This window comes from Marmota monax, unplaced genomic scaffold (genome assembly GCF_021218885.2).
Source record: "Marmota monax isolate L192 unplaced genomic scaffold, Marmota_monax_Labrador192_F-V1.1 WCK01_AAM20220418_F8-fsc00014, whole genome shotgun sequence".
Classification (NCBI taxonomy): Eukaryota; Metazoa; Chordata; class Mammalia; order Rodentia; family Sciuridae; genus Marmota; species Marmota monax.
This window is the reverse complement of record NW_026695222.1, coordinates 37,689,831-37,750,778: the sequence shown is the minus strand read 5'-3', so window position 1 is coordinate 37,750,778 and position 60,948 is coordinate 37,689,831. Positions and strand designations below refer to the sequence as shown.

Here is a 60,948-nt window from a genome sequence, read left to right as displayed (position 1 = left end):
AGGCCCTCTTAGAGGCCCCTCTGCAAACACACCCTGAGGTGAGGCTTCTGCGCATGAACCCAGGTTGTGGTTCAGCCCCGCTGATGACCAGGGAGAGGTACGTGGAGTGCACCACTTCCAAGTATTTATGTGCCACACAAATGTAAGAACATATTCATACATTTGTTTCCATGTCTTTTGGCTTAGGCCAGCCAGAGTCTAAGTGGGAGCTGGTGTGCTGGGGAACATGCTCCGGTGGCTGTCCTGGGCACCCTCCTTGGAGGGTGATGTGGCTCGGACCTGCGTGTCCTGGGGCTCCCTGGCCCTCCTTGTCTTGCTCTGCCCTGAAGATGTGATTCCCCACCCGCCTATCCACGCTCCTGAGGCCTGGTTTCCAGGGTGCAGAAGTGGACCCTGGGGTGTAGCTGACCCGGGGAGCATCTGTCCTCCGTCTGGTTTGTGGGAGGAGAAGATGGGCGTGCAGTAGGCAAGAGTTCTGTGAGGAGAGCCGTGCTTTCGCTGGTAGGTTCCTAGCAGCAGCCGTGGGCCCTTCGCCCCCCAGGCCTCCCCTGACAGCCTCCCCGAGTGGCAGAGCCCACTGTCTCCTCTGTCTGTTGGGAGTGCTGTGGTCCTGCACACCGGAGGGCCCTGCGGGCTCCCTCGCACCGTGTGTCACACGGGACACAGACATGTAGCCCTCCTTGTTAGCAGCGTCTGCCCCCTAACTCTGGGCACGCACAGATGGGGCAGGTCATCTGTGGGTGGGGAGGCAGGTGGTGTGGGCCTGTCCACGGTGGGCCCTGAGGTGGAGTCTGGCGGCTGTGGCTTTGTTCTCAGGTTACAGGGGAAGGGAGGGTGCCCAGCAGGGCATTGTGGGCCAGGCCAGTGCCAGGGACAGCCTGCACCACAGAGCTACATGAAGAATGGGCAAAGCCACCAACCCTTGCAGATTCATGGAATAATACTCTGGTACAGGATGTAAGCTTTAAATATTAAAATGTATTTACATATGCACAGTTTGAAGGGGTCAGAGCAGCACTCCTGGCTGACTACTGGCCTCTCCCTGCAGGATTCACAGCCACGGGAGTTGGCCCTGACGGACCCCCTGTGACCAGGTATGAAAAAATCTATAAATGTGCTTTATGCAAAATGTGGGTCCACAAACATATTTACACAGGTTTCTCCCCCTCCAGTGCAGAGGCCACAGCTCGAGGACAGGTGGTGACAGCAGCTCGGGCGACAGGTACAGTAGGGGCACCCCTGGCACAGCCTTCCCACAGGCTCCAGGCTTTGGAAGAGGCAGGAAGTCAGGGCCAGGCCGGCTGCCCACGGGGTGCGCCGTCCTGAAGGCCCGGCTTGGACACCAGGCCCACCTCGGACAGCCTCCTGCCTCGGAGGCTGTGATCCCCCAGCCGTTGCTGGGTCGAAGCTGGGGAACCCCAGGAGGCCAGGATCCAGGGTGGGGGTTTAGTGCTGGCCCTTCCAAGGGGACGTCAGGGAGTGCAGGTGGGGGCTGCAGAGGCCTGCAGCCTGGGGTCAGAGGTTGCTCTGCTGCTGGGGCTCTGTGGGGCTCTCGGAGGCGGAGGAGTGGCTGGGCAGGGAGGCTTCCGTGCCATCAGAAGATCCCGACGGGGACTTGTACAGGAAGCAGGCGGCCGCGAAGAAGAGGAAGCCCAGAACCTATGGGACAGACAGCAGGGGCCTGCTGGACCTGGCTGCTGCCCCCTCTCAAGGACCCTAGAGCCCAACCCCCTCTGGAGAGAAGACACAGGGTTCCCGGTGACTCCCACCTGTCAGTGAGGGGAGGCAGAGGATGGGGCCAGGGAGTGTTGCAGAGGGCGTAGGCAGTGTCCCCCAAAGGACATGTGCAAGTCCCAACCCAGACATGTGAGGGGACTTAGAAGAGGGTCTTAGCAGAGGTCACTAACTGAGGGATCTAAGACTAGGCATCCTGGATTTAAGGTGGCCCTAAATTCAATCACTGGTGTCCCCACAGGAGACTGGTGCCCGAGGGGAGGGCCCTGGAGGCTGGGGCGTGCGGGGCAGGCATCTGCACCCAGACCTGCTGCACAGAGGTGGGCGGCTCTCCCTGAGCCCCGGGGACGGCTGCTGGCTGCTCTGCTGGCACCTCAGAGCCCTGATGGCGGTGTCCTGCTGTTGGGGCTGGTCTGTAGGACCTTGCAGGGGCAGTGACCCAGGCAGGGCCTCTATACTGTGTCGGGGTAGAGCTGGGCTTCCTTGCCACAGGGACTTTGCCAGGTGTGAGGGGCCATGTGCAGAGTGCGATCACGGGTGGGCACACCCTCAGGGGATCACCCACCGGGCTTCCTGGGCACCCCTGGGCTGCAGGCCTGAGACAGCACTTGGGAGGGCTGTTTCTAGTGGTCCAAGGCCAGTGTTCCCCGGAATCTGTCGGCACCCCCCAACGCACCATCCCAGGCCCACCCAGGGCCTGTCTGCTGCAGGGCCCTGGGGCACCCTGGCAGCAGGAGCAGTGGGGGGGGGGGGCACGCCGCTCTTTTGCAGAGCTGCAAATCCCCTCTGACTTGGCTATTTTTATGCTAATCCCAAGAGGAAGACCACAGGTGGCTGAGAATCCCCAGAGGCCAAGACTCCCAGCCTCAACCCAGACCCTGAGGCAGTTGGAGGCTCAGTGTTCTGTCCCTCAGGGAGGACCCACCAATACCACACTGCCCCCAGGGAGCCCCACTGCCGACAGGGAGCTCTCCTTAAGAGCAGAAGAAAGGGGGTCAGGCTGGGACATGAGGGACTTCACCCACGAGGCCTGGCTTGGGAGCGCAGCTGAGTCCAGGGGCGGCTGCTCTTGACTCCCGGCCAGGACTCCCTCCACAGCACGCTGGTGGGATGGGGAAGGACACCCCTTTTGAAAACCAGCTGTGGGAAGGTCTGTGGAGGCAAGAGCTGGACACACGGGCTGGCCTGAGCCCTAGCTCGCTGGGGGGAACCACCCTGGGCCCTCTGCTGTAGCCCTGGGCCTCCTTACCTTGTATGTGAGCCCCGCGATGAGCATGTACTGGCTCATGGCCGCGTTCTGGTACACGAAGCAGGAGCCCTGCTGGCCACACTGGTCCTGCCAGAGCAGGCAGGCCCTGTCAATCACCCAGCCGAAGGCGATGGGCCCCGGGATGCTGCCTGTGGACAGGGCTGGATTAGCACCCGGCAGGGGACTGGGGGCAGTGGAGACCAACGTGTGTGGGCTCTCGGCAAGGCAACTCTGCCCTTGGTGTTGTCAGGGGCGAAAGGGACACAAGTGGCCCATTCTCTGCAGACTGGCACCGGTCGGGAGTGCCCCATCTCCGAGCAGGGGGACTTTGTGTTAATGAGGGAGGCAACCCTCTGGGCAAAAGAAGACCAAGGGCGCCCTCTAGTGGTCAGTGAGAGAAAGGGCCCTTCCTAGCCACGTCATGCCAGGCGGCCCAGCTCAGGGAGAAGTCACCCAGGTGGGCCCTTGTGCAGAGAACAGCGTACAGGGTACATGCACTCTCAGGTTGCACGGTACCTAGGGTCCTGACTAGGATCCACTGGATTCCCAAGGCAAAGGATCTCTGCTGGTCACAGACGCACCTGCAACAGAGAACCGCAGCGTCGACACACACACAAGTGTGGCTGCACCCAAGCCACACCCGCCAGGCTGCCACCTCCCTGGGTGGTGTCACTCCAGCACTGGCCGGGGTCTGAGGGCAGGCGGCCTACTCACCGCAGCGTGGCGGTCAGTGCGGGGATGCTGCTGAGGAAGGTGAAGAGGATCACCAGGAACACGAGGGCCAGCAGCAGGGGCTTGCTCGGGCAGGCGGAGGGGCACTTCCCCTCAGTGGCGTGGCCAGGCTCCACAGAGACGCTCGGAGGGACACAGCTGCAGCCTCGGTACACCTGAGGAGCCAACGGCAGCACTGGTGGTAGGGAGCAGGCCCGGGCCTCCCAGTCCCAGGGCTGGGGTGGGGCAGTGGCCACTTACCTTCTGGCCACCTGGGCCTGTCTCGGCGGCGGGGCAGCCCGCGTGGCAGGGGGAAAAGTACTGGGTGCCATCGGAGCCGCACACGGGGCTGTAGTGTTCGGGCCGGCAGTGGCAGACAGCATTGCAGGCGGCTGTAAGGTTCAGGTGGCCTCTGGGCAGGAGGCTGCGGGGAGACCAGGGCAGTGGGAGGGAGGCTGGGGCCAGGTGCCCATGGCCCAGGGCAACCCAGAGCAGGCCCCACGCCCACAGGTCTGTGCCACCCTGAGCGCCCTGTGAGTCACTGATCAGCCAGGTGCCTCCGGTTCTCCCAGGGGGCTGGCGTCAGTGCCCTGACCCTCTCTGTGTGGCCTCCCTTTCCCTGAGGGGCCCCAGGGTGTTAGGAAAGAGCATCAGGCACAACTGCCCGGCCTCGTCTTGCCCCATGCAGGCAGTGCACCCAGGCTTCCCGCCATCGCGAAGCAGCACCAGGCCCAGCATGGTGCACGCTTGCTCCACCTTTCCTCTGTCCCCAACTAATAAAGAGTCTTGGTGGCGCCTGAGGACCGGCCTCCTCACTCCCTCCAAGGAGAGCCCTGTGTGTGGAGGGCACCTTGGGGCCTAGGCCACTCGGCAGGCTCCAGGACGTCAGCTCAAGGGCTCCCGGAGACAAAGGCTGGGCGCAGGTGTGGGCTGCGTGCGAGCATCTCACCCCACTGACCCCGAGGGACAGGGCCCTGGCATCCCCTCCCCAGGGCGAGCCCACCACGCTCCTGTCGACACAGGGCCCTCTGAGCTGGCACTACTCCACCCCCTGCAGAGGAGACTGAGGCCCAGAGCATGCGACACTTCAGGGGACAGAGCAAGGACCTGGTGGGCGGTGCAGTGGACGCTCTGCCAGGGCCATCCTCACCCTTTCCCGCCCTAGGGAAGCCCTCGGGGGACACCAGTGCCCATTGGTGTGGCACCCGCTGCTGGGTCTCACCTTCCACCATAGCCAGCTGTCACGCCCGCCACGGGAACGTTGGGGCAGTGTGTGAGGAAGACCAAGAAGGACAGCAGGCTGATCAGGGTGCACAGCAGGCAGAACCGGACGGTCCCAGAGCCGCGGAGCTTGAACCTGTTCACGAAGTAGCCGCCCAGGAGCGTGCCTCCACCACCCGCCGGCACCACCAGGTACCCTGGGGAACGGGAGGGTCAGGCAGGGCCCAGGTCCTGGCCTCCACTTTGTGGGCAGGGAAACTGAGACAGGCCGGGCAGTGCTGCGACTGGCTGAGCTCCCAGCTGCTGCCTGGGCAGAGCCTCTGTGCAGGGTCTGAGGGCGTAGCCCAGGGCAGCTCTGGTCACCCTGGGCCCCACCGAGCCTACAGGCCAACCTGGACTGCGTCTGATGGGAGGCTGGGGTTGCTGGGCACATGGCCTCCGTGCTGAGAGGTGCACCAGGAGGCCTCGGGGCAAACTCAGCCCTTGGCTACATGACCCAGGCCCGCTGTGGGGGCAGGAGAGAGGAGGGCGTGCGGGAGTGGGAGAGGGGCTTGAGGGAGTGACTGGGTGGGTCCGGGCACGTAGGGTAAGCCCAATGGGGCCAGGTGAGGAGTGGTGTCTGGGGAGGGGTCCCAAGTCTGATGCCCTCTCTGGGCCCTGCATGTGGGGACCTGGCCAGTGGGTCAGCCTGCTGACCCTTGCCCATGCTGCACCGCTCTGGGGCACCTGCTGCCCTGTGTGGGGTCCACGGGGCTGGGGCAGCTGCCAGCCCAGGGTGCCTGTGAGCACCACTGAGGGAGGCCTGAGCACCCCCACTGGCCCTGGAGGCCAGCTGCCTCGCCACTGAGCGGTTTAGGCTTCCACCAAGAAGCCTGGGGACACCAGTGCCCGGTTCACAGGGACAGACAGTCCCGGACCCCATCTGGGACAAATGGCAAAGTGGCCTGGGTGGTGAACTGGTGGAGCCCGCCCCACCCTCTGGCCTGGAGCGCTGCCCACTCAGAGGGACATGGTCCTTCCACCAGGCTCCAGGTTGCCCTGGGCACTTGCTTCCTGCCTAGTGGGGAAGCAGGGTCGCTTTTGCAGAGCACCCCGAGATCCTCACCAAACAAGGTGGCAGCTTCTGAGGCACTCAGGCTGAACTGAGCCTCGAGGAACTTGGGTCCGAACGTCGACATGGCGGCGATGAGGGTGGCCTCGGTAGCCCCTGCCAGGCAGAGCAGGATGAATGCGGGGTTCTTCAGGAGGAGCCACATAGAGCTAGACAGGGAAGGGGCATGGGAACCAGAGAGGAGACAGAGGGTCAGAGTTGGCCAGATCCACCCTGAAGCCATTGCCCACCCCCCTGAGCACCACGTGCCCTAGTTCTGAGGGGCAGTGGAGTGCAGTGCAGTGAGGGGGCACCCCACATTTATTCCATAGAAGCCAGGAATGGGCACAAGACTCGGCTTGGAAGGTAGAGGGCCCCTCTGACCCTCTCATCCTGAAAGCTGCTGAAACTGATGGTGTAAGAACCCTGGATCTGCCACGGCCACATTTCTGGCCACCCCACAAGGAGACCTGAGTGATCAGACACTGCTCAAGTGCCCGCCACAACCAGCAGAGGGGCCTAGAGAATGACAGGGAGTCGGTGGTCACCAAGTCCAGGCTGGGTGGGCCCAGGACAGGGCCCGGGGTTGCCAAGAGGTCTCAGCCTCCAGACCTGGGAGAAGGGGTGGGGAGCCTATGGGGACGGGAAGTCGGCCCTTCAAGGAGCCCTGGGTGGGCTTGGCCAGCTCCCAACCTCTCTTGGCTTGCGCATGGGGACGGTGGCCATGGAGGGGCGGGGTGAAGCCAGGCCCTAGGGCCGACACAGCCTGCTGGTGCCACGGTGGATCTGTCTGAGGATGCGGAGGACGGGGGCCTCTATTCGCGGCTTCCATCTGTCTGGCACCCGAGGAACCTGGGCAGGTGCATGTCCCCCAACAGCTTCCCGGTGGGGGGGCGCCTCAGTCTGCCCCCCTGGGCCAGGGTGAGAGCAGGGTGCCTCGAGGAGGCCGTTGAGCTGACTGCTGACCGTGGGCTTCAGCCGAGCAACACAAGGCACTTGAGAGGGCGGGGGCGGATCCGCCCCAGCAGTGGGGCTTGGCGGGACTGCAGTCAAACGCCCAGCTGTCTCAGTAGCCTCATGGGGTCCCTCCCTGTTCCCAGATGCCACTGGTCTCCTGGACAGGGCACAGCACCGTCTCCCGGCTCACAGCAGGGTAGGCTCTCTCCCGTTTTTGACAAGAAAGCAACTTCTGGAGCGCCCTAGGGAAGGTGGTTGTGAACCCTCTGCGTGCACGCTGGGCCTTGAGGACTCTCCTGCATGAGCCGCTCTGGGCGTCCTCTCAGGGTCCCACAGCGCCCAGGGCTCCATGGCCCTGTGGCTCCTGTCTCAGCAGGACAGGCGATGCCCTCCTGCCCAAGCCCATGTCAAGGTGATGCTCAACATCTGACACCCTAAGGTCCCGTGTTACGAGGACGCAGGACAAAAATAGCTTCTGAGAAGGAGGTGTGCACTGCGTAGCCACCGTCGCCTCGGAGCCGACTCTGCCAGCAGGCACCTCTCGGAGCCCAGGAAGGCGAGGGGGTGGCGCAGGTGCCAGGCAGGCCCCAGCAGCACTGGCAGGGCTCCTTCCATGTGGAACAGGAGCTCACCAGACTTCAAGATTGTATGACTTCAGGGTGAAAAAGGCTTCTCTCTGTCAGCTACTGAGCTTCCAGGGCTCAACACGGGGAAGAAGAGAGTGCTCAGGAGACCCCATCCCACAGCAGGTCCAGGTGGGCACGGGGCACGGGCTGGTCCTGGCAGGTCCAGGTGGGCACGGGGCACGGGCTGGTCCTGCAGGTCCAGGTGGGCACGGGGCAGAGGCTGGTCTTGCAGGTCCAGGTGGGCACGGGGCACGGCTGGTCCTGCAGGTCCAGGTGGGCACGGGGCACAGGCTGGTCCTGCAGGAATAGGTGGGCACGGGGCACAGGCTGGTCCTGCAGGTCCAGGTGGGCACGGGGCACAGGCTGGTCCTGCAGGTCTAGTGGGCACGGGGCACAGGCTGGTCTTGTAGATCCAGGTGGGCACGGGGCACGGCTAGTCCTGCAGGTCCAGGTGGGCACAGGGCACAGGCTGGTCTTGCAGGTCCCAGTGGGCACAGGGCATGGGCTGGTCTTGCAGGTCCCAGTGGGCACAGGGCATAGGCAATCCTTCAGGTCCTGGTGGGCACAGGACATCGGCTGATCCTTTAGGTCCTGGTGGGCACAGGACATAGGTTCATCCTTCAGGTCCTGGTGGGCACAGGATATAGGCTGATCCTTTAGGTCCTGGTGGGCTCGGGGCATGGGCTGGTCTTTCAGGTCCAGGCAGGCACAGGGCACAGGCTGGTCTTGCAGGTCCTGATGGGCACAGAGCATGGGCTGGTCCTCCAGGTCCTGGTGGGTGTGGGGCACAGGCTGGTCTTGCAGATCCTGGTGGGCTCAGGGCATGGGAGCCCTGCAGGTCCCAGTGGGCACAGGGCACAGGCTGGTCCTGCAGGTCCAGGTGGGCACAGGGCACAGGCTGGTCCTGCAGGTCCAGGTGGGCACAGGGCATGGGCTGGTCTTTCAGGTCCCGATGGGCACAGGGCACAGGCTGGTCCTGCAGGTCCCGATGGGCACAGGGCATGGGCTGGTCTTTCAGGTCCAGGTGGGCACAGGGCATGGGCTGGTCTTGCAGATCCCGGTGGGTGCGGGGGTACCGGCTGGTCCTGCAGGTCCTGGTGGGTGCAGGGCACTGGCTGGTCCTGGTGCTCAGGGACTGAGAGTGGGTGGTGATGCCCTGAGAGTTGCCCAGGCCTGCCCGGCTGTGGGGGGCCTGGCTGGGGAGCAGTGCTCTGTGCGGAGGAATGCAGACATCCTGTCTCTTCATCCAGCCGCAGGCTGCTGGGCAGACTCTCGTGTTGAATTCTCCAGAGAACCAGCTGTGACCTCAGTGGAGAGTGCTCCTGGAGTTCCCACCACGGCTGCTCTAGGAAACTAGCCCTGACGCACTGAAGAGGCCCATGGGGCCCATGTCCACCCTGGATGAGGCTCACTGCTCTGTGCTAAGCTGGCTGTCGGCCGTTGGCTCTGAGCCGTCATTGCTGGGAGTGGGGAGTATGACCTGGCCTGGCATGGCCGCTCCAGCACCCCTGTCCATGGGGCCTGCTTGGCCATGCCATGGGTCACCCCTCCTCAGTGGACAGCTCCCCCTTCCCTGTGGAGAGCCCCATGGAATACAGAGTCCTGCAAGATGAGGACCCTGGGTACCAGGGGTCCACAGCTCCCCACTGTCCCTCTGAGGCCCCAGCAGCTCAGGCCTTGTCCCTTTGTGCACAAAGACAACGAAGCCGGACCACAGAGAAGGAAGAGGGGGTGGAGTGAGGCCAGGAGCCAAGGAAGTGACTGTGGGGGGAGGCAGGCTGGTGGCCAGGAGGGTGGCAGCAGTGTCCCACAGAACCAGGGCCACCTGCAGGTGATCCCCAACACCTGGCCAAGCAGCAGGGCCCAGGCTGTGGGACAGGGCTCTCAGGGGGTCTTGGGGCCCGACGCAGCTTCCTGGAGACCCCTGGGGCACACAGGCCACAGGGAACCTTGCTGGTATGGAGCAGGTTCTCTACGGGGCTGCAAGGTGCCACGGGGTGTCCTTGGGTGTGGGCTGAGGCCCCGGCCCCTAGTAAGGGAGCCATGGTGGCCGCAGCCCTCACTCAGGGACATGACCTTGGCCCAGGAGGCTCTGCCTAATCTTTGCCCATGTTTTGGGGTAGGTGGGTCATGAAAGAGGCTCAGGGGCTGAGGGGTCACCATGGGCCCAGGAGGGCCTCTGGGGGTCTTGAGGACCAGGCCGTGCTCCCCAGGGCCTTACAGGGGCAGGTCTCGGATGGTCCTCCCGCGGGCCGGGTTGCTCGCTGCCTCGTGGCCGCGCTCTCTCTGCTGTGCTTCTGCTGCCCTCATGGCCACGTAGCGCTGGGAGCCTGGAGGGAGAGTCAGCAGGTGGCCGCAGCTCCCAGAGGGCACAGGCTCTGCGGGCCGACCCTTACTGCTGCTCCACCCCAGGTCTGGGGGCACCTCCTCTGACACCTTCGCAGCGACTCCTCGGAGGGCAGACAGTCCCCCAGAACCCCAGTGCCACCTGGGGCTACCTGGGGCCAGCGGGAGCACCAAGGGCCTGCCCTGGGCAGGACAGGCTGCTGCGTGGCCAGGGGCAGTGGGAGGAGGCCACGGAAGGAGGCCACAGCTACGGCTGACCAGCCTGCCCAGCCTGCAGCACGGTATCCCTCCTCCCAACAGGAAGGTTGGATCAAGGACCCTGAGACCCCCCCTCGCTCCCCAGCAGTCAGAAGGACTTGGAGAAGGAAGTGGACGGGGAGGCAAGGGGGTAAACCCACCTGGTAGCCGCCGGGGGTAGCCGAGGATAGGGATGGCGATGAGGAAGGCCGCAGCCCCAGCACCCAGGAAACCGATCCACCAGGCACCAACCCACTGAGGGCTCTCCGTGGTCAGCTCTGTCCTGTCAGGAGGGTGACAGCATCAAGGTCACCGAATGGCTCAGTGGTACCCTCCCCACTACACACAGGCCAGGTGACTGACTGGCTCCTCCTCTGCAGACCCCCAGAGTCCCTCCACACATGGTCAATAGAGGCCCACACACTGCAGCTGCCATCCCCTGCAGACTAAAAGCTGGCCACTCGCTGGCTTGGACATCCCCTGGGACAGCTGGCTCCAGGTACAACCTGCACTCAGGACCCGGAAAGGGGGTCTGCAGCCCAGTCCCAAGGGGCCCAGGAGGGGAGGGCTCTCCAAGCAACAGCAGAGTGTCCCACACCCAAGCCAGCACAGAGGGGGACAGATTGCACCCCTGGGCTCCAGAGGGCTCTGCTGGAGTGCACTAAGCTCCGGAGAGACCCCTGCACATGTGACTGTGACCTGCACAGGACATGCAGATTACAGTGCACGGGAAGCATCATGGGGAGCAGCAGCCCTGGAGCCCAGGCCGGGAGGAGTGGGAGCAGGGCAGCTTGCAGAGGGGCAGGGGGACACGGGCACCAGCAGAGTGAGGAAGCCCCAGGCAGCCTCTCTGCTCTGTCCAACAGGAGACACCACGGCTGCCCTGGGGGGACCTGCTCTGCCTCCCACCTTTGCACAGGGAGCTAAGTGTCAGACGTGGGGACATGAGCCCAGGCCTCTCCAGGCCCTGCACTGTCCAGTCACACTCAATGTGTCACCCTACCCTACCGCTAGAGCTTCTGGGAGGACAGAGCTCTAGAGGCCCCAACAGGTGCCATCAGCAGAGTCCCAAGGGATACTGGCACCTGAGACACATTGTGCCCTCTGTGGACAGGACAAAGGACTGGAGCCACCAGAGCCCTGTGGCCCTGGGTGGCAAGGGTGAGCCTCCCCCTTCTCTTCCATCCCCATCTCTTTCTCCCCACCGTTCTTGCTTTCTCACCCTCCAGCTTAAAAAAAATTACTGTTTGGTATTGGGCATTAAACCCAGGAGTCACGTCCCCAGCCCCCATCCTCATTTTTTTGAGACAGGGTCTCACTAAGTTTCCGGCTGTCCTGGAATTTGAGATTCTCCTGCCTCAGCCTCCAAGGGCGGGAATGACAGGTGTGGCCATGGTGCCCAACTCTCCTGCTTTAGTCACAAAACTAGCATCACAGACAAGATTCGGGAAACAGAGGGCACAGAGCACCCTGGGCTGGCAGCAGAAAGGGGCTGGGCCCAGCAGGTGGGGCACAGGGAAGCCCTCTGCCCCACCTCCCCCAGGCCGGGCTCCCAGAGCCGCCCACAGACCCCCGAGTCCCTAGCAAGGCCGTCCCCAGCTCCCCCCGCTCTGGCTCTGTGCAGGGACCCAGGTCACTCACCGTTGGCCCAACTCTGTGTACACGTTCAGCATGGCACCTCCAACCAGATAGCCAGCAGCAGGGCCCAAGATGGCTGCGGTGTAGAAGATGGCTGGGGGGGACAAGAGTTGGGGGCTCAGGAGCCACCCTGGGCACTCCCAGGGGCCTACACCATGTGTTTGCACCTGCTGTCCACCATGGCCCATGGGCCAGGTCCGTCCACAGCCTGAGCCAGGCCTAACACCTGGGCAACATCACCTTCTCAAGATGCCCCAAGGTGAACCTAGACTCCCCCATGAGGGCAGATGTGCCCAGGACCCACTTTGTAGGTGAGGGCGGCAGCCACGGCCTTGCCCAGGTGCAGGAAGGGCCCAGCCCACAACCAGGGTTTGGGAGGGCCAGCCAGGCAGGCGTCCACCGGTGGAGTGATGCAGCCCCAGCTTGCCTGGCACCCAGGGTGGCAACCTCTGGGTGGCTGAGGAAGCCTGGTCCCCAAAGTGCCACCCAGCTGCTGGGACCATCTCTAAGCTGCCCCTCCTGGGAAAGCCAGGTCCCAGAGGGGGGACATAGAAAAGCAGGCCAGGTGGGCAGAGCGAGGCTCAGGCGTGGGAGGGGACTGGGTCCACTGTCCCAACACAGGGACAGCTGGAGGCTGCAGTTGAGGCCCCAGCAGAGGGCCCACCTGGGCAGGGTGGGGAACACGCCAGTCCCGGGTGGCTGCAGAACCCAGGAGCTGGCCACTTTGTCTCAAGTCCTGACTCTCCTGGTTCCCTTCCTCTACTTCCCGCCCGTGGGGCCGAGCCGAGCAGGGGTGGGCTTGTGGGGAGACTGGCAGGGCGGGGCCTGCCCTCCTCACCTGCCCGCAGGGCTCTTCCGTGCACGGGGACGCTCTGCGGCTGCTGCTGGGCCCTGTTCATGCCTAAGGGAGCCCCACGACGAGGGCAGACCCCGTGTGGAGCCTTGGCTGGGTTCCCAGGTCCTGTGGCCTGGAGCCCCTGCTGGGGGCCTTGTAAGGGGGCAAGCATCCCTCATGCCCCATGGCACTTGGGTGAAGCCACCACTGGCTGCCATACCAGGTGGGGCTCTGGGGCCAGAAGAACCAGGGAGCCATGAAGCGCTAGACCCCCACCTACTCTCCACAGGTGCCGGCTCAGGACTGGCTGTCCTCACTCTGCTAACACCAACCTGGCCTCTAGCGCCCACCCTGGCCCCTCAGCCAGCCCACTCACCGATGTAGACGGGCGAGTAGCTGGACTTGACGTTCTCGTCCAGGTAGGTGACACCCAGCGTGTAGAGGGGCGTGGCACCCATGCCGTGCAGGAACTGGCCCAGCATGAAGACCAGCCGGTAGCGGGACAGGCCTGAGGTGCTGTCCGCACACAGCACGCTCTGGTTGGCCGGGCACGTCCTGGCCCCTTCATCCACCTCCACCTCGTAGCGGCCGGCAGTGAAGTGGGGCAGCGCGAACACCAGCGAGCCGCTGCCTAGCACCAGCACGCCCCAGCCCAACCAGCGGGGCTTGTGCCCGTTGCCCCCAAAGTAGCTGACGAAGGTGAGGCAGAGGCAGGCGGCGATGTCGTAGCTGCTGGCGATGAGCCCGCTCTGGTAGCTGTGCAGGTCGAAGCGGCGCTCGATGGAGGTGATGACCGTGTTGATGAAGCCGTTCACGGTCATACCCTGCAGGAAGGAAGCCACGCACAGGAAGAAGAGGAGGCCCTTGGGCGTGTTGAAGACCTGCAGGCACCGGGGTGCGAAGGCCCGCCAGCCGCACGCTGTGTCCTGGGGACCCTCGGAGATGGAGACATAGCGCACCTCACGGGGCCCCAGGCTGCTGTGCTTCTCAGCCCTGGGCTCACACAGGAGCTGGCCGCAGGAGTCCAGGGGGCTGTGGGCGGAGCACAGGGAGCCGGGAGTGACGCCAGGCAGGGTGGGGTCAGTGGCCGAGGGCATGCTGGGAAAGAGGAGCTGTGGCATGGAAAGGAAGCCCTTGTCCACCGTGACATGCTGGGGCATCCTGCCCCAGGGCGAGGGCTTCAGTAGGTCCCTGAGACAGTCGCAGGCCAAGTGGCTGCGTGGAAATCCAGTGACCGGGTTGATCCTGTGGGAAGAGGTGCTGGTTAGCAAACCTGGCCTCCGGAACACTCTGACGTCCCTGGGTGATGGCCCAGCCGCCCCATCACAGGTGCCTTCCCTGACCCTCCCCAAATCCAGGGTGGCCTCTGAGCAGACCCAACCTTAGGGCATCCTGCCTGGTCCCATGTCCTGCCAGGTCCCCATTCCAGTGCTCCTGTGAGCACCGCAGGAAGAGGCTGTGTCCTGGGAGGGGAGCCTGCAGGGCTGAGGCTGAGGGCAAATTGCCAGGTGGAGGCCTCGAGGTGGGAGTGGGTGGGACATGGCAGGACTGCACAGGGACAGCGGACTCGCGCTCCCCGCCCACAGAGCTCTTCCTGCACACAAACTGCCTTTGCCGCCTGCTGGTGCAGCGCCCCAATGGACCCAGCCAGGGTGAGCAGCAGACACCAGCCCAGCTGGATTCTTCCTGAGGTTCATGCATGGGCGGCCCTTGCGCCCTGTGGCACAGAGCAATCATGTGGCTCCAGGTCTCCAGGGCATGGGGACCGAGATGGGCCTCTGAGGCCCCAAGGAGCCCTGCACACTGGGGACAGGCCACGCCAAGGTCACAGCGACTGCCTGTGCTACACGGTGGGTCTTCCGAAATGCTTGGAGCGGCACTCAGTTCTGTGGAAGCCCACTGCCTGGCTCAGCCCACCTTGCAGGAGCAGCCCCACGTGTGTGTGCCCTGGGTTCACAGGCTCCTCACTCTCCCATGCCACCCAGGAAGGGAGGTGCCCGAGTCCAGGGGCACAGGTTCCCCCAGGCCCAAGTCCTCCCAGGAGCACAGGTGGCAGCTACTCTGCAGGGTACAAGGCCTGTTGCGGGCTTCCGTCCAGAAACAAGCCGTGGCAGAGCACGTCACGGCTCAGGGGATCCTGGCCTCCAGCATGCGGCTCCTGGGCCTGCCTGGCCTCCTGTCTCAGCCCCGAGAGAAGATATGCTGCTGCCCCAGGACCTCGGAGCAGGACCACGTGTGGACATTGGGCCTTCAGGAGGGAATCCCATTTGACCAGGTCCTTGCAGGAGGGAAGGTTGGACACCAGTCTGCTGGGGGGAGGAGGCCGTGAGAACACACGCAGGCCACAGGCCAAGACAGGGCAGCTGCTCCTTGCGGCTTCGGGGGACCCAGTGCTGAGACCCTCCATCCTGGACTTGAGCCCAGCAGCAGGAGGCAGCAAGGTTCTGCTGTCTGCCCCGCCCCCTCCCCTCCCCATCATCTGGAGTCTTCATTACAGAGGCCCCAGGAGTCCCAGGGACCTCAGGCTGCCATAAGGGGCAAGGAGGTGCCTTGGAGCCCCCAGGACCCAGGGGGTGACGAGCCTGGGGAGGCCCAGAGTGCACCGGGCAGGGCACAGCGGCAGCTCACAGGCCATGGGCGTGGGCGCTGGGGTGCTTCTGGAGGCCTGGCTAGGGTGGCCTTTACTGACAAATGTCCTCCGGTACTGGGGACAACAAATTCCTCGCTTTGTTAGACTTTAAATAAAGGGTAGGACTTTAGGCAAACCAGGGACAGGCCCAGGGACCAGCCCCAGAGCCAGAGTGGGGTCTTGCCAGGACTGGGGGTTGCTCCTAGGTTGGCAGAGACCAGACAGTGTGGCCTCCCTCACTCCCTTCCGGGCCCCACAAGACGCCCCCTCCCGCAGTGCACCCCAGGGCTGGGCGCCCGGGCCCCCTCCACCTCCTCTGCCAATGCTGGTCCCTCAGCCCACACATCTCACAAGTGCCACAGCCAGAGGCCACAAGTGCCAACCCAAAGGCCCACTCATCTCCTGCCTCTCAAGGGCATGGAACGCCACAGACTTTGAAGAAGCCCTCTGGCTGGTGACATCTGGTGGGTGCTGACTGTACCAGCCTGGCCTAGCTCTCCAAGGGGGTGCATGGTTCGTCCACAGCCACGCAGCCAGAGAGCAGCAATCAGGCCCTGATCCGGGCGGCTGGCTTCGGAGTGTGAGGAACCACGACTGTCTTATGAGGCAGTATTGAGAGAACCCTGACCGTGGCAGGCGTGTGTGCACAGGCCCCGTGCTGACACTGGAAATGGGCACTGCTGGGCATCGGCAGCTGTGTTTCGATGCCAAGAACAGCAACTATTTGACCGCAGTCATCCCCGGGGGCCTGTTCTCAGTGCCGGTGACCAGGCCAGGGTTTTTTCTCCTGTGCCAACATCTCTCTGCAAGCTGGCTGCCAGTTCAGCCCTCAGGGCAGTGCCAGAAGGAAGGAGGGGGGCCGCGTTTACACAGCGGAAATAACAAGCGTCCCAGAGGAGCCACAGGTGGTCGCCTGCAGCGCCAAGCCACCCAGCAACCAGCCAGGGAAGCCAGTGAGTGCATTCAGTGCTGCAGGGGTCAGGGCAGAGGGCATGCTGGAGCCAGGGCTGGACGGGGCAGGGTGACAGGGAGGGCCATGCACCAGCCCAGACACTGTGGGCTACCAGCAGGCTCAGGATGGAGAGAAGAATGGAGGTGGCCCGAGGTCCCCCAAAACTCTGGGGGGGAAACCTGTGGCTTTGCCTTCCAACGCCAACTCCAGCGTGGGCTTTGGGCTTGTCCCACGCCTACTGAGCCTGCTCAGCCCTGGCCTTGGGGTGGCTATGGCACAACACAGGTGACCCAAGGACCAGTCTGCAGGGTGTGGAGGAAGTCAGGCCACAGAGCTCCTGTGACTAGCAGTGGCCACAAAAAACCCAAGAACTTCCTGCTCAAGAAAGAAGCCATCTTGCAGAAAGCTGTGGTGGCCCTGCTCCGGGCTCAACTTCACCTTGAGCTGAAAACTCTGACCCAAGTGTGCAAAGGTCGGCCTAGAACTAGACTTCGCTCCTACATTCAAGTGAGTGCTTTAAAGGCCTATTTTAAATACTAGCCAGGGACCTTCTGGGCTTACAACCTGCTCCTTTTAGGAAGGCCAGTGAAAAGCATTCTGTGGCCGTTTGGAGGTGTCCACCATTGGGCCTGCACAGCATCCCTGGGGGGTCAGCTCTGTGTGCTCAGGCCTCTGGTGGCTGGGCCGAGGAGCGTGCCTGTGTCACCTGCAGCCGTCCTGCCTCAGTCCAGCCTGTTCTCCCAAGACTGGACGCCTCTGCTCGAGCCTTTTTTTTTTTTATGAGTAGCGGTCCCCTCAGAGGAGGCTGAGTCCTGCTGCTGATTGGGGAGAACCACAGCCCCTGCAGGGACCTGGCTTGTGTCCTCCACCAGCAGGGTAGATGAGTGGTAGGGGACTCTGCCAAGCCCTAGCCTTCCCAAGGTCTCCCACAGATGCCTGGCACCATGGATGTGGCCCTGTTGAGTGAACAAGCCAGAGGGAGGTGCCCTGCTCATCCGCCTTGCTGGACTTGAAGGAGCCGCACTGGACACATGGCACAGGCCTTGAGTCCTGAGGCACCTTTCCACTGCAGACACCAGCCCCATTCAGGAAATGAAGGCCACAGCCGCAGTAACCACACAGTGACATAGTGGCCAGACACGGCTGGGCGGACGTGGCCAGCCCCACCTTGGTCTTGTGGCCACAGGCTTCCTCAAGACAATGCTGGTGAGGCCTGGGGCAGGGCCTGGCCCCTGAAAAGCAAGCTTCTTCCTGGGATCTGCCAACTTCTGGGAAGCCATAGCAGATCCTGCCGGGGCCTTCCTTGGAGGTGAGCTCAGGTCACCAAGTGCAGACAGCACATGAGTCCACTGGCTCTCGTCTCGGTCTTGGGCCCTTTGTGGAAACCTGGTGAGCCAAGGAGGGTGCCATGGCTGTGTGAGGCCCCTGGCCCCTGGTCCAGCCCCTCTGCAGAGGGCAGACGCTGCAGCTGGGCTGGGGTCGGGCTGACCCTTGTGAACTGTGTCCTCTGGGGCCGGCGAGTATGCATGTGTACATGAGTCTGTGTGTGCACACACGCACAAGCGGGCCCATAACTTTTCTCCTGTTGGAATAGGATTGGACAAAGGGGTGCCAGCTTTGGGCCTGCTAACCCACAACAGCAGCAGACGAGCCCCAGCGCCCCCAGGCTCCCAGCACTGGTGTGCTCTGGCCACCTGACAGCATCCCTCAAGATGGCACTTGGCTGGGGGATGCAGCCCGCCTTGACCCTCGACCCCCATTCGAAGGACCTGCCTCTCCCAAAGGCTTCCCTCAAAGGGCCATGGAGATCTCAGAACTGCCCCCTCATCATAAAGCTGGCCACGTGGAGCAGGTGGTCAGTGCATAGATGGATGACACCTGCTCTGTGGCCAGCACAGGTGAGCTGAGGTGACACTGCTTCTCATGGGGCCTGAGTTATAGGCCGGGCTGATGCTGAGGGGGGCCTGAGCAAGGCAAGGGCTGCAGCTGGGCAGCTGGGGACAGCAAGAGGGAGACCTGGGTCCAGGGGATGGGCAGCCATGGGGAGAGGAGACCACACCCGCAGGGGAGGGTCAGCAGCTCCTGCCAGTGTCCGTGTCCTGTGGAACTCTCATCCAGAAAGCCCCTTGCACTGAAGCCTGGGTCTCCCTGTGGCCTTTGCAGAGGCACCTGCTTTCTGAGGCCAAGCGCAGTGGTCTTGGAGCTGGGCCGCTAGCCCCGGGGGTACTGTGCATCAGCTTGGCTGGGCCATGGGTGCCCGGACATTTGTCTGACACCAATTTGGGCGTCTCTGTGAAGGTGTTCTGGATGAGATGCATTTGATTCTGGACAGGGTCCAGCAGGCCACCCTCTCAACGTGGGTGGCTGCAAGTGGTCTGTGGGAGCTGCCCAAAACAGAAGGCTGCATATGAGGGGCCCCTGCTGGGAGCCGCTGCGGCCCACCTCTGGGCTGGAGCCACGCTGCCAGCTGTCCTGGGCCTCCGGGGGCTGTCTAAGCTCCCAGGACTTGCTAAGCCAGGTCCTTACAAGTCCCTTCATGTGTGTCCAGCTGGTTGTCCTTCTCCCACATGCTGCCTTAACCTATGCAGTGGTCGATCTGCTCCTTTGTTGCATGCTGGACACTGGGGTTCAGGCCCTCTAGAATGCGGTCCCCCAAAAGGGTCCCATAGCCCCTGCACCTGGCTGCAGCCTACTTGTGCCCTGGGTCCCAACAGCCCTGGCTGTGGAGAGCAAGTGGGAACTGGGAGTTCACCCTGGTCCCCACCAGGGAAGAGCCTCTGACAGCACACCCAGCACCATCACACTTATGAACAGCCCATGGGCCCACGCTGGCTGGCACCTTCCTGGGCACACAGACCCTGCGACATGCAGCCCGTTGTGGGAGGTGGGTCCATGGCCCCTGCCAAGCTGGGCACACTCTCCACTGCCCTGTCCCTAGGATAAACTCTCTGCTGGGACTTCTGCCATGTGTGGCCACTGAGCAGCCAATAGCAAGGAGCCTGGGTGAAGCCTGCCCACGTGCCCAGACTGGGAGCCACCACTGGTGCTCTGTGCAGTAAGGTCCCTGGGGCACTGCTGGCTTCTGGGCCCCACTGTCTCCCTTCATCCCAAGGGAAAAAGCCAAAGCTGGAAGCACCTGGCACGGTGCCTCGGGTGGCCTCCTTGGCCTGAGCAGAGCACAGACTGAACTCCACTCCTCAGGGCAGAGGGAGAATGCAGGGCACTCGCTCTCTGGAGAGGCATGGGCGCCCCTCAGCCTGCCCCAGCTCTGACCAGGACAGCTGGCGGGGCAGGAGGAGCCCTGACAGATTAGGCCAAGATGATTAGCTGGGGCCTGGTGCGTGCCTTGGAGCCTGCGGCCAGCGGCTTACTGGGGGCTCTGGGGTACACACGTGTCTGTGCCTGGTCTTTCAGGAGGGGGCTGCGGGAGACCATAGGTCCCTGCTGAGTCCCCCGCACTATGTCTCAGGGGTAGCAAGTGCTGACCTTCCTCTGCGTCTGGCCAGTGTCTAGGAAAGAACCCAGTGGCTCCCTCAGGAAAGCCCTCTGAGAAGCCAGGGGCCCCTGCGGGTGGCCACCAGATGGGGAGCCTGCAAAGCCTCCACTTGCAGCCGGCATGAAGGACATGGCCTCCCCAGGGTAGCCCTCAACCTGGCACAGTGCTGGTGCTTGCTCCTGACTCCCTGCCCGATGGCCCAGGGAGGCCTGAACCTTCCATGTCTGGGGATGCTCCAGGCCTGGTTCCTAGACCCACCTGGACCTTGGTGGCCAGGGCAGAACCACAGGTTCCATTTCTCCTCTCTTTAGGCACCAGCCCCAGCCAACGACCTGTAGCTGGCTCCCTGTGCTGCCCTGCCCTGTCACCGGCCCTCAGGAGAACAGGACACACTTTTCTTGCCTCCTGAACCACCCTGGTATCTTTCCTGGGCGGTGAGGGGAGGCACTTCCACATCCAAGAAAGGGCTCAAGGTACTTCCAGGGCAGGCATGGGGAGGGTTCAAGGCTGCTGCACACCTGGCACAGCCCAGCATGCACACCTGGTGACCACAGCAGGTGAGGTGCAGGAAGCCAGCTGCTTTGCATAAAGGCCAGCAGGGAAGGAGAGATGACGCAGAGCCCCGCTGGGGCACAGGGCTGGCTCCAGAGGACCTGCCCCCCCAGCTCCTCCCACTGCACCTGGGAGTGTGGGGAGGGCGGGACCAGCTGGGGGAAGCAGCACATTGTCCCTCCTCTGCCTCCTGACCACTCATGGACCTGGAGGACAGGCAGAGGCTGTCTGCACACCATGCAGGTGCTCCCACCTTAGGCAGGCCACTGACCTCTCTGGGCCTCAGTTTACCCCTGCAATGTGGCACAACGTCATGAGGGCGAGGGTCCAGCCCCTCTACACCCACGGGCCTGGGCACCACTGGGGCTCATGAGGAACATATCAGTTCCCAACCCAGGAACTGGCACACCTGGGCCCCTCCACCTGTCCCCACACCTGCCTCCCAGCTCATTTGATGTCTAGGGACACGAGTGGCTTGCATTGTCCTCATGTCTGGCTCCCACTGCAGCACTGCCATTGCTAGTAAGCATGTACGTGCTGGCCATGACCGGGTTTTCCTGAAGGTGGGGGTTCACAGCCCCATGGTTTTCATGGCTCTCCTGGGTTCTGCAGGACCAGGCTTTGCGCAGATAAGGAATCCGCCTGGCACAGCTAGGTCACTTTGTTTTCAGATGTCTTCTTAAGCCCATGGGTCTCCTGAAGGACGGACTCCAAGGACAAAATCCAGTGGCCTTCAGCAGGTGGGGGAGGGAGGCCTGCTGGTCCGGGCACTCTGGCTCATATCCAAGGGCGGTACCTCAGATACCCAGGGCCTTCCAGATGAAACCACGGGGAAAGGCAGGCCTGGGTGGGCGAGAGGGGCCTCAGAAGAAGCCTGGGCTGGTGGGGTGGAGAGGAGACAGTTCAAGTGCCCTGGCCCTGGAGTCTGGGGTCTCTGGCACTAACAGACGAAGCCCTGGCTGAGGCGGGCAGGGGATTTGAAAAGCACTCGCCCTCCCCCAGAAATGTGATGCTGATTCTGCGTGATGCTGGGGGGAAGGAAGCTGCACCCTGGTTGTCCAGGGGAAGGAAGGGGTGTCCAGGAAAGCCAGAGGCCTTGGCATCTGAGGACAGTGGCTGCAGAAGAGGTCCCCAGGCCCCAGCTCCCTGCCCTCACCTCCTGTTCCCTCTGCCATGACCCCCAGGAGGATGCAACCCAGGGTCCAGCGAGCCCATTCCCCGTGCTCCCTGACCCGTGCACTGCTGGTGCCTTCCCCCTGCCGCATCTCCAAGGGCACAATCCCTGAGGGCCTCTCTGATTACTCGCTGTGGTGGAGGACCAGGGTTCTGCCCCCACTGTGGTCACCAAGACCACACCGAGCCCAAACAAGCAACAGGTCCCAGAACAAAACAGCAACAGGGTTTCAAGAACTGTCCAATGGTGGCCCTTGTCCACACTCCACTGGACACAGCCATGGAGGAGCAGGCGTGTGCCAGCACGGCTCCCCACCTACCCCTCCTGTCCACAAGCACAGGCTCACATTGCCCCTCCTGGGGCCCATCTCCTACCATCTGGGGAGAACTCAGGGACAACTCAGTCCTCTGAGTCTATGAAGTCATAAAATTATATGGACTCAGTAGGACCACCTGGGTGATAGAGTAACACTCGAAGACACTTCTAGACCCAGGCCGTGCAGGCCCAATACTAAGCTCCACAAATGAACTCTGATCTCACAGTGAGCAGGAAGCCTCTGTATCTGGACGTGAGAGCTCAGCCACTGGGCGTCTACTGCCTGCTGCTAGGTCCTCTCACACCACACTGCCCTCATCCTGCCTGCCCTGCCCTCCGCAGTGGTGGGCAGGGATCTGGTTGGGACTTGCCCAGCACCTGCTTCAGGACCACGCCCAGTGAGGCACAATTAGGTCATAGCTCCCTTGGAGGGGAACAGCCCATGAAGATTTTCCAGGCAGTACCTGCTGGCCTTGCCCAGCGGGAAAGCAGGACAGTTCCTGACGCAGGGCAGTCAGGCTGAGCTGGCTCCAGATGGCAATCAAGAGGCCCCTGCCCTGGCCCCCTCAGCAGCACATGTGTGGCCTCCCTCCCTGAGAGACACCCTTCCTCCTGTATCCTTAGGTCACAGACTGGCCTAGCCAAACGCGATGTCCCCTTAACTGTGAGCCCTCCCTGGGTGCCCTGGGTACTGGTCTACCCGCTGCGGAGAGTGTGATCAGAGACTAATGTGGAGGCAGGCAAGCTGGGCAAACGTCTCACCTCACCCCTTGGGCATCCTGGTGCCTGGCAGGCTCCCTGGGCCGTAGGAGTGTGAACAATGCCCCCTGCAGGGGCACAGAACAGCACAGAGCACCTCCCTGTGCAGGGGACAGCCACCTGCTGTCAGTGATGGTATGACCAAGATTCTGGAGCCAGGAGACCCAGGTGCTCTCCCCTCTGAAGTCCATCTGCCCCAAGTGCAGAGAGGAACTTCTCAGGGCTGGGAAGAGCCAGCTTCGGATCAGGCAGAGGTAAGCTAAGTTCTGAACACACGCTTCAGGATCAGCGATGGAAAACAGCCCCATCGCTGTGGAAAACTACTGGGGTTCCAAGTCTGCAGAGGGAAGTACACCCCTTGGCCACGAAGGAGGGAGGCCGCCCACGCCACACTGGGCCTCACTGGGCCACACTGAGCCACATCGAGTCAGAGGCGGGAAGAACCCCGTCCTCAAAGCGGGATCACGCTGGTCCCTCCCCTTCTCTCTCAGAGACCTGGTGAGCTGGGGCCGGCCTCCCCGCGGAGGTGGAAATCCGGGGCGTCTGATTTGTCACGGGTTTCCTGGTCCCCGGCCAAATGTGTGCACAGAGCACCGGTGGGCGGCTGGCACCCCGGTTTGCATCCTCCCGGGCCAGGGGAACCAAGGGCTGCACCAGGGTGCCAGCTGTGGGAACCATCCCACTCCTCCTCCCCTCCCTGGACAAAGCCCCACGAGAAACTTCTGTGCCTGACGATTTCCTCCTAGACTCGCAGCAGCATCCGGTGCAGGTGGGTGACCCGCTGCTACCCTGAAGCCCTGGGCAGTCGCATCTGTCCCCGGCCTGACCCACCGGTCTACACCTGCGTGGGCTCGCAGCCACTTGCCCAGGTCACCAGCTCCGCTCTCCAATCGGCTCTAAGCCCCCAACCACCACCCACTTTTCCTTACGCACCGCGGCAGCGGGGGACCCCTTCACCCTCCTCCCGCCTTCCAGAGACTCTGGGCTTCCTGCCTGGGAAGCCGCGGAGAGAAGGGCGAATTTTGAATCCGGTTCCCCTCGGTTCTGCCTCCCCCGGAGTAGGAGCTCGGGGCGCACTGGGGATGCCCGGGCCTGCAGCCCGCCAGCATCCCACACCTCTCTCTCGGGACTAACGCTGCCTCGATCTGGCTGGGTCCCGCCCGGCCTCCGCCGGCACCTGCCGTGCTCCTGACGTCAGCAGGTCTGGTCCCTGCGCACCTGGGCCGCGCCCCACCGCGGCGCCCGCTCCCGCCCCCAGTGCACTCACCGTCCTGTGGGCCCGGCCGCCGCGCCGCGCTCCGCGCTCTGAGAGCAGCGCGCTGCCCACTCCCGCTTCATTCATCGCTCTGGGCCGCCCCCGCCGCGGAGGCCGCCGGGTCTCACCACGCTGGCCAATGGCAGCGCGGTCCGGACGGGGCCGGGCCCTGAGCTGACAGCTCCGGGAGCCGGAGCGCGCGCGCGTCGCGTCGCGGGGCGGGGCCGGCGGGCGGAGGCGGAGGCGGAGGCGGAGGCGGGGCGAGGGCAGGACCAGAGGCGGTGGCACGGAGTTTCGCGGAGCGCGTGGCGGAACCCAGGGAAGCCGCGGTTTCTCGCCCAGCTCCTCCAAAAGGCCGCCGGCTTCGAGAGGTGGGCGGCCCCGCGAAGGTCACCGCCGGCTCCCAGGTCCCACGGGCGCTCGGCCCCTCGGCCGGCCTAGGACGCCCCTGCGCACCCTCTCCCGGGGAGGCCACGGTTCCTGCCCACAGCTTTTTCCATAAAACGATGTTGCTTTGACATTAGCGCTGACATGGAGGGGAGGGTACCGGATGCATTCCCCTGACGTGCGCCCTGTTACATTCCTACCAGTGGTTCCCTGCTGCGACCTCGAACACCTCACAGAACCCCTCTGGGCCTCAGCGTCCTCTCTGTGAGTGGGGGCAACGACAGCGCCTCCACACAGAAGGTTGAAACTGCCCCAATGAAGAGGGAGGCTGTTGCATAAGAACAGGATGTGGAGTTGCCAGGTGTCGGCCGCCGATGGAAATAGCTCTCCAAAAGTTTCTCCTTTTTGGTTTCCGCAAATTCATGTAGGAAGACGTCTATAAAAGTCACCCCTGGTCTGGGAGTGTGGCTGGCTCAGCTGAAGAGCCCTTGTTTGTCAGGGGTGGGGGCCGGGGTTGGATCCTCAGCACTGCAAAGAAAGAGGAAAAAAGCCGACTCTGCACACTGAGTGTGACTCCTGAGATGAGCTGGGTGAGGGAATGACCAGACAGGGCAGGGAGGAGCACAGGAGCCTCCAGCTCCCCAACCGGGAGGGTAAGGCAGGGCCGTGTGGGGGTGTCACTGCACAAAAGAGAAGCAGGTGCAGGTGCAGGTGCAGGGACTTGGGAGTGTCTGCCTGCCCCGCTAGTTAACGAAGGGCCTTCCTTCCTGCGGCACCTGGTCCTGTGGGCCCTGCTAATTTCCACAGGGCCCCAGCCTGTCTGTGTGCCAGTCCTCACTCCCAGAACTGAAGTGAGGTCCAGCTGCTCCTGACACTGCCCTGCAAGAGAAGAAACCAACCAACCTTTGCTCTGGACCTGGTAAAGGACGACGCACTGCAGGGCCCAGGCTCTTCCACCTGAAAGGGGAGGTGGGGTGCACCTGGAGAGAGCAGGAGCAGCCTGCAAATGTCTCCCCAGTTGCATGGACCTGCTCAGGTGTGGAGCCCCACAGCCGACCGGAGAAGCCTCAGAGGTGGTGAGCTCCCCGTCAGGAGCCCTGGGAGGAGTTCGCCTCCTGTGATGTGATGCTGAGGAAGAGCGCCCACGTCAGAGGCAGGGCTGGACTCGGTGTTTCCTCAGCTTAGTTTTGGATTATATCCCCTGAAATTGTTATTTGGACAAATTTTTTCCTTTAGCCACTTGTATTTTATTAAAAGGGTAGGTTTACTTTAAAGAAGGCAATTCAGTGTCAATTACAGACAGGTCTCCATAAAAATAGAGAAAACCAAAGGGTATTAAATTCTCACCTGCCTGCTGAGGGCCTGAGCCCCAGGCTGACCTCAGACCCCACCAGATATTTCCCAGGATTCCTTGCACCATCTTAAAGGTAAGTCCACAGCAAACATTTCAGGCCTATTCATGCAAAACACAGGCCCTGTCCTGTCCTCAAGGCTAACCCTGGCACCCACGTACCTTGAGGAGCCCTAGGGGCACCCGCCAAACTCACATGCCTCAGGGGACAGAATGTGTGGCACTGTGAGGTCCAATGGTGTCCTCCTTTCAAGAGGCTGCTTTGCCTTCAGTCTTACAGTGGAGGAATCGGGAGGAACAGGGAGGAGGCCCACAAGAGGTCAGCCACAGAGCACTGCAGCAACTTGGAACAGGGCAGGCTGATTATGTGCCCTGGAACATTCTGAACTCAATAAGATCTATCCCGGCGGGGTTCTTTTGGAGAGGAAATAATTAAAAGAAAGGAAAGAACCCGAGTCCCAGGGCTCCCTGTGGACTCGTGGGGATGTTGCTACGCACTGGGCATCTCTGGGAATCTTAGAGCAGGACTTTACCTTTCATGGCCGGTTACTGTTCTCTGATGTCATCTTGGAGGTGCCTCCGAGGAACTGAGAAGTGGGCATTTGCAGTCACGCATGTCCTTTCTGCACAGGCTCCTGCTGGCTCCTGGACACTGTCACTTCCAGGAAGATTTATCTCAGCACAGAAGTGAAGAGACAGTTTCCTCAGGACTGGGACAACCAGGTTGGTGGCTGAGCCAGAATGGCCTGGGTCCTTGGACCTAGACTGGAAACTGCAAAGGTGACATCTGTAAAAGCTGACAGCACTCCTGGTCTCTGACGTCGGCGCCTGAGGGCCAAACGTGTTAGTGCTTTATTGGAGACGCAGTGCTCAGTGCTTATGTCTGTTGGTGAACCTGGATCTGCATTAGTCAAAGCATTTGAGACTGTCCCCATTTTTCCGTTTTTGACTTATAGAAGGTGAAAAGGGATCAGGCTCCAGGAGCACCTGGAGAGTGCATGGGTCATGCTTTAATCTATCAAATTCTGTGTCCATTAAGGAATGACCACCCCAGAACAGTCCAGCGCTGGGCTGACAGCAGGTACAGGGACCGCCAGAGAAGAGAAGCTAGAAATCAGGAAAAAATTCAGCCCAGAGTTATCCAAACTTCTTTGAGGAATTAAGACTGCTGGGTAAGGAGGGACATGGGTGGCTGTGAGAGTCTTTGGCAGCAAGATTCCCGGATGTGAAGGCACTTTATGTCTCCAACATCGTGATTCTGTCCTGGGGGAGCCCCGCTGGAGCAGGGCGTGGCTGAGGCACTGCTCCATGACCTACATCCTGCTCCATTAGCTTGGCTGGGCCGTCCTCTCCTGTGCCTCCCCCAGGGCTGGGCATTGTGCAGGCCACACAGAGCCCTCTCTGCATACTGTCCTCCTCTCCACACTCTGTCCGTGCCACTCTGCTGAACCTCTGGTGTGAAGGGAGCTGTGGGGACCCCAGCCGGTTCTGCTTTAGTGCTGTGGAGGGCCTGAGCAGCCGCACAACTGCAAGAACCTCCCCGACCTGCGCTTGTGCTGTCTCCTGGAGCGAGATGACCCTGGGAAATGGAGTGTGACTAGACCTTTGTGGTTTCAGAGAACTTGCCGCCACATAAAGCAGCTACCAGTCGGGCTCCAGAGCCCTAGGTCTCACCGTTCTTCCACAGTGCTGTTTGCTGGGCTCGCCGGGTGTACCCGTGCAGAGGACTCCATGTGAACATCCTGCCGTTAGCTGCTGGCCAGGCTGCCCTCTTCAGGGCACTGTGGACGCTTTGGCTGGGAGAACAGAGACCACTGTTCACAACAGGGGGGTCCAGCTTATTCTGTGGGCAATAGGTCAGGCTTCAGCATCCACCTCACTTGAGAAGCCACAACTGACTCCTCAGTGTCAAAGCTTGATGCAGATTAGATTTGGGGTAAAAAATAGTTGGAGTCTGGACTTCCTTGAGCTCTGAGATGGGATTCGAAGGCACTGAGGGCACCCTATGTTCCGGGAAGAGGGGAGAAGGCCACTGCCCATGGTGGCTCTGTGGCTCCAGCCTCAAGCTGCCGGCCTGCAGAACCCACCAGCCCCTGGCTCCTGCTGCCCCAGAGCTCTGGCACTGCCGAGCACTCCCAGGGCCTACGCCGGTACTCTCAGAGGGTAATTTGAATTTTTCTGGTGAGCCACTTGTGTGGTCTGGCTGCTTGACTTTTACAAAGAGGCAATGTCGTTGCCAGCTTGAGGGCATCCGAACTGCCCTGGCTTGCCCATCTCCGCCTGCTGGCCTGGGGTGGAGGTGGTTGAAGACCCATTGGCTGGGCCCTCGCGTTCCAGAGAGTCCTCAGGTTAGGTAAGGATTGCATTAGTGTCCAGTAGACCCTGCAGTCGTGGGCAGCCGAAGGGCGGGCAGGCTCTGTCAGGCTTGAGCTGGCTCTCCTAGCCCACCCACCTGTAATGGCCTTGAGACTGGCAGGGTCCTGCTGCACCGGGGGGGTTCTTGGAAGGAGCATTAGATGCAAATGCTCAGATCACCTGTGACTACTCACGGCCCTGTTGGGCATCTCTTCCTGCTTGGCTCTGCTGACCTGCCAGTGGCAGTGGCCAGGCCTTCCCTGCCTCTCAGGCCCCCTTACCACCTTTTCCGTTCAGCTCCCACTTCCCAGAGCAAGTCCTGGAGGGCCACAGCTGAGGGACTTGGCCAGGGAGTGGGAGCACTTTCCCCTACTCCTCAGCCCTCTGTCCCAGGAGACATGTCGGGCCAGCCCTGCCCTTTAGAACTTCCCTGGCTGTGTGTGACCTGACTGCCTGAGGCCTGCTCTGGCTGGCTGCAGGGACACTGGGGAGTGGAGGGGGCTTCGGGCGAGAGAGCCCTCTGGTCTCCGGGAGCCTTCAGGAGAAGTGTGGGCTGTCCACAGGGCACAGGGACCCTGGAGGGCACCAGGACCACGCCCAGCTTGTGCCTATTTAATCTGACCTGGAAGGTGCTGCCCAACGGGCCGGCGAGCCCAGGTGGGTGGTCTAGGTGTGAATGGCAGTGAGTGAGCCCCAGTGACTGGGCCGTGTTCTGGTCTTAACAGTGTGTGAGGCTGGCACCCTCGGGCGGCTGGGCCCTCCCCTTTTGGAAGATGCAGAGTGCTCATTTTCCCGTCCAGAGGAGAAAAGTGATTTTCTGGCTCACGGAGAGACCTGGATGTCCCAGAAGGGATTTGAAGATCCAGAAGGGATTTGGACAGCCGGCTTAATTTCCTGACCATGGAAGTCTTGTTCCATCCACAGGAAGTAGGGTGGCTCGGGGCTTTGCCAGGACCCAGGGGCACTTGGGGCTGCGTGGCCGTGGCCGGGCCTCCTCTAGGCACTCAGGAGGGCCAGCGTCTGCAGCTGGCTCTTGCTGTCTCTTCCCCAACTGCCCCTCTTCAGGGTGGGCCGGGGCCAGGCCACTCCTCTAGGCCACTGCAGCTCCTGATTCCACAGAAGTGCTTTCCCCCGGCTTCCAGATGCTTCTGGCTGGAGCAGCGGGGTTTGCCTTCTGAAGTCACCCTGTCTTGCCCCCAAGGGGCAGCAACCTCATCCTCTCCCCAGAGCTGCTGCAGCTCCATCCAGCCATGCCTCAGCCCCCATCCCAAGTGCCATTAACTCCGTCTGCTCTGCCGAGGACCCTTTCCATTGTCCCACCCACGCCGTTCCAGCGCAGCTGCTGGGCGCTCTCTCCCTGGCCCTCAAGTTCTGCTTCTGCTCTGGCTTCGTCTCTGCAGCCTCTAGGGCAGGAGCTGCGGTGCCAGCCTAGGGTGCTCCTCTCCTCCCCCCAGCGCCCACTGGGGGGCCGTCCCACACCCAGGCTCCTGTGGCCATCTGTGTCCCACCCACGTCTGAGCCAGGCTTCCTCCAAGTTCCCCCTTGGAGACTGGCAGACGACCTTCATGGGCCTGGGTGTCGAGGGTCTTGGATCTCCCCAGATCAGGCCGAGGCCCAGGGCTACCTCCCGGGGCCTGACTTGCTCCCCGAGGGCCAGTGACCCTGGCTCAAGTGCCGGCCTCAGCATGGTCCATCCTCTGCGCAGGGTGCCTCCCCCGCGTGAGCTCCCGAGAGCTCCGCGTGTCCTCCACGTCCCCCTTCCGTGTGGTGCTGTGCTCTCCACTGCTCGCTGGAGTTCCCTCCGCCACCCTCGCCCGTTGGTGCCACCCTCTCCCCTTGGTACCAGCGGATCTCCTGCCTCGGCTGCTCAAGCTGCAGCCACAGAGCAGAAAGGAGTGGAACTAGGCGACAGGCAGCAGCACGTGGCCTTGTCACTGTCACTTGAAGCCTGGCTAGGCTGTGCGCTGTCCTTGGACCAGGGCTGCTCTTTCTATCTGCTCCCACTTGGGCCACTCCCAGCCTCCGGGCACCCATCGCCCTTCCCTAAGCCCGAACCCTCCAGGCTGGCACATGGCTTCCCTGGGAGGCAGTCTGGCCCCACCCAGGCCAGGGGTCACCAAAGCAGCTTGCCCTTGTCCATTGTCTGCCCACCTGTCCCTCATGAGGGTCTGTGTGTGTGTGTGGCCTGCTCCTCAGGAACGTCAGCTCCACGGCGGCTCCTGGCCATGTCCCAGGCCTGACGCAGACCTGCACAGGAAGCACTTAATAAGTGATCCCATTCCACACCAGCTGGGAACACAGCCCTGCCCTCACAGCTCACCATGGCCCCTCCACTCTCCACACCTGGCGCCCCTCACAGCTCCCAGGGAGACCCAGACTCTTCCTGGTTCTCTGCTCAGACCCCAGCCTCATTTGTAATCTCTCTCCCTGCTGCTGGGCCTCTGGGGGGGGGGTGGCAGGAGCTGACCTTCCTCCTTCCTGCAGGGCGCCTTCTTCCCTGTCTGGGACAGCTGGTACATGCAAGTCTCTCTTCCTCCTCCCCTCCCATCCCCTCCCCTCCCTCCCTCCCTCCTCCCCTCCCCTCCCCTCCCTCCCTCCCTCCCTCCCTCCTCCCCTCCCCTCCCTCCCTCCTCCTCCCTCCCTCCCCCTCCCTCTCTCTCCCCCTCCCTCCCTCTGTCCCTATCTTTCTGTCCCTCATACATCTCCCTCTCTGCCTCTTTTCTTTTATCCCTGGAATTTTATTTATTGCAAAAACAACATTGTAACAGCATAAAAGGAATTTTTAAAGGAAGAGCCTTCATGGTGGCCTGTGGTGGGAGCAAGGGCAGGGGGGCTGGTTTCCTGGTCTCCAGGCTTCCCGTGCTGAGCCCTGGACACTTACGTCTGTGGTCAGTGAGAGGTGGGCCTCCCTCCACGCCTGTCGACATCTTCCATGCTTAGGTCTTGGAGGCCACCCTCCCATGAGGCCCCGTGTGGACGCTCGTTGCCATCTCCTTGGCCAGCACAGGCTGCTGTGGGGAGTTCTCTTGGGAACTGCCTCAGGGGCTGGACCGAGCTGGTGGAGGCCACTGGGCTCAGGTGGTGTGGGCCTTTAGGGAGAGCAGCCTGCTGTTACAGCCCAGCCCAGTCCAGCTCAGTGCCGCTGCCAGCCGGCCGCCTGCAGGAGGGCGCTCAGGAGGCAGAGGTGCATGGACTCCCACAGCCGGGTGCCAGCCGGAGCGGCAGGAGAGGCTGGGGAGGGCCTCTGCGGTGAGGGCTGGCTTTCTGATGTGCTCTGCAGGTGAGGCTGGTATGGTCCTGTCTTAAAGACCTGCCTCGTAGGGTGGACCCAGTCCTAAGGCAGGGGTGCTCTGCATGCCTTTGTCACCAGAGCCACCTCCCGGGGCACCTCGGTCTTCTCCAGGCCTGGTCACGGCTGGGATCTCTGGGGTGGGATCCATCAGCAGGCCAGAGGGAGGAAGCTGTCCTGCAACCTGCCAGCCCCCAGGCCCGACCCTGCCTGTCTGAACCCCACTCCCTGCCAGAGCTGGCTTTCCCTCCCTCCCCCCTAGGTTTGTGTCAGCTGGAGGCTGCACCCCCGTCTGGAACCCCACTCCACCCCCTCCCCAGGAGGAGGGGACACAGGGAAGTCCTGGCATCTCCAGAGTGGGCAGGGGGCTTGGGGGCGGGGACAGCTCCTGGCCACACGCCCTGCTGGGCTGGGCTGGCTGCTCCCTGTCTGCCAATGTCTGGCTGGGCACAAATGCCGCAGTCTGGCTGGGCACACAATCACGAGCCACCACACAGCTTGTAGATTCAAACAGCAACTCTTTATTCCCGAACTCACACCAGCCGTCTACAATCACGTTCTGGGGAAATCCACGTTCTCTTCCCAAATCCACGTTCTCTGCCCAAATTTACCTCCACTCGGCTTCTATCCCAAAATATACTGTCTAAATCCCGTGAGAACTCAAGGGGAACTCAGGCAGCAGGATACGCCCTATTCCCAGCAGGAATAATCTTAAACCTTAAACCTGGAACCTAAACTGGGAACGCCCTAAACAAGATTATCTTAAAACCGGGAACACCCTAATCTGCCTTGGTCCTTGAGCAAGGTCATCTACATTCAATGTCACTGCAACATGTCAGCAACATGGGGTACGCTGGCAAGGAAATTGTCATACCTACTTGGCTAATGGCTCCCAGCATCTCCCCCCTTCTGATTAATTAAACAACAAGCAATGTGGCTTAAGGACCGTGCCTGGTAGGTTGTCCAATTCAACATATGGTTCTTACCCGTCATCGGAAAACTGACCTTTAGGCGTCAGCCTCCTGTCTTAGGTTGATACCACTGCAATTGAATCATACCCGTCACTGACTACCGGTCCAGCATACAGCCATACTTGTGGATAGGTCTATGCACCAGTGGGGGGGTGAGGTTCTTTGCCTCACCTCTGTTGGCCTTGGTGCCAGTGGGGGAGTGAGGTTAATGTGGCTTATGGACCGTGCCTGGTAGGTTGTCAAATTCAACATATGGTTCTTACCCGTCATCGGAAAACTGACCTTTAGGCGTCAGCCTCCTGTCTTAGGTTGATACCACTGCAATTGGATCATACCCGTCACTGACTACCGGTCCAGCATAAGCCATTGGCCCCCAAATTTTAGACCATCACTAGCAGAAGGGAGGAGGATACAGAAATGCCACGACACCAAGCCAATTGACGGCTCCTTGGGAAAAATTGCATCACTGGTGACACCATCAGCAAAGATATGTCAGCACTACCACAATTCGCTGCACCAAATGATAGTTACATAGTCCAGGCAAGTTCTGCAAGCAGTTCAAAGCAGAGGAATCTATCAATATGTCCATTTCCTCCCAAAATCCGTTTCCTCCCAAAGTAAGTTGACTCTTTGAGCATTACTTGTTGAGTTCTTCACCGGCACTGGGATGGAGATAGGAATTCTGGCAATGATCCTAAAAAGACATTATCCTGAAAAGAATTATTAAATATAATGAAAAGGAAAGGTGAAAGTAAACAAACAGATCTGTTAACCTACTTTAAAAACAATGCTTAACAGCTTTTTACCTAATTTAAATTAGTAAACAAACAGATCTGTTAACCACCTTTAAAAACAATCCTTAACAGCTGTTTACATAATTTAAATTAAACCATTTAAATCACGTGAATAAAAAAATAATAATAATTCGGATCCATTTTTTCATGAGCGCTCCTCATATAAGAAATATGGACATATGCACATACAGACATACAACACAAAACACAAGAGTGTACACAAACGTACAACACATAAGAAAATAGTAAAGGCCTTGTAGCTTTACCTAGGTGAAATCTCCATTGCAATGTTTAAAAACTCCACAGTCAAAACATAAAACTGATCAGAAAAACATTAACCTAGGTTTGTATGAGCTCAAAAAATAAAAATAGAACTTCATGTTATGGGGAAAAGCAATAATAAAATAGCTATTGAAAAAAGCATCCTGGTTAATCACTGTCGCAGATGTAAGAATGGCCAAGCTGGAGTTCTGGATATCAGCTGTTATGGATTTGAGTCAAATCATCTTTTCGATCTGTAGAAACTGTTTTAGTTAATCTCTCTGGAATCCAAATGGGCTGCTGTTCTCCCTGTGGAAAAACACAAACAGACCCCCGACTCCAGACAATCACTGGGTCAGGACCTTTCCATTGTCCTGTTAGAATATCTTTCCAAAGTACTTTAGGCTTATGTACATTTTTTGGATACATATGTCTTTCCGCAGCACTAAGTCCTTATGAATCCAAATTTTAAAAGTTTAGAGTAAAAAGGGTTATTTTAAGTTTATCTATGGGGGATATATACCCCTTTCCAATTCCCTCTTTTTGCTTTAATAAGTATGTCTGTATCTAATAGTTGTCTTAGCTTTTTGCATTTTCTATCTGTAATACCTTACTTGATATTTTCAACCATTTTTTATCTTATTTCTATCTTCTAGTTTTTTTTTTTTAAGGTTTGTATTTTTACCCTTAGTTGCTTATTTTCCTCCTAGTTTTTTTTTCTTTTCCCTATTTTGTGGGTTTAAAATTTTTGTCTTCCTACATTTTTTTATCTTTCTACATCTTTTCTATCTTTTTTGTTTTTAACTTTCTATACTTCTGTCTTTAAAGTTTTTCACTTTAAATTTTTAATCTTCTTTATCTAAATATCTTTTATCCTATTATCTTCCCATTTTTTTAAAGTAATGCCTTTAAGATTAAGCTTCTTTCCTCCATCATGAAGGCATTTTAACCACCTTCAATTTAACCTTTTAAAGCCTTCCAATTATCATCTATACTGTACTTTTAAATGTACTTTTTCACCACCTACAACTTCACTCTTTTAAACGAGGCTTAGATTTTGTTTAAATCGCTTTAATGTTAGTTTACATGGCTGCCCTTCAACCAAAGGCCTTTTTTTTAAACTCCATTGAGAAGCTTTGTCTCAATCTGCCATGTACAAATATCTTTTTCTTCTTTCTTCCTTTCTCAAGCTTTTAAAGTCTAGTTTCCTCAAAATCTTTTTAAATGGCATTTTACAACTTTTTACTTTACCACACAGAGATTATCTCATCTAGAAACATTTCTTTTTCCTTTAACCTTTTATATTAATATATTTCCACATCTTGAATCTTTTTCTCTCTTTTTTAACCATTAACCCTTTTTATAAATTCACATTTTGAAACAACTCTTATAAAATTTCTGATTTAGACAAATTACTCCACTTTAATAAGATGAAAGACTTTAATAAGATGAAAGATGTTTTTTATGATACTATAATACTATAATTGAAACCCAACTGAAACTTCTTATACTCTTTGTATATAAATTACACATGATAGAATCTTAACTCTTAGTAACCTTGTTTTAGCAAAGACACAGACACAAAGCAATATTAAACTTTTTTTCCATTTACCAATTTATGAAAACACACATAATGTTTAAATATATTACCTTATGGAACTTAATAAGTAAAGAGTACTTGATTTCATATTTAGTGGTTGATATTTTAACACTTTAGCTTTGTAAATTAATCAGATGTCTGTAAAAACCAAGATCTTAGACAAGTGTAGCAAACGGAACTAGCCATCTCTTTCTTGTTGAAGAAAAATCCTTCTACAGGATACCATGATGGTCTCATTAATATACTTAATAACTCATCTTTAAAAAGCCATTTGCTACATTTTTGTATTTTATCAACATATGCCTTAACTGTTCTTGGTCTTACTGGGGTGCCTCCTTTCTCTAACAATTTCTCTTCCTCGGAGGCGAACAACTTCAAACCTTGAGTCAACCATTTTCCCCAGTTTGCCTGAGAAAGTTCTAGGAACAGGCAACTTGAAATAAAAACAAAATAAATCAAAACAATAACACATTGGTTTTTGAATTGGTCACCCATTCTTTCGCTCTTCCTCAGGGGCGAGCAATTTCACTTACCTCCAGGCTTCAGAAGTTCCCCGTACGGGCCACCAAATGCCGCAGTCTGGCTGGGCACAAATGCCGTCTGGCTGGGCACAAATGCCGCAGTCTGGCTGGGCACACAATCACGAGCCACCACACAGCTTGTAGATTCAAACAGCAACTCTTTATTCCCGAACTCACACCAGCCGTCTACAATCACGTTCTGGGGAAATCCACGTTCTCTTCCCAAATCCACGTTCTCTGCCCAAATTTACCTCCACTCGGCTTCTATCCCAAAATATACTGTCTAAATCCCGTGAGAACTCAAGGGGAACTCAGGCAGCAGGATACGCCCTATTCCCAGCAGGAATAATCTTAAACCTTAAACCTGGAACCTAAACTGGGAACGCCCTAAACAAGATTATCTTAAAACCGGGAACACCCTAATCTGCCTTGGTCCTTGAGCAAGGTCATCTACATTCAATGTCACTGCAACATGTCAGCAACATGGGGTACGCTGGCAAGGAAATTGTCATACCTACTTGGCTAATGGCTCCCAGCACCTGTCAGGCTCCCTCCTGAGGGGGTTCCTTCGTGCCAGGCCCTGGCTCTGGTTTCTGGTGGTCCCAGCCACCATCGAGGCCCCAGGCCCAGGGCTGCCCTCCCTCCCCGAGCTGAGCCAAGGGCCTGCCCTGGGAGCCTCCCTCACCCTGGCTGGACCCCAGGAACCTCCAGGAGAAGCCTGTTCCTGGCTCAGGACTGCTTGTCCTCCCTGCTTGAGGTGGTGTGGGCTGGCAGCCAGGAGGCCCTGTGCTGGTGAGTGTCCAGGGCCCCTCTCCGCGTCTCTCAAGCTTGAATCTGGGGAGACCATGACCTCCCCCTCCTCTCCATCTTCTGGGGACTCTTTTTTTTTTTTTGGCACCAGGATTTGAACTCAGGGGCACTCACCCACTGAGCCACACCTCCAGCCCTATTTCGTATTTTATTTAGAGACAGAGTCTCACTTTTGCTGAGGCTGGCTTTGAACTCGCGATCCTCCTGCCTCAACCTCCTGAGCCACTGAGATCATGGGTGTGTGCCACTGTGCCTGGCTGGGGACTCTTTTTTTTACTGAATTGATTCTCGAAGTTGGCAAGTAAAATGAACTGTGTTTGCAAGTGTGCATCACGATGCTTTCACATGTAAGCACGCAGATGAACTGAGCCAAGCTGATTAGCATATCTGCTGCTTTGCATGCCTCTTGGCGTGGTGAGAAGGTTGGGACTGCCCCCTGGTGAGTTCCCAGCATAGGGTGCCCGGGCATTGAGACAGCCTTGCTGCTGCTGCCCTCTAGATCCCGGGACTTCCCCGTCTTAGCTGCACCCTTGACCTTCACTCCCCCACCCCCAGCCTCGGGTTGCCGCCACTCCGCTGTTAGGGAATCTGACTTGTTAGAGACCATGTAGAGCCTTTCTGCGTCTGGCTCACTGCACCAGGGCCATCTGCATCTCTGGAAGGACAGGGTTCCTTGCCTTTCAAGGCTGAGAGGTACTCCACTGTGTGGGACCACAGCTGCTTATCCCTGGGCACCTGCGTTTCCCTTGGACACAGGTGAATTCCCTCTTGACCGCTGCCCCTGCAGGTGGCCCTTCCAGGTGGCAGCTGCTGTGCCTTTGGATGTCCACCCAGGAGCAGAGGAGCTGGATGGCCAGGCTGTTCTGTCTGGTCTCTTGAGGAACCTCCCTGGTGTTTTCCATAAGAACTGTGCTGATTTCCATCCCCAGCGCCTGCCGGGCCCCTCTCCTGCACACCTCGCCAACACTGGCTTCTTGTCTCTCTGAGAGCCGCCACCCCACAGAGGGGAGGCTGCTCATCCTGGTGTTGATTTGCATCTCCCAGATGAGTGGAAATGTCCTTCTTCATCCGCCTGCTGGCCATGGTGTGTCCTCCTCTGAGAAGTGTCTGTGGAGGCTCCTTTGTCCACTTTTCAGTGGGCTCTTTATTCCCCAGCCTGCGGGTTGTTAGAGTCCTTCGAACGTCTTGGACACGCGTTATCAGATGGGCAGTGGTGGGTTTTCCCCCTGGGATCCGAGCATCCAGTGGCCCGGGGCAGGGTCGTGTCTGGCTGCCGAGGTGTGCAGGTGCCTCTCCGCGTGCTGGAGTCCACAGCTCCCCTCTTTGCTCAGCCGATGGCTCCTTTGCGGGGCGGAACCCTTTTAGTTGGGCAGTCTTGTCTGACTTTGCTCCTGGTGCCGTGTTCCGGGGGTCTGTTTCTGGACTTCCTAGAGGACACCTGTACACCCGGCTGTGGGATTGTTACGTGGTGTGGCTGTGTGGAAAAGCAGTTCCTCAGAAAACTAAAAATAGAGCCACTGTGTCATCCAGCAGTCCTGCGCCTGGGGACATATGCAAAAGAACCGCGGGCGGCCAAGGAGACGCTGGCAGGCTGCGTTCACAGCCTGCGTTCACAGCGGCCAAGAGGTGGAACCCGCCCAAGCACCTCCTGGGGCTGAAGGGTGAGCAAGCGGGTCACCCGCTGGTGGAATAGCATTCAGACGTCAAAAGGAAGGAGATTCTGACCCACAGAGATGAGCCTCAAGGGCGTCTCACCAAGGGAAAGAGGCCATCACCAAAGAACCAGCCCACCCACAGGAGCCCCTAACTGTATGAATCATGCCTGATTTTAAAGACGGATTTAAAATGCCTGCAGTAGGCACGAGTCTTGAGTCTGTTGCAGGCTGGGCAGTGTGTACAGCTGCTAAGAGCTCAGGCTCTGGATTAGCAGACCTGGGTCAGATTATTGTCCTTGTAAAATATCTGCTGTGTGACCTTGGGCAAATGTCTCAATTTCTCTGAGCCTCAGGGTTTCAGCTTTAAAATGAAGTTATTAGGATCACTGACCTCAGAGGACTGTTGGGAGAAACAGATAACACGTGGAAAGGGCCGCGCCAGGCCCGGCAGGTAACACGGTGTGGCGATGGTCTATCAGAGTGTCCAGGGAACCCTGCAGTAGGCGGTCCTAGCTCTGGGAACGTGGATCTCCCATGGAGTTTGGGGAAATCTCAGAGAAAAGCGAACCTGTGCCGCAGGCAGGCGGGAGAGCCTGGAGAGGGGGAGTGAACGCGGCCTGCTGGGCAGGGCGGAGGCAGAGACAGGGTCACGCTGTGGACGGCCAGAGTGTGCTCTAGCCTGAGGGAGAGCAGGAGCACAGGCCTGGGGGGCGGGCAGAGGTGGCCCAACTGCAGGAGCACAGGCCTGGGGGGCCAGGTAAGGCCGGGCTGACTCCCGCTCTCTGGCCGCTGTGGACCTGGCTGGGGGTCGAGGGTCCCCTGCGCCTGGTTCTCGGCCCTGGGCAACTGAGAACTGGTGTGGGCAGCTGCACCAGGTGAGGCTCCGGACGGCAGGCTTCGTACTTGGCTGAGCCAGGTGGGGCCCACACTTGGGCCAGTCAGCCCAGCTCCTAGCGAGCAATGACTCAGCCGGTTGCTTCAGATCAGGGAAATGGAAACCCCCAGAGTGTCCTTCAGTGCTTCTTCATTGCCCTCATTGTTGTCTCCAGTGGCCTGAGAGGCTCCGTTACCTTCTATCCAGGCGGTGCTCCTCGATGGAACCTAAGGGTGTCTAGGGCATCCTGCTTCCAGTGTCCCTGCAGCCACTTCTAGGGGATGAGCTTAAGTACCTAAGTTTGCTTCTGTGAAGCTGAGACTCTTGCTTTGTGGGCAGATGATGAGGGGGTGATGACATCATTATGGTGGTGATGATGATGGCGGTGATGACGTCATGATGGTGGTGACGTCATGATGGTGGTGGTCATAATGGTGGTAGTGGTGATGATGGTGGTAGTGGGGATGGTGGTGGTAGTGATGGTCATAAAGTTGGCGGTGGTGATGATGGTCATGGTGGTGCTGGTGGTGATAGTGGTGGTGATCACAGTCATGACCATGTGATGATGGTAATGATGTATGGTCCTGACCATGACAGCCCTCCTCCAAGAACATAGTAAAGAGTTTGAACTTTTCCTGTAGAACAGTGCAGAGCCATTGAGAGGCTTTAATGCACTGTGACATGAGTCATTGTGTATTCTTAGGAGATCTTGCCCAGTCCCTCTTGGGGAGGGCCTGGTGGGGGCAGAAGACCAGAATGACTCCAAAGAGACCTGGAAAGTGGTGACGGGGCTGGGAGTGATGGAGAATTCAGCAGACACAGAGATATCCGGAGATAGGGCCAGCACTTGCTTGGATCAGAGGTGGTAGGGAGGGAAAGAGGTCCCTCTGAACACCAGAGGTGCATGTGGGTCAGCAGCTGGACCCAAGCCCTGGGCTTGGGGAATGGTCAGTCCTGGAGATCAGGAAGGAGCCTATCTGTGGCATTAGGTGGCATTTACCTAGAGCAGGGCTGGGGCCTCTGTATGGGACTTGGTAAACAGCAGGAGACTGGGAGGGAACCATGGGGGGTGGGTAGCTCTGAGTGGGGGCTGCTGGTCTCGCTGCTGCTTCTGCCTGGCAGCCCAGCATCAGGAGGAAGCACTTGGGTCCTGCCGACCCTCAAAGCTGCCTGGCCAGTCTCAGACCCCGTACCCTGGATGGTCAGCAGGAGGGGGCATGTGCCAGGCCTGGGTGGAGAGAGCCAGCTGGAGCTTGGCACAGGCCAGGGGGGTCCTGCAGCTGCTGGCAGGGGGCTGCGAAGTCGGAGCCTCAGGCTGTGTCCTTGCTCAGCCTCTGAGGTCCACAGGGGGCCTGGGCAAGTCACGACCCTCCTCGGAGCCTCAGTTTCTCCGCTCGTAAAGCCATGGGCTGGACTGAGGGACTCCAACAAGCAAGACGCACATCAGCAGAACCGCCGTGGGGGACGCGGGCAGGACCCGCTCCTCTCTTCCAGCCCGAGCCCTGCCAGCTGGTCACAGTCCTGAGGAACCCCACCTGGGTTTGAGGTGTCAGGAGGGGGGCCGTGGAGGGTGGGGCACCCATACAAGAAGGTGGGAGGGCTGCCGGGTCCCAGCGCCACCCAGCACCCACTGTGCCTGGGCCCCGCGTGACCCACACGTCCTCTGCTGCTGTGTCGCACAAAGCCTCATCCCGATCGAGGAGCCTGTGAGCGCGAGGTCCTGGGCAGTGGGTCCTGCCAGGCTGGCAGGTGAGGCGTCGGAGCCTGTGGCTGCTCCGTGTCACAGAGGCCTGGCTTCCACCCCGTCCAAGCCCCCACAGCCAGACTCCCCGGCAGCAGGTGTGCATCCTGCTCAGGCTGGCCAGGTGCCCCAGGTGCCCCCCGGCATGGCTGCCCTCGGCAGGGTCCAGCAAGGAAGCCAGGTCCAGCAGCCGCCCGGCTGGCCTTGCCCCAGCCTGAGGAAGGCGGCCGCCCAGGACAGCCTTCCCACCTCCAGTGTTGGTTTGGTCCAGATGCCATTGACCTGCAAGCTAAGGGTGACAGTGTGGTGTCTGATGGCGTGAGTGCCTGCCACTGAGGAGGGAACAATCCTTGGCCCCAGAAGTGGGTCATGCTGGGCCCGGGCACCGTGGGGACACTCAGCACCCTGGGACCGCGTCTCCTGTGCCCCTGTGGCCTCTACGGCCAGCTGCCCTTTCTGAGCTGCTGCACACCCAGGGCAGTTCCTGCAAAGGGAGGGTGCTCTCCACGGATGGGCTCCTCGGGTGGGCTCCCGCTCAGCCCTTCTTTACCCTCTTTCCTGAGAGGAGAGCAGAGGCCTCTGCCCGGGCGGTTCTGGATAGCAATGAGCCTCGGAGCACACTGATGCATCTGCCTGCCCTGGGCCTCGCTGTGGGCTCAGCCCCACATGCCGTGGCTCCTGCAGGCTGGGGCCTGCTGTAGCTCCCTGCTGACGCAGGGCTGCGGACACCAGGGTCCTCCCCCTGGAGCTGGGGACCTCTTCCCCTCTGTCTAGACCGGAGGGCTTGTTCCAGTCTTTGTGGACCAAGTTCTGGGGCGTGACCTGCTCTTTATGGGGAAACTGGCAGGAGGGTTTGGTTGGTCATTTCCCTTTATTGATAGTGACATATTTGAATAATAAAAGAGCTTTCCCATAAAATATTTTCAAACACAGAATTGCCAAGAAGCCAAGCCGTTGGAAGAGGGGGTGGGTGGGGGTGCACCGGGCCTCTTCCGCCCTGGGCACTGTCGGTCATTACCGCCCAGGCCCAGCGGCTGTCACGGGTAAGCCCCTGGCCCTGCAGGCTCATCTGGAGGTTGGGCAGTAGCTGCCAGGCAGGGTGTACCTCACGCTGGCCCCCAGGTACCCACTGGTCACCTCCAGGCAGCCATGTGGCCCTCGTGTCCCAGGGGAGGGGAGTGAATCACGGCCTCGGGCCCCAGAGGAGAAGGAACATGGGTCTGCCGGCTGGGCTGGGGCTTTGGGGTGTGGTATGGGCTAGCTCACAGCACAGCCCGCTCCATGCTGAGTCCTCAGCCCCAGGCCAAGAGGTGGCCAGGGCACGCATTGCCAGACCTCCTGCCTCCCAGGGCCCCACCAAGGGTCTCTGCGCCTCGGCTGAGACCCTGCACGAAGCACGGCTCTTCTTGCCGCCCTCTTCCCCTGTGTCCAGGAACCTGAGTCCCTGTCCCCTGGAGACCCCATCCTGGGACCTTCCCCACCTCAGAGGTGCTGCTTCTGGGTGGCCAGGCACACACCTGACCTGAGGGGAAGGGAAGGGGTATCACTGCATGGGCTGGGGTCGAAGGCGCCTGAGCTGATGGCCCGCGATGGGTGGCCCTGGCTGGTGATTGGGCAGGAGTGCGTCTGGTTGGGCTGTCAGCGTCTGAGTGTCCTTCCTGCCCCAGGAGAGGAGGTGGAAACTGGAAAGTTACTGGGCCAGGAAGCCGCGGAAGTTGCTGCCCTGGGGCGGTCGAGACGCTTCCTGCTTCCTGGTTGGTCTCAGCTTGCAGGGACCGCGGGTCCCACCACATCTGTGACAGCCGCCGCCCGAGGCTGGGGCAGTGGGAAGCCACACCCGAGGCTGTCTTCCTGGGCCCGAGCGTCTGTGGTCAGAGGCTCACAGCCCTCGGGGGCTTCCCTGGGGGGGCAGGCTCCTTCTAGAATCCCCGCAGACTCATGGTGGAGGCAAGGCCCCCCCTCCACCCGCCTTCGCTAGGCTGAAGGTCCTAGGAGGGCTGGGGGCTCACCAAGCATCCGCCTGCCCGAGGGAGGCCACTGGCCCAGCCCACCCAGCCCACATGATGACAGCATTGCCCCCAGCCCGCATGGTGACTTCATTGCCCCAGCCCACCCAGCCCTCATGGTGACTCCAGCCTGCGGGATGAGGCCACTGTGGCGTGACGTCAGTAGCTGTCTCAGCCCTCCTGCCCACGGCTCCTCCTTGATGGGAGTGGGCTGACCCCTCGGGGTCTCTCTCGTGTGGGGCCTCTCGGCCCTGTTCACCCCCAGCACACGCCCCCCAGGTGGTGTGGACAGGTGAGGGCCCGTGGGCAGCACAGCGAGGGCACCTCCGCCTGTTCCACAGACAGCACCTGAGGCCGGGGGTCCCGGCTGTGGGGTGAGGCCACAGCCCAGGTGGGGTGTGTCCACCTCCTTCTCACACAGGGTCGGCTGTGGGCAGAGGAGTGTGCCTGGGACTCTGGCCTGCTGCAGGGTCTGCGCTCCTCCCGCCCCACCGTGTGCGGGATGTGGAGAGCCCAGCAGGGTCAGCCGGTGGCACTGTGGATACCAGCAGATAAGATGAGCGCTCGGAGAGGCCGGATGGACGGCTTGCAAGCCCAGACCTGAGTCCTCAGCCGTGATAGGAGCTTCAGGTGCGGCTGCCACAGGGCTCAGCCCGGATGGAGCCTGGGATTCCCTGAGAGCGGCTCCGAGCTGAGAAGGGAGGGTGAGGAGAGTGGGCGCTGGGCCTGGTGAGCAGCTGTGCCAACGCCCGGCCCAGACGGAGCTGCGCACGCAGGACCAGGAAAGAGGGCGGCGGCAGGGAGATGCCAACGCAGGGTGGGCCCAGAGGCCCCTCTGGTCATTATCCCAGGGCAGGTGGAGGCCAGAGATGGCTGTGGGAGGGCACTCCTGGACACGGGGTGGTCACTGACTTTCTTCTGGTCATCTAGGCAGCAGACGGGGCTGTGCCTGGACTTGGGCCTGGGCTGGGCTTGCGATGGGCCTTGCCATCCAGATGGTGTCCATGGCGGAACCCAGGAGGGATCGTGGGAAAGGACTCTGGGAGGAGGGGAGGCCTGGGGAGCCTGGACCCACAGGCCAGCCGGCCAGCGCCACACCCCAGGGAGCGGAGCTTGTCTGTGACCCAGCCCTTGTCCTCCCCGCTGCGGCTGATGACCCACCAGGGCTGCCTGCCTGTAGGGACTGTGACCAGGCCACGGCCCAGCCCACCCCTCCCACATGGCGACTCCATGTGGAGGTGGCCACGGCCACCTGCTCCGTCCTACAAACGGCCTCGGCCCAGGGTGGCCATGGAGCTCTGGGGACGTGAACCAGGTGTTTTCTTCTTTCAAAACTGATACTTTGAATCTAAAATTTAAAACTGGTGATCAGCTCCACAGTTAGGAACATTCCAGTGTGTTGGGTGACTTAGGTGGGCACTTCATTGTTGGATTTCATGAAATCTAAGTCCAGTGGAGGATTTCTGATAAAAATTCAGTGCCCAAACTGACTCAAGTGAGCAGATTTTGGAGACTCAGAAGAAAAAGGGAAATAAGAATTGTCATTAGTAATTCTTTCTATTGATCACGTGGTAAAGAGATGATATTTTGGCTCTCTTGATCTATCATGCATTGTCGGTGCTGGGTGTTAGACCCACAGCTTCACACATGTGAGGCAAGCTCTTCCACTGAGCTGTCTCCCCAGCCCTTTGCATTTTATTTGGGGACAGGGTCTTGCCAAGCTGCCCGGGCTGGCCTCGAACTTGCCATCCTGCTCAGCCTCCCGCGGGAGGGTCACAGGTGTGGCTGCTGCACACAGCTATGTTGGATTTCAGTAAAAGATACTAAGATGAAGGTCACATTGCCTTTCCCTTTTCTTGGTGTGGCCACCAGAACCTGAGAAGTGACCATTCGGCTCCAGGTGCTTTTGCCAGTGAGCTGTGTTGGGGGCACCGAAATTCTAAGATCCTGAAGGTTGAAGGCACCACTTGGTGGCACCCAGAGAGGTGCTCACAGCCAGGCGCAGACTGGCAAGCACCCCTCAGGCCCCGCGGTGAGGAGCGTGAGTGCTGGGTGTGGAGCCTCAGTGGTGTGACCGTGCCTGTGTGTGCACGTGTGAGTGTGTGTGTGACGGATATGTGTACCTGTGTGTGTGGGGGGGGGGTGAGAGGGACACCATGCACAGTGCCAGCCACACAGCTGGGGGACACTGGTCCTGTCCCAGAGGTGGTTGGGCCTTGGTTCCCAGTCCCAGGGCCTCTGCTGGAGCCCTGAGGAAAGGCCACAGACCAAGCTGACACCTTGTGTTGTGGGGACAGAGTGGACGGGCCCTGCTCACCAGCTGGGGTGCCAAGGGGAGGCTGGCCTCCATCCTGAAATGGGGGCTCCGCCTTGCTCCCTCCTGAGTGTCCCTGTCGCCTGGAGCTCTGGGGGGTGCCTGGGGTCAGATGTGGGAGGCCCTGGTGGCCTTGGGCAGGAAGGCCAGCGTGTGCAGCTGGCACCTCCTTGAGGGGGCTTTTGCCTGGGGGATTCTGGGACGTGGAGCCCCTGGGCCGGGGGCCTTGCTGGTCCTAACGGCTCTCAGTTCCGGCTGCTCTTGTCCAATCTCCCTCTCGGGGCTGGTGACCACACGGTTACTCAGAGCCCCGCCCCTGTGCTCAGGAAGTGCAGGTCCTGGGGGGTCAATGTGGCCTGTCACGGGAGCGAGAGTGGAAACGTTTGAAAGGCCGTAACTCTTCACCTGGATAAAGCCCTGTCCTCCGAGTGGACAGGGCTCTCCCAGGTTCACATTGGGTGTTCAGGGGGCAGGGCTGTCACTGAGGGCCAGGTCAGGTGGGGGTCAGCCTCACCCCTCAGCCCTGTGTGCACCATCTGCAAACCCCCCACCCTGCGTCCCTCCTACTTCTGGGGCTGTGGGGAGGGTGCACAGAGGTCCCCATGAGTTGCTGACGTGGAGGGCTGTTGGCCCTCAGCCCAGACCACAGGGCTCCCACAGGAAGTCTATTTTGGGCAAGCAGCAGGCCCGAGGGCCCCTGGGTCACAGTGGAAAAGTCCGGCCCAGTGATAAGGCCCAGAGCCGCCACCCTTCTTCCTGCAGTGGGCGCAATGGGCCAGGGCCGTCCCCCAATCCGGCTGGGCTGAGTCATGTGGGCAGGCAGGTGGAAAATCCCAGCTGGGGACAGGCACCGCGTCTTCTGGGTCCTCATACAGCTCACCCCCTGGTCTCCTGCTCCCCCCAGCTCTCCAGAGATGGCAGAACCTCAAGGAGGAGCCAGCTGTGTGAGCCACTGGGGCCAAGAGAGAGGCCACCACAGCGGTACAAAGGGCCACTTTACTGTCCTGTGCAGCAGGGACGTGGCTCTGGCACTCAAGAGCAAGGACAATGGCAAGTGTCTTCACAGCCTCGTGAGGAGCTGGAAGCAGGCAACTCAGCCAGAGATGACCCAGGTGGCTGCCTCCTGGGACCGGCGGACACCAGGCCAGTCCACGTGGCTCTCGCCAGTGCGCCCCAGCTTGTGCTAATGCAGACACTGGGCACTCGTGAGTGAAGGAGTGTGCGGGCGTCCACTCCGGTAGGTGCAGGGCCCGCCCCGGCCCCTGCCCACCCAGATTATTAGGGAGCAGACTCCGATCTGGGATTGCTCCTCCTGCAGAGCTGCACCTCTCTCCAAACAACACACAGTGCTGCTGTCACGCTCAGCAGGACGAGGACTCCGGGCGGCTTCCTGGCACCTCGGTGTGCATGGCCCAGTGCTCCCTGTCTCAACTGGCTTGAGGTCTCCTTGCTTCACTTCTCTCCTTCCCCCACGTGTGTGTTTGGTCGACGAAACCTGCGTCCAGAGCGCACAGACGTCCCTGCCTTCGCTGTGGGTGCCGTGGCCTCGTGCCATTGGAGCTGACCCGGCTCCCAGGTCCTGTCTGCAGGTGTGCCTGCTCAGCACATTTACACCAGCGGACCACGCAGCGTGGGCCTTGCGTCCAGCTTCCAGTCCACTGCAGCCAGTCTGGGCAGGTGACCACCATTGCACGGACACTGGGTGCTTCCTCTGAAGTCACTGGCCACTGAGAGGAGGCCCTCATCACCTGGACCACGAATCCACAGGGAGCATGAGTTTGACGTCCTCCCTGTATCAGGCCTTTCCCTGTGTGAGGTGGAACCCTTCCACCCATGCGTCTGCCCCTGCCCCTCCACGCTGCCCTGAGGTACAGTCCTGCCTTCACACTACTCGCTTCCAAAGCCCCCATGGCCGGGAGTGGCTCGGGGGTAGAACACGTGCCCAGCAGGCCAGGCTCCTGGTCTCCGTCCCCAGCACAGGGCAGGCACCCGTGGCTTGGTTCCCGGAGCTTTGGCTTGGGGGTTCTGGGGCTCACTGTGAGCTCAGCACAGCAGACGTTGCGGTTGTCACCCTCAGGACCCCTCAGTCCCCTTGGGACTCCCAAGCCCTCCACTGAGCGTCTGAGGGCTCCCAACTCTATTTCACCAGACAGGCCATGCTGAACTCCAGGTGGCCTTGTGGCAGGTCCACCCTGTCCTCCCCTCGCCCCGCCTCTCCTCGTCGGGAACCTCCCTGCCCTATCCCTGGCTGCTCCGTCCCAGTTCACCCCAGGGTGCTGCAAACGTTCTCCTGTGCATGGATCATATTCTTGTCAAGAAGAGAAAGAACGGAAGGTGAGCACCGGGGGCCCAGCCCTTGCCCCACCCAGTTCGTTGTGGTCACTGTAAACAATGAGGGCACAGTCCAGGCCTGTCGAGCCTTGTGACAGGCATTCCTGCTGCCCAGGAGAGAGGGGCCAGGAAAAGCAAGGCACCTGCAGTGCCCCAGGGCACAGGCCAGTGGGGCAGAGAGCCAGCTTGTAGGTTGCTCGGGACAGGAAGGGCCCAGGACAGGACCCCAGCTGACTGCTGGTGGCTGGCGCCTCACAGGCCCCCGCTGGGAACGCCTGTAGGAACATCTTCCACGGCCACCTGGGAGAGGGCACCTGCAGCCCCACTGCAGGGATGGCATCTGGTAGCCTGGTCAGTTGGAGCCATGGACACAGAACATTTCTGCCCAGCAGTTTTCCATTCTCTTGGCAGGAGCCTGTTCCACTGCGGGTGGGTCAGCTGCGGAGGCTGCCCCCTCAGGGTCTGTTAGAGGAGTCTTTTCTTGACTCTGGTTGGTTCTGCGTGCATCGAACTTGTGGGCCTCACATCGTCACCAAATGAGACTCGGCCCACCCTCTCTGGTCCAGGATTGTGCAGCACCCTGAGCATGCTGGAGTCTGGCCCAAACAGTCTGCTGACATGAAAACCTGACGGGAAGCAGGATCCAGCCCTGGCGCTTCCCTCCCGGCTCTGGCTGTGAGTCCTCGGGCCTTGCTTCTGCTGCATGCCACTCAGCAGCTGCGCCACACACTAGGGACTCGTCTCTCTGTGAGCCCGCTTGGTCAGCCCGGCAACAGGGACCAAGGACTCCCACAGGTGCCCCCTCTGAAGCCTGTGTTAAAACTGGCCCAGTGGCCTCCATGTAGAAGCAGTGGGCAGCGTGTGCCCCGGAGGAGGCCGGGCCTTCCTTTCTGAAAGCCCCCGGGTGCTCTCATGGTCAGCCAGAGCCCAAGGCTGAGAACAGGGACCCTGAAGGCAAAACTGGCACACTTCCTGTCCGGCTTTGTTTGAGCGGCTAAGAAATGGTGTACCAAGGCCAGGAGCTTGGGTTCCAGGGTTGGCAGGCTGGCCTGTGGGGTCGGGGTCATGGGGGCATCCTGTGCATCCCATGCGCCACGCAGACCTTATAGCCGTTCAGACAGGACAAGGACTGAAACTCCCCGCCTCAGGGTCACGCCCCTCCCCGGCCCACTGCCCCTCTGTGTACTGTAGCCTGGGTCCACGTCTCCCGAGGGTGGCCTCAGGGGCCTGGGGTGAGCATGGGGCGGACTGCTGGCGGCTCCAGAGCCTCGAGCCAGCCCTCATCTAAGGTCCTTGACTCCTCGAGGCCTCAGTTCTCCTGGCTGGAAAATGAAGGAGCTGGACTCTAAAGTCTCTGTCTCTGCTAACACCTTCTGAAGTTTTCCACTTGTGTCCTGAGAACCCGGGGTACCCGGCAGCTCAGAGAGCCCAGGGGCTGATCCTGGCAGGGGTGTCACTCCCTTTCTGCTGGTGTTGGACCCTGTGAAGTCCTCGAGTCCCTGTCACTAGCCTCTGGGCAATGCTTTGTGGGATCTGGTCAAGCCTGAGCCTCGTTAGGGCCCTCATTGGAGTCCCTGGGGCAGTGCCTCTCTGAGCCAGCAGAGGGCGGCAGTGCCCCAGCTGAGCCCAGCCAGGCCTAGGGAGAGGCCAAGGTGTCCCACTGCGTGCACTGAAACTTCCGGAGACTGGGACTCCCCTGAGCCAGAGGAGCCAGGAGGTCTCGGATTGGCTGTGTCCCCCACCGCCCTGGCTGGGCACCCTAAGGTCCCAGAAAGCTAGCCTGGAGGGGAGCTGGGCCTCGGCATCCTCCTGCAGTCCCCGGGTAGGTGGGGGTGGCGCCGGGTGCAAGGCTGGGGAGGCCCTAGTGTGGCAGGTGCTCAAGTGCCTGGGGGAGCCATAGGCATGAGTCCCTTTCCCTGCTTCCCACTGGCTGGCCACTCGGGGTTGCTCTGGGGCCCTGCTCCCAGGCTGGCGGCCTGGTGGACAGGTCCCCTCTGGACACTAGTGTGGCTGGGGTCTGGGGTCGTGTCTTCCCAGCTGGGACTCCTGCCCTGGCATCTCTGGGTGGGATGGGGACCAGTTTCAAAGGCAGATTCTGTCCCCACCCAGGCCCATGGGGGTGGGCTCCCAGGGGTGGCCGGGAGCTGCAGACTTAGCTGCATCCATGCAAGTCTGAAGGCCCGAGTCTGCGACCCCCATGGGCTCAGCTCAGAGCCCTCCGCATCCCACTCCCCCGAGCCCAACCTACACCCTGGTTCATCTGGCTCAGCCCTGGAGCTTTGAGCCAGGGTGCCTCACACACCTGCCCTCAAGTGCTCTGCCCACCGAGGCGGGGACCCCCGCAGGGCAAGGTCCTTCCGTGAGTTTCAGGTCTTGTTCCCATCTGGTTCTGTCCCTCACCTGAGGGCTCCTGTTTGCCGACAGTGACAGCCCCATTGGCTGGCGGGGTCTGGTCTGCAGGTGAGATGCACGCGGCCAAGTCCCCCAGGAGCAGCCTGAGCTGAGCCGTCCCCCAGGTCCCGCCTGCGCCTTGAGCTCACAGGTTCAGAACAGAACTGTGGCCTCGGCAGCCGGAGTCTGGCAAGCCCGAGGCTGGGCGGGACTTGAAGGAACCCTAACAGCTGTGGCAGAAGGGACGCCCTGTCTGGATGTACCCTGATTCTGATCCTCGCAACCAGCCCCCGAGCCGGCAGCTCTTCCTCGGCCGCGCAGGCTCCTGGAGCAGAGGCAGGGCCCCGAGACCCAGCTGGCGAGTGGGAGGGCTGGGTGCCGTGCCCCCCTTCCCGAGTTCATGCTGACCAGCACCCCCACACACAGCTGGCAGAGGGGGTCTTGGTTGGGTTTTTGTTGTTAAAACATTGATTTGGTTTTATTGTCATAAGGCACACGGGACATAGAATCTACCCTCTGCCCGGTTTTGAGTGTTTGGGTCTCCCACCTGTCGGGGCTGTCCTCCCTGGCCCCCAGGTTTGCCAGGAAGTCCAGGTGCCCACAGGTTTGCAAGAGGATTCAGGAGAAGTTAGTTGAAGTGACCCCCAGGACACAAGCAGCAGGGGCAGAAAAGTAAGTCCGCAGGCCAGGGAGAGACTGACCAGCTGCCTGTCCTGCCCTTTGCTTTGAGCTAGAAGCTCCTGAGTCCTGGGCCCTCGGGAGAAGCAGGTGCTTCTTTGCCTGTGTCCCATTTGTGGCCAGTGTGTGAGGGCTGGGACCCCACGCATGTCCCTAGGAGGGTCTCAAAGTGGCGGGGGGGGGGTGCTGTCAGGAGAGAGCTCCTCTTTGCTGTTGGTAATACAGGGGGGACAGAGAGATCTGACTTGTGGATTTCATAAATCACAACTGTTTTAGCTCCGAGGGATGCAGATTGATTAAGGTCTGAGCGTCGAGCCCTGTATGGATTGGGAGCCCATCTCTCGTAAGCCCTCTCTTTCCCAGACCCGAGTGTCAGCAGTTTTCCGGGAAAGCAATCTTTTTATGTGGCATCATCGTGTGGATTACTGGAACGAGGCTTGCTGGCGGGGCTGCTGGGGCTGGGCCTGGGGGCAGGCAGGAAGGAGGTGGCTGAGCCCGTGTGTGCTCGGCCTGGCTGGGCTCCTGCAGACCTGGCCAGGGCATCCTGACCCTCCTGTGGTCCCTGGGGAGTCAGGCCTGGTCCTTCTGTGGCCTCTTGACTGGGGCTGCGCCTCCTCCTGCGGCTGTTCCTGGTGCCGTGGCCGGGTCTGCTCTGATGCCTGGCACGCCCCGGGAAGCAGGCTGTAGAGTGAGGGGTGAAGACTGCCCATGACTCCACGCCCAGCACCACCCTCGTGGGACCCTCTGAACCCACGGTGGAGCTGGTGGGTGCTTCCCTGAGTCACTGGGGAGAGGACGAGGCAGCCCTGGCCCCACTCCTGGCCGTAGCCCCGCCCTCCATGGCAGGACATCACGTTTCCACCCCTCACCTGGGACCTCGTGGTGGAAGAGCCTCTGTCCTGGTCCCCAGCGTGCACTTGGCTCGTGACTCCCGTTGGCCAACAGGATTTTGCAGTGGTGACTGTGCAAAGGCTGTGCTGCGTCACTGTCAGGAGAAGAGCTGGCCCTGCTGGGACACCCGCGGCCTGGGGCTGGTGGGCCACCCCCACCCCAACTGACCCAGGGATGCAGAAAGAGAAGGACATGCTTCCAGGGACTGCTGCTGTCCCCTGGTGTCCCTTCTGGCCACACCACTCCCACACCCTGCTCCTCCCTCCCGGGTCAGCTCAGACGTCACCTCCTCCAGGAAGCCCTCCTGTTGGGCCTGTCTCCTCTCACGGCTCTTGCCAGGCTGCATGAGGGGGACCGTTGCAGTGGAGGCAGCCCCTCTGAGGAGGCCCCTTGCTCTGAGGGCCGGGACCAGAGCCCCATTTGCCCTGAGACCCGTCCCTGGGCCCTGCCCAAGGGTGAGCTAGAGAAAGCCAGTGGCCCCTCTGGCTGCCCTGCGGCGGGTGCTCACAGTCCCCTCCTCCTCCTGGATGGCTGCCTGAGCCCTTCGTCCTGGGGGGTGGCGGACGCACGGCATTGCCACCCTGGGGCTCTGCTGGTCCTGTGGGTCTTCTGGGTGTCCCCGGCTCCCTTTATCCTCTGGCCCTGGGATTGGTGAGGAGGAGCTGGCCTGGTCCACAGAGGGCCTCCTGCAGCCGCTGCGCTGAGCCTGCCTCCTGGCCCTGATCGCCGCGCCCTCGTTCCACAGGCCTGTCGTCAGGCGACCAAGGAGCCCCGGCCTGCGTCCTGGGGCAGCTCCACCCAGTCCCCGGGGTCCCTGCCACAGCCCTCCATACTGCCTCTCTGCACCCTCCTGTGGTCTTCTGGACCTGGGGGCCCCTGTCTCTGGTGTCCCAGCCCTGCGGGAGGAGCCTCTCACCCACCTCCAGCACCATGCGCCCAACCCTGGGCTACCCGCAGCCCGCCAGCCCTGTCTGAATCACGGGGGTCCCCGAGCAAAACAGGGACTGCCACCTCCTCCAGAGCACAGCAGACACAGCTTCTCCTGGCCCAGGGCATCGAGCCCTGATGGCCTGAGAGCGGGTGACAAGCAGGTGTCTTCCTGAGCTTTACGAGCTGCTCAGCCTGCGCTCAGAAGGGAGCGCGGGAGGTGGTGACGCAGGCTGCAGTCGCTTCCAGGCGATAGAGAGGAGTGGATCTGGCCTGGTCCGCAGGCAGGCCCCACACGGGGCTGAGTGACAGTGCCTTCTGAGTCTCATCTGCGATATGGGCGAGAACCCTGGGAGCACCCTCTGCGTGAGGCCGGTTATAATCCATCAGAAGCTTGTTTTCGGAGGTGACAGCCTGCTGCTCCCCGGAATGCCATTTAAGGAGCACGCCAGATGGCTTGATATTAGCTGGACAGCAACAGACACAGTGGCCCTGTGGTCCCCAGCCTGTGACAGCAGGGTGGAAGGGGCTGGGATCCTGGATGGGGGACAGCTGGGAGAAGCCACTCGTGACACTGAGGAGGCTTCCAGGCCAGAGCCTTCGCTGGGGCCAGGGTCCTGCTCAGTAGGGGACAGGCTCTGGGTCAGCTGTTCCTGCCCAGGCAGTCTCAACATCAAAGCTACGGTGACGGTCCATGTCCACCCATCACGCTGACCCCTGTCGGGCGCAGGCTCCCAGGGAGAGGTGTCTCTGTTCCCTCTTTTGGAACCGGTAGTTTTGCAACAGATGGAAGCAGTACCGCGTGGCCCGTCATGGGTCGGGGCTCCGCGCCCCGTCCCGGATGCTGCTGTAGGAAGCCCGTCCGTGTGAGGGGCCAGGACAGTCCAGCCGCAGACCCAGCTGAGGTCCCAGCCAGTGAAGTGCTGACGGCAGGAGACGCCCACAGATGACCCAAATCTTCCCGATGAAGCCACGGAGTCCTCATACAGCCCAGGCCTGCGGCTTCTTGTGCAGGTAACCGGAGCCACGCGCAGGGTGCCGGCCGTGCCTCGGGGCAGGGTGGGCGGGTTCTGGCACATTCGGGGCCTATCTCAGTAGGTCTGAGGCCACGGGGCTTTGGCCTGCGTCCTAGCACTTCATGGTGACCTTTGCCAGGCAAGCGTCCTCTGAAGCAGCTCAGTCGGCCCTTTGGTCGAGGTGGACGCCAGCCTGGCCTCAGCTGCTCCCTGCTGCCCCTGGATGCACTCCCTCCCCGACTCTGGGTGGTGGCTGGACCCCGGAACCTTCTGGTGCAGAACCTTCCTTGGTATCTGAGGTTGACGACGTGCCCTGGGGGCTGCAGAATCCCCCTCCCCCAAGAAAGGCGGGGCTTCCTACCAGTCTCTGGTCAGGAAGGGACTCCCACCCAGGCCTAGGGCCATGCAGTCTGGGCCTGGGGCTAGCCCCTCACAACTGTCCATCCATGTCAAACTCCCATATCCGTAACGTCCTGGGAATTTTTGAGAAACCCCCCTCTTCCCTCGCATTCGACCAAGCCAGAGCCTGACGCCAAGACCCCAGGAAGGTGAGTCCTGGCTTCTCCTCTCCTGTCAAAGGACCTGCCAGGGGCCGTCCTCAGGCACACCTCCCTGTCCTGTATCGGGACTCTCCTCAGGCCAGGCCCTGTCTCTCAGTAGGGGACAGGCTCTGGGTCAGCTGTTCCTGCCCAGGCAGTCTCAACATCAAAGCTACGGTGACGGTCCATGTGCACCCATCACGCTGAGCTCAGCTCTGTGAACAGGTGGAGGGGAGGCCAGCTTGAGCACCGCTGCCTGATCAAGTGGCCTGTGAGTCCCTAGGCCTGAGGAGGGCATTGCTCAACGGAGAGAAACAGCTCAGGTGGTGGGGAGAGGCAGTGTGCCCACAGGCCCCTCCCCAGAGGGCTGCTTGATGGGCAGGTGTGCACACAGGTGTGCAGGGCCCTGGGCAGGGCTGCTCCACTCCAGGCTCTGGGTCCTCATCAGGGAAGTGGTGGTGGCCTGCCCACCCCCTGGGGAGGACACTGGAGCTGCCCCTGGGACCTCTGGTAAGCAGGACAGAGCTGGAGGCTGAGGCCCTGAGCTCAGATGTGAGGAGCTGGGTAGGAACCCAGGGCAAGCGGTAGCTCTGCTGACGGGGCTGAAGGCCCCGCGTGTGCCCTGTCCTCCCCGCAGTCTCCCACCCCTTAGGGTGCCTGGCCCAGGGCTGCTTGTCCTGGTCTGGTCCCTTTGGGACATGCTCCAGCCTTTCTCCCCAAACCAAGGGATGCAGCTTCTGGGAGGACGTGGCGACTTGAGTGCAGGGTGGGCCCAAGGCCCTGCTCTGGCTGCTCTGTGCTCCCCAGTGCCTTCTGCTCAGTCCTGGGGGTCCTGTGGGAAGACGGGCAGCTCTGTGAACAGGCAGGCGGAGGAGAGGCCAGGTTGAGCACTGCTGCCTGACTTGGTGTTCCCCTACCCAGGGTGCCTCCTGTCCCCCGAGGGCTGGGCAGGCCCTGGAGCTGGGCACCGGGACTGATGGCCACTTTATCTCCTGTCTTGGCCCAGCAGCCTGGGCTGGGGTGGCCGGCACACAGCCAGTGCAGCTCAGAGCCTCTCCCCGACCAGCACATCCGTGGATGCTTTAACCAGAGGCCATTAAGCTGTCACAGTGCTCGCAAGCCTTCCTGCTGGTGCCTGATGGCGGATGTGGGCAGGGTGCCTCCGGTTCCCGTCTCTCCCTCCGGGTTGAGTCACCCACCGCTGTCCTGCCAGACTGCCTGCGCCGACTCTGAGCTCATCGGCTCCGCCATCAATCATCCCTCTGGGTTGGAGCGTGGAGGAGACTGGGTCTGACAAGGACTTTGCTGCTGAGGCGGAGCTCAGCCACGCTAGACGGGCCCGGTCCACCCCCACCAAGCCCCAGCCAGCTGTGCCTCCACTGGCACATCTCCTGTGGCCATGGCAGGGACCTGGTCCTGAGGGAGGTGCCCTTCTCGCCACTGTCCAGGATGTAGTGGGCTAGCAGCCCCCTCCCCCTGCACCTGAGGGCGTCACCCCATTGCGGCACAGGAGGAAGTCATCATGTTGACGTGTGGCATGTGCATCTTGCTCTCCCTGGCCTGGCGTCCAGCCCCAGCTTCCCCCACCTGACAGAGGACAGCACAGTCAGAGCCCAGCTGCTCATGGCCCTCCCAGCTCCCAGGCTGGGCACTGCCTCCTGCCTGGCACAGAGCCGAGGGCCACACTCGCTCTTGTGGCTCATGAAGCTCTCCACCAGGGACCCTGCAGGAGCCAGAGAGGGGGTGTCTTATGCACAGGCTCTGGCTCTGGCCGACCCTCGGAGCCACTAACTCTGAGCAGGGTCTGGAGACGTCACAAACAGCTTCTGAGCAGACAGGGGGTGGGGGGGGGTGGAACTCAGCAGAGCAGCCGCACTGATTTCAGGTGTTTTGCTTGTGGCTTTGCTGCAGGGGGAGCCCCATCTAGGTCACAGCACCAGGGAAGAATATTAGGACGGAGCCCCACTTTCCTGGCCAGAAGCGGCAGGAAAAGGATTGGGGGTCCTGGGAGGGAGAGAGCCAGACAGGTTCTGAGTAGGACCCAGGCAAGCCCCCTGGTGGGACCAACAGCCCAGCAAAGCTCTGAGAACTGATCTGGAGTTTGAGCCACCACCACAGAGGTGATGGGATTCAGGTGACCTGGCTGTCCCAACTACGCATCAGCATTCTCTAGAAGATAGGACAGGACCAGAGTCTGTGCAGCATGATACCCACAGTGTCCAGGCTATGAAACAAAACTACCCAACAAACAGAGCTAGGAGACATGACCACCTCAAGAGGAAAGGCAATGACAAGATGGCAGCCCAGAGCATCCCAGACACTGACCGCAGCGGTCACGGCTGCACTTTGTGAGGTAGTATGCGCTCTACACACACACACACACTCACACACACACTCACACACACATACACACTCACACACATACACACACACACACACACACACTCACACACACATACACACTCACACACATATACACTCACACACATACATACACACACTCACACACACACTCACACACACATACACACACTCATGCACACACACTCACACACACATACACACACTCACACTGATGAATGAATGCAATATGAAATGAAGAATTCTCAGCAGAGAAATAGGAAATATAAGAAATGAGTATTTTAGAACTAAAAACCCCCACAATATCTGCAGTAAAATATTCACTGATGAGTTCAATAGCAGAACAGAGACAAAAGAGAAAAGCCCATGAACTTGAAGATCGGTACCTGATCTGAAGAGGAGATAGAAAGAAGTAGGTGAGCAAGCCTCAGGGGCCAGATGCACCATCAAAATCCAGCCCATGTTGGGCTCCAGAAAGAGGAGCAAGATTGGGGCAGAAGGTTATTTGAAAGGATAACCCCAGAGCATCCCCAGTGAGCGAGAAGACGTCACTTTAACATCCAGAACTCCCTGAGGCCGGCAAGGAAAACCTCCCTCCCAAACCTCATCATTGAGCCACAGAAAACCTCCTGAAGGCAGCTGAGAAAACACATGCATTCCTTCACACAGAAGATGTCCCCATGACTGCAGATTTCCTGGCAGACACGGGAGGCCCGAGGAGAGTGGAACCACCTCAGATAACAGCTCTCAGTGTCCTAGGCTTCTGTCCCCTGCTTCTCAAGGGCTGAGTGCACAACCAAAACTCAAACACAGTATCCTCTTCTGCTCTACAGGTCTGCAGTCGGAACCATGTCCCTTTCAATTTCCATATTGTAACGTGCATGTCCTCTCTTAGTTTCTTTCTCTTTTAAATACATATTTTTTTAAATATTTATTTTTTAGTTGTAGTTGGATACAGTATCTTTAATTAATTTATTTATTTTTATGTGGTGCTGAGGATTGAACCCAGGGCCTTGCCCGAGCTAGGCAAGTGCTCACCGCTGAGCCCCAGCCCAGCCCCTCTCGTAGTTTCCTGATCAGTCTGGTGGGGAGTTTATTGATCTCAAAGAACTTGAGTTGATTGGTTTTCTATTTAATTGCCATCTTCTCTGCTCTTTGGTATTTCCTATTTTCTGCTTGCATTGGGTTTAATTTACAAGGTTATTAGGGTGGTGCTCATGTCCTGCTCAGCACACTGAACACTTTGGGGCTGTGAGCCACTTGGTGTCTGTCACGGCCACTTGGTGTCTGTCTGTCACGGCCACTGACTCTGCTGCCCTAGGCTGGAGCCACTGTAGAGAGCGTGTGAATGGAAAGGTGTGGCTGTCTTCCAACAAAGCTGTGTTTTTGTAGACAGGATGGGCCAGATCTGGTCTGTGGGTTGTGGTTGGCTGACTCCTGGTTTAGAGAATTTGTGACCTTTTACCTTTTCTCGTGTAAGCAATTAGTGCTATAAAGTGTCTCCTAAGTGCTGCTTTACCTGCACCCCATAGATTTTGGTATGTTTTAATTTTCATTGAATCAAAAATATTTTCTAATTTCACTCTGTATTAATTGTGTAGCTGGTGCTTTGACATATGGGACCTTGCTGACCCTTGCAGGCTGGCTGATGCCTAGTGACAATTGGATTGGCCTCCAGCACACCCTTCATGTGCAAACCAACCCCCCAGCCTCACACCCTCCGTCCTCTGTGGGGCCCCCACACATCTACCTGCCCTCATGGCCCAGGCCGGGCTCCTCTCCTGGGGCCAGCTGGACTCATTCCCACTGGCCAGTCCTGAGCATCCCGCTCACCCTGCCTGCTCCTTCCTGCAGACACCACTGCAAAGGCTCTTGCCAGGCTCCTTGCTGCCCCTGTGTCCTGGCCACCTAGTGCCCCTGTGGGCCCTTCCCCAGGTGTGGCCTGCCCCCTACTCTTGAAACGTGAGTGACACACTGCCTCGTGGTGGGGGCATCTCTGGCCTGCTGGCCTCACCACACTGAAGGTAACACTGCAGTCTACCTCCTGACCTTCTGCCTCTCCCTCCTACCCCACGCATTACCCAGAAGTGAGTGGTCTACTTGCTTCCTGTTTCAGGATTGTCTGTGTCCCTTCTGCTATTGGTGTCTAATTTAATCCCATCATGGTCAAGGAACTCTGTGTGACTTGCATTCTTTAAAACACACTGAGATGTGTCCAGTGGCCCAGCACCTGCTTGTCTTTCAAATGTCCCTGAGCATTGAGAAGGGTATGCACTGCTACAGGCAGGTGGGTGGCCTTTCAGTCTGCTAGGCCGAGCTGGGCTCTGGCCATGCTAAGGCTGTCTTCTCCCCAGTACCTCCAGATTGGGTCCCATGGGGTGCCGCACTCCAAACCTTGAGGGTTAGGCACAGTGAGGGGATGGCCACCAATGAAGGTCTCCTCCCCATTCCTAAAATGCTCCTGGTTGAAAGCATTGTGGTCCCAGATGGGAAGGTACCTGGGGTGTCTGCCAGGCACTGACCAGTCTCCCAAGGCCATCTTGGTGACTCCAGCAGGGAGGAATGAGGTGATGGGGCTGCAGATCTCTCCTCAGGGCCTCTCCCTTCTCCAGTGGCGTCTGTGAAGAGGAGCCCAGAGATTCCCCAGGCCCCAAATTTTCCCAGTGGCCTGGGCCAGGGCAAGGCCTGCTCCCTGCCGCCAGAGAGTCCCTGCTGTGCAAACCAAGGGCCTATAAGTGCTTCAGGGCCACTGGCTGAGGGGGCTGAAGGGTGGGCAGGAGGGACAGACCCGTCCCCTCCTGGCCTGTAACCAGAGAAACTCTCTTTTTATCCATTTTCAGTGCATCAAGCATGTACAGAAAATGGAGATTGGCCGAGGGTTCCATTACTAAGGGTCTGAGAATCTCTTAGTTCCATTGGACTCAAACATGTGCAGGCACCAGGCAGTACCCCAGTGAAGAAAGGGACAATATGCAAAGGCAGTGGGACTGGGCAGGTGTGCTCCTCCACGGAATGGTGGACACGGGGGCAGTGGGTGCCACACAAAGGAGGCTGCATGTGTGCCTAGACTAGACCAGTTCAGCCTGGCCCAGGGCAGCCACGCCCAGCTCAGTGAGCCACGCCCACTCTAGTCAGCCACACCCACGGCGATAAGCCACACCCATGGTGTTAAGCCACACCCACTGCAGTCGATCGCCCAGGGCAGTGAGCCACGGCCGTCCCAGTTTACCAAGCCCAGGCCGGCAAGCCACCCAGATTAGTGCAATGAGATTAATCCAGTGTAGTGAGCCAGGCCCAGTCCAGCCCCACCCAGATTAGCACAACCACCCACTCTGCACATACTCACACACTTCTCCTGAATGTAGTGTTGGATGTGAGGGCGATTTGGCTGCAACATCTGTCACCCCATTGGCTGCCCCACCTGGCCCAGGTGGAGAGAGCCCCAGAATGGCCTCGAGTCCAAGCATCTCTGAGAGACAGAGGGCCCGAGCTTCAGGCCTTCCCGCCCGGACACCCACCTGCCCTTTTCTTGCATGTTCTGCCCAAACACAAGCAGCAGGAAGTAGTCTCAGCGGCCAGGGGAGGAGCCAGGGCCAGGGGTGGTGTGGACAGCTGGGTTCCTCCTGCAGTCTCCCGGGACTCCCAGGAGGCTGCAGCCGGCCCCTCCCGGGTCTCCTTGGGCTGGCTCTGTGGGACCCCTCCCGCCAGGCCTTTGCTGGGGGACGCCACCAGCCCCCACCCACAGCCACCCTGTCCAGGAAGCAGCAGTTCCTGGGAAAGACGCCTTCGGCAACACCCTCAGCCAACATGGGCAGCACCCTCCTCCACTGCACGCAAGACCCAGGGGCTCTCGGGGCCAGCGTGAGAACAGAGTAAGAGCCCACAAGTCCACTGGCCCAAGTAAGCCACCAGGGGACTGGTGGGGGCAGGAGAAGAAACCCCTTCCTCACAACAGAAGTCCCACTAACGAAGGCGGAGGGGGCTGTGAGCCCGGGAGGGAGCGGCACGGCGACTGCCCCAGACAGACGGCAATGACGGGAGCCAGAGTGTGGAGGGACCGGGGGGGGGGGGGGGGGGGGGGGCGAGGGGGGCCGAGGGGGGAGGGGGGGACAAGGGGGATGAGGGCAAGGGGAGACGAGGGGGGGCGAGGGGAGTGAGGGGAAATGGGAGGGTGAGGGGCGACGAGGAGGGACGAGGATGGACAAGGGGGTTCAAGGAGGGACAAGGAGGGACGAGGGGGCGCGAGGGGGTTGGGGACCAGCCGCGGGTTCCCACCAGACCTCTTCAGCACCAGCCTCGCCAGCCGGGACAGCCTCCAGGAGCCTCTGGGTAACCTGAATGCGATGACGAGAGACGATTAGTGAATCTGAATCGAGGGACGCTTTGTGCAGTAACTGGCCAACAGCCTCGAGAGCAGCAGTGACCAGGACGACCAAGCAGGGCCCGCCTGCTGCGGACTGGAGGCCAGCGGCAGGTGAGGACTAAACGTGCTCGGGGAGGAGGCTCCCTGCCACGGGGCAAGTGGATGAGGCCACAGCTCTGCCAGAGCCCACCACAGGTGTCCACTGTGCCCTGCCCTGCCCACCGGCCACCTGCGCCCGAGTCTCTACGGCTTTGCAGCTTCCAAGCCTGAGATGATTTCAGAATGAAACACGTATTTTAAAAGAGTTAGCATTCCCAGTGACAAAGAACGCCTAGAACTCAGTGAGAAGCTAGCGACGGGCAGGGACACCAGCGGAGAGCAGACTCGGGACACAGGAGAGTGCCGGGGGCTGTGGCAGGGATGGCAGCGCCACCCACAGTAGAAACACCAATACAAAGACCTGGGTGGGGAACTGAGCAGGGGAGACCCACCCCAGGCTACCTCTTGTGTTGCGTCCAGAGCAACGTGGTCACGTGCCTGGCCTGAGCTGTGGTCGTCCTCCTCGACCCGTGAGCCAGACGTCTTCCCCTCTAAAGCCTGCTTCCAGCCTGTACCCTGGAGACTGACCAGGGCCACTCAGGCCCTCTGGCTCCCAGCCAAGGAGCCTGGTCAGCAGCCCAGGGGCACAGTCCCCGTCCAAATGATGCCTGTGGGGACAGTGTGAATGGCTCTGAGTGAGTCCTGCC

At 60.1% G+C, this 60,948-nt stretch overlaps 1 protein-coding gene and 1 long non-coding RNA gene across 5 annotated transcripts; one reads left to right on the top strand and one right to left on the bottom strand.

Moving 5' to 3' along the window:
• Window positions 1–958: 958 nt before the first annotated feature.
• Slco4a1 (solute carrier organic anion transporter family member 4A1) lies at window positions 959–23,922 on the bottom strand. 4 transcript variants are annotated; one of them, XM_046433875.2, is made up of 12 exons: window positions 23,789–23,922; window positions 13,021–13,889; window positions 11,813–11,903; window positions 10,333–10,454; window positions 9,810–9,918; window positions 6,021–6,175; window positions 4,917–5,112; window positions 3,956–4,118; window positions 3,698–3,870; window positions 3,500–3,564; window positions 2,984–3,132; window positions 959–1,659 (listed from the first exon to the last, which is right to left on the bottom strand). In XM_046433875.2, exons 1-12 carry the CDS (start codon window positions 23,857–23,859, stop codon window positions 1,516–1,518), a joined length of 2,307 nt encoding a protein of 768 aa, XP_046289831.1. In that variant the 5' UTR covers window positions 23,860–23,922; the 3' UTR covers window positions 959–1,515. The 4 variants fall into 4 exon arrangements, with proteins under 4 accessions (XP_046289831.1, XP_046289834.1, XP_046289832.1 ...); XM_046433878.2 differs by having other exon boundaries at window positions 2,984–3,070; XM_046433876.2 differs by having other exon boundaries at window positions 4,917–5,051; window positions 10,333–10,449.
• Window positions 23,923–45,400: 21,478 nt separating this feature from the next.
• LOC124085863 (uncharacterized) lies at window positions 45,401–56,773 on the top strand. Its single transcript, XR_006849605.2, has 3 exons — window positions 45,401–47,039; window positions 47,448–52,937; window positions 53,079–56,773. It is a non-coding gene; the product is annotated as an uncharacterized LOC124085863 (long non-coding RNA).
• Window positions 56,774–60,948: the final 4,175 nt, after the last annotated feature.

Bases quoted from the DNA above. Each gene is read 5' to 3' on its own strand.
- Slco4a1 (XM_046433875.2), bottom strand. From the start codon at position 23,859: ATGAAGCGGGAGTGGGCAGCGCGCTGCTCTCAGAGCGCGGAGCGCGGC. The intron at 5,113-6,020 runs GTGAGGATCTCG...CCCGTTCCCCAG, and splicing joins AGAAGCTGCCACCTTGTTTG to GGTACCTGGTGGTGCCGGCG. The intron at 3,871-3,955 runs GTAAGTGGCCAC...TTGGCTCCTCAG, and splicing joins CAGGCCCAGGTGGCCAGAAG to GTGTACCGAGGCTGCAGCTG.